The following is a 72089-nucleotide window of genomic DNA, read 5'->3' on the forward strand; positions in this document are numbered from 1 at the left end:
CTATCTTTCCAATCTGTGGGAGGTCAGGAAGACCTCACAATCAAGGGACATCAAGCAGAGAGACCTGAGCAGGCAAGGAAGGGTGGGGATAAGCCATAGGCGTAGAACAGGGGAAAGGATTCAAGTTCAAGAGTAGTCAAAGGAGTTCACATTTCCTTCTGATTTAGGTTATTTGCAATGTAACTATTAACATACTGAAATAGTTCTAAAGTGTGACTCACCTGTGTTTTTTAATGTTTTTGGAAGTGAGTGGTATGAGTGGATTGCTCTTGCCCAGACATGCTTGTGGCTGGGCAACTGGTAGGGGTTTAAGTCTGCTACTAAAACAAAGTCCCTCTGGCTTAAAGAAGCATATATCGAGTTGCTAAGAGGATGGGCTCTAGAGTCAGAAAATCCCAGCTCTATTTTGTGAACTGTTTGTATAACTTAAGACAATTTACTAGCTTATCCTAAGCCTCAGTTCCCAAATCTGTAACATGGAATGATCACAAGGTCAGTTTTCAACCACCATGTACCTATTCTTTGTTCTAATTGATTGGTCATCTCAGTTACCAATTATTTTCTATCTATCTATCTATGTATTTATTTTAGAGAGAGAGTGAGTGCAAGTGGGGATTGGGAGGCACAGAGGGAGAGAGAGAATCTCAAGCAGACTCCCCACTGAGTACGGAACCCAAGGCAGGGCTTTATCTCACGACCTCACCCACAATAGAAAGTCCAACGCTTAACCTATGGAGATACTCATGCATACCAGTTGTTAATTATTTTCAATATCATTCTTAGATAAGGGTATTATCTTATCTCATGGGAGACACTGTGATAATTGGATGAGATAAATACTCATTATTATTATATTTATCATTATTATTATAGTCTAAATCAAGGATCAAGGAACTATGGCCCATAGACCAAACCTAGGCCCCCTCTTCCATCTTTATAACATGGAGATGTCCCCAGTGAATTCTGATGTCAAATTTCCATCAGTAAAGAACTACATATGGACCCATGATATTCAGGTAGGCAAAGAGGTACATAAGTGTGTCCACTTTTCATTTTCTTCTTCCTCCCTAGCTTCATATCCCGGTGTGAGTTTTTACCTTGAAATACTAGGGGACAGAGGGATGCTTCCAGAGAAGGCAGAAGGAGAAGATGTTTTCTTTGCTAACTTGGGTTGGACTTAGGGTCAGATTTACTCTTTAGAGCACCTGGGTCCTTCAAAACATTATTGGGCTTTAGTTTTGATTTTGCTTCTTTAGAACCAGTGAGTACTCTAGGAATTTTAGCTTTTTTTTTTTTTTTTTTAGTTAATTTATTTCGGGGCACATGGGTGGCTCAGTGGGTTAAGTGTCTGCGTTCAGCTCAGGTCATGATCCCCGGATCCTGGGATCAAGCCCCGTGTGGTCCCTCTCTCTCTACCTGCCCTTTCCTCTGCTTGTGCATGCATGCCCTCTCTCTTTCTGTCAAATAAATAAATAAATAAGATCTTTAAAAAATATATGGTTAATTTATTTTGTCCATATTTCTTTAAAAAGTGAACACAGTTCTAAGCCTTCAAATAAATCAGGCTGAGCCCAAAGGAAATTAAACAGTGGTCACAGAATTATAGAGGTCAAAACTAAAAAACACTAGAGGTTCATATACTCCTCTCTATTTACTTTAGCTTGATTTGACTCTGGTGAGAATTTGTGACTCTGGGAATGCTGTGTGTAACTGAGCTCTGGTAATGGTCTCATTTTACTGCAGAAACAGACTAAGACTAAACAGACCAACATACATGGGTGATTGATTACTATTGAGTGACTACCTACTATGCACAAAGCATAGTGTTCACCTCAGTATTTTAGAGGGACTCAAAGACTTTTTGAACCCACACATCAACTTGTGTGTTACTCTGTGTCCATAATTCAGCTTTAAAAAAATCACGACTTCAGTGTTTTGAGAAAAAAAACTTGAAATGTTTCTTAGTTAATATTTATTTTGGTTCCAGAAGAATATCAAATATATTTTCCTCTTATTTAGGAAATGATTAACAAAACATCTTTATCCTAGTTTATAAACATCTTGTAACCTCTGTTTTCCAGGAAGGATCTGATTTCTAATCAATTGTTCATAGAAGATCAGTCAGAAAAGGTGAAAAACGGAGGTTTATGAAAACTCCTCTAACAGTGGGGCAAGTGTATGGGGTGTGCCTTCACCTGGATCAGAACACAGAGGTCCAAACACCAGACGGGTAGCCTGAGGCCCAGGAATTGCTAACAGCTGAGTGGCTGAGCCAGGGGGAGGCCCTGACACAGGGTCTGGGAGACTTGGGCTTTCGTTGCAGGACTTCTCAGTCTAAAGGGACCCTGAGTATGTCTCCTGCCAGGAGAGGGCTCCGTGTCTCCCACTTCCAGAGTCTTTCCCTTTCTGATACAGTGTTTTCCATCCTTACCCCAACTTTCTCCTAGTAGAAAGAAAACCACTTATCTTTTTGGAAGGAGAAGGGAGACATAAAACAATGGTGTACTTTTGAAGTACATGAGCCTGCACTGTGACTTCTTTCTGCTTGTGGCCCAAGCTCCGTGCCTTCTCTGCTCCTTCCGGCTTCCTTCTCAGCCTCCTTAGGTGAGATTTGCTCCCAGCAGAGCCTGAGCCTCTTTCCTATCAAAACCAGCCCTGGAGAGTAGGCCGGGTAAAGTCATTCGTGCTGAGGTATCAATGATTAGTATTAACTTTGAAGAGTATTTGCATTGTATCCTGGGAAAATCTCATTAAAAGGTGAAACTCCAGTATGAACTTACAGGTTTTAGACAGGAGATGGGGGATTCATCTAAGGACCATGGAGCTTCCTCTTCATCATTAAAATAACAGTCTACAAAGCTGAACCTTATTGCAGTTAATTTCAAATAGGAGAGAGTATGTAAATATATGAACATACTTTAACATAATTTGAAGGACAAAAGCTGTCACCATCTAAATGGTTTATTCTAGTTTTTCTGAAAGCTAGAGATGTAGAGTCAAACAGTAGAGCCAAAGGAGATAATCATCTTTTAGTCTTTCAGAAGATTTCAATCCCTTGTGGCTTTCTTCCAAGGATATTTGAACAGGACATTAAGTGGCTGAAAAGCCAAAGTTTTCAATGTTTTATAGCTGCAATCAGTCCTTGCATTAATTTTGGGGAAGGACTAAGTTATGAAAACTTCCATATTGAGGGGAGCAGCTCTATTAACTCTGTGGGATTTTCTTTTTCTTTTTCTTTTTCTTCTTCTTCTTCTTCTTTTTTTTTTTTTTTTTTGGTGGGAGGAAATGAAAGATTTTGTTTTAGTTAATGTTTTTGTTTTTGTTTTTAAAATGATGAAAAATAAAACACTTCACTGGCACACAGCAAACTTTCCCATAAAACTCTCTTTGTCCATGGACTAAGCATGCACACAGAGTGCTGGAGTGGGGGTAGTGGGGAGGTGGTTGGGGCTTATGGCTTCTTTTTTTTTTTGCCCCTGCAAAGAGAAAAAAATGAGCACAGAACCAAAATAAAGCCGGAATGCAAACCATATTTCAGCCTCATCATTTGGGCTTCTACTCTACCTCTTAATAATCACTACGAGGATTTTGTTTTGTTGAAAAGAAATCCAATAACCACTTTACCTTTTTTTTCCCGCTCTGCACTTCCAGAACAGACGCAAACACAGGGAATTCTGTGAGCTGAGCTGTCATTGCTATGTTCGTCAGGCGTATTTATAAACCTCTCTGATTTGGCCAATTCCTCCCAGGCAGCCTCCTATGAGCCACATGACAGTCTTGCTGAAGACAAGGACACACTCTGTCCTAGCAGGCTCTTCATTACCTGAGTGCTGATCACTCAAGGAGCAGGGGAATCCTGGCTGGGCATCAGCTTCAGCTCACGAAACCAACAGGCTCACTAACCCCTTCTAACACAACACAGCAATCCGCTCTGTTGATTGGGTCAATTGCCATCAGATGGAATCAGGGGGACATTTTTTTTTTTTTTCTATTAGGAGTAATTGACCCTTGAGACTGGAATTCAGGAAATAAAAACTCTCAGAATGCTCATTCTCCTGATTTTGAGCAGATGTGAATTTCCTAATATATGCAATTATGTTCCTAATATATGCAATTATGTTCATATATTCACACACGCTCTCTCCCTCTCACCCTCCCTGAACCTTAACTTCCTACTCTAAAAAGAAAGCAATATTATTGATTATAGAAAAGCTATTTATTTTCATGTTCTCCCCACACGCTCCATATTGTGAATATAAACATTGCATTTAAACTTCATTGGCATTGGGGACAAACTTTGTAATCATAAACATACTGGAGGGGAAAAGAATCACAAAATGTCAATAGACTTCACTTTGTAAGAATGTAATACTTCTCTATGACAAGAGAAACTATAAATAAAATCAAAAGTCAAATGACAAATGGGAAGTTATTTATAACACATTTAACAGGCAAGGATTAATGGGCTTCACCAGTAAGGGATTCTTACATAGCAATAAGAAAAAATCCCTAATACCCTGTTGCAAAAGTGGGCAAAAAGGGCAATCTTGAGAAATAAGCTGAAGGAGTTACACCATTAGATAGTAAAGTAACTAAGACATTGTGATATTGGCTCAATAATACAAAACCAGTCACCCAATGGAACAGACGGGAGAAACAGAACCACGTATATATGGTCACCCGATTTATGATAAAGGCAATAAATATTGTAGGCAGAGGGTAAAAAGTGTGCTTTCCATTAAATGATGGTGGGTGAATTGACTGTCTGTAGGGAATAAAATGTATCTGGACCCATCCCTCATACCATACACATAAAAGAACACATAGAAGGAAGAAGAACTTCCATTTCTTCAAATGGGCAAAGAGCATAGAAGCAGTCACAACAAGCATTAACCATTAAAGAAAAAAAAAGATAAACTGACCATTTTAAATAGAAAACTCCGTCCATCCAAAAATACTACTGACAGAGAAAAAAGGGAATCCACTGACTGACAAAAGATATTTAAATGAATATATCCAACTTACTGAACAGAAAAAAGAGCAAAGATTTGAAAAGATACTTTGTAAAAGAATATATCTAAATGGCCAATAAACATATGAAAAGGACCTCAATATCAGTCATCAGGAAAACTCAAATTAAAACTACAAAGAGATTCTATTCCACACCCACCAGAATAGCTAAAATTCAAAAGACTGATGATACTAAATGTTGACAAAGATATGAAGCAACTGTAACTCTTACAAATGACTGATGGGATATTAATTGGTACAACCACTTTGGAAAACTGACAATATCTACGAAAGCTAAAAAAATGAATATATAATATATCATATATATGAATGAATATATAAAATATCATATATATACATATATGTTATATATATCATATATATACATATATATTGCTAAATATATATATATATATTTAGCAATTCTAATCCTGCATAACTATCCAGCAGAAATGTGGACATATATCATTCTCCAAAAGACATGTCATCACAGCACTATTCATAGTGGTACCAAATGGGAAAATGCCCAAATGCTCACCACTGGATAAATAAATTGTCATATATTTACACAATGGAATTCCATCGGCAGTAAGAAGAAACAATCTACAATTCTCTGCAACAACAGCAATGAATCTCATAAACGGATACTGTGGGAAAGGAACCAGAAGCGAAACAGTACACACCTTGTAATTCCATTTGTATAAAGTACAAAAACAGGTAAAATAATCTTTTTGTTGTGCTAGTGAGAGTGGAAATCACCCATTCTGAAAGGTGTTTTGGCAAAATAGCAGAATGGATCAAGGATCTTAAAAAATTTCCTGCCTGTTGACTTCCTAAACTGCATCCTAAGGAATGAATTGTAGCTGCCCATGCAGACTACAAATAAATCATGACTACTGGATAATATTAAATATTCTTCTAAGACCTGGTATTTAGTAATAGCATAATACTTCATCAGTGCTGATATACCAAAGTTTATTTAATTATTTCTCCATTACATATATTTATCAGTTTCCAACTTTTTTAAAAAAAGATTTATTTATTTATTTATTTGACAGAAAGAGACACAGAGAGAGAAGGAACACAAGCAGGGAGAGTGGGAGAGGGAGAAGCAGGCCTCCCGCCGAGCAGGGAGCCCTATGTGGGCCTTGATACCAGGACCCTGGGATCATGACCTGAGCCGAAGGCAGACACTTTACATCTGAGCCACTGAGGTGCCCAGTTTTTAACTTTTTATTATTATAAGAACTCTAGCATGGATATCATTCAGTAGTCATGATTTATTTACTTAAAATTTTATTTATTTATTTGAGATAAAGGGAGAGAATGCACAGGGCCTCCCACGCACAAGCAAGGGGGAGGGGCAGAGGGAGAAGGAGAAGCAGGCTCCCCTCTGAGCCAGGATTTCCAGTGTGGGGCTTGATCCCAGGACCCTGGGATCATGACCCGAGCCGAAAGCAGATGCTTAACCGACAGAGCCAGCCACCCAGGTGCCCCTATAGTCATGATTCAATGTTCAGTAAAAAATGTAGAATAGAAACCTATTTATATAATGCAGTCCCAGCTTTATTATATATACACTCATATACATATATACATACATAAAAGGAGGAGGGAAAAACACCACCAGGTCAATAACAGTCGTTTCTGTGAAGGCTTTAACATTTTCTTCTTTAAAAATTTTTCCTTATTAAGTCCCTAGGGCTAACCCCAAGGTTCTGTCACAGCCTTGAACCTATCACTAAACATGACTCAGTACCTCTTTCATTCTCCAGGAGGAGTACAACAGGCCCAAGTGTTGATTTTTACTGAAGATTCTGTAGGAAAGACAGATGAGATGTTTTACACCGTGCAGTTCAGAGCAACTCAAACATATCCTTCAGATGTGTATTGTGATGGTTAATTTTATGTATCAGCTCGACTGGGCCACAGGATACCCACACAGCTAGTAAACATTATTTCTAGGCGTGTCTGTGAGGATGTTCCAGAAGAGATTAGCATCTGAATCTGTAGACTTGGAATAAAGCCCATGCCCCCCCCACCCCCACGCCATGTGCGTGGGCGTGATATAATCCACTGAAGGTATGAATACAGCAAAAGGTGGAGGAAGGGAGAATTTCTTTTGTCTGCCTGACTACTTGAGCTGGACATCGGTATTCTGCCCTCTGGAACACACTCCACTAGATTTCTGATTCTAGGGTCTTCGGACTTGGACTAGGACTTAGACCATTAGTTCTTCTGGTTCTCAAGCCTTTTGACTTGGACTGGAACTACATCACCAACTTTCCGGAGTCTCCAGCTTGCAGATGGCAAGTAATAGAACTTCTCAGTCTCTAGAACTATATGACTCAAATCCTTACAGTAAGTCTCTTTATAACATACCTATCACTTTATAAAAATCCTTTTGGTTATATATATATATAGAGAGAGAGATATATATATAGAGAGAGAGATATAGATATAGATATAGATATCTCCTACTGGTCCTGATTTTCTGAGTAACCCTAATACATGTCTCATCTGTCAGTTCTCTCCATCTGGAAGCCACACCAGGTTTCCTCTTTATTGTCTTTCCCTGGGTAGCACCAGACAGACTGGTTTCTGGCTTCTTCAATTCCAGAGCTTGCCCATCCCAGGCTTCCAGATAGCTCTCCCTTTCTTATGCAGAACAATTCACTTCTCCAAATATGCATACAACCATCACTTGGCAAAAACAAAAATTCTTGTCAGTTTGCAAATTTTCTACAATAAGTTCATATTACTTTCGGAATCAGAAAATTCTGAAATACTCATAGCAGCCCAGTAGGGGGAAATTTTTCTCTAGGCAGTCCCAGCATTAATGAAAACATGTAATCTGCAAGGTCAAGTCCAACTGGTTAAAATTAATCTTAGGGCCAGAAGTTCCTCAACCTAAAAAAATATGCATATCAGGTACGAATTTGTCAGATAATTTGAATTATCTGTGCAGCAGCTCCCAGTGGTGACAGCAGAGATTGAAGAACTATTTGTATTAGTATTAGCTTTATATAACATGGATCAATAACCAGATAAAACAGTTAATTCTGGACCCAGAGAAAATAGTGGCATGAGCAAACATAAGAATTAGGTGGTTCAAAGCTAATTCCTGCTTAGTTTTTTTAGTAGTAGCATAGTTCTCTTCCTGAAATCTCTAGTGTCCAAAGGAACTTAAATTATTAATCTAGACCTTTCTCCTTTTCTAATATATGAATTCAATGCTATAAATTTCCCTCTTAGCATTGCTTTCACTGCACCCCACAGATTTTGTTAAGTTGTATTTTCACTGAGTTCAAAATATTTAATACATTGTTTGAGACTTACTCTTTGACTAGTGTGTTATATAGAAGTGTGCTGTGGGGCACCTGGGTGCCTCAGTTGGTTGCTCTTGATTTCAGCTCAGGTCATGATCTCAGGGTCCTGGGATAGACTCTCCCTTCCCCCACCAGCCCAGCTCAGCAGGGAGTCTGCTTGTCTTCCTCCCTCTCTGCCCCTTCCCCTACTTGCTCTCTCTCAAATAAAGAAATAAATCCTTAAAAACAAAACAAAACAAAACAGAAGTGTGTTGTTTAATCACCAAATATTTTGGAATTTCCACCTATCTTTCTGTTACTGATTTTCTAGTTTAACTCCATTGTGATTTGAGAGCATACTTTGTATGATTTTTATTCTTCTAAATTTGCTGAGGTGTGTTTTGTGGCCCAGAATGCAGTCTATCTTGACGAATGTCCCATGTGGGCTTGAGAAGACTGTATTCTGCTGTTGTGGATAAAATACTCTATAAAGGTCAATTAGTTCCAGTTGATTGATGGCTCTGTTCAACTATATCCTTAAGGATTTTCTGCCTATTGGATATGTCAGTTACTAATGGAAGGGTGTACAAATCTCCAACTATAAGAGTGGATTCATCTATTTTTCCTTCCAGTTCTATCAGTTTTGCTTCACATATTTTGATGTTTTGTTGTTAGACACATACAGATTCAGGATTAGAATGTTTTCTTGGAGAATTGACCCCTTTATTACTAGTACTTTTCCTTGATATTACTGATATTGCCATGATAGTTTTTCATGTTCTGAGGGCAGCTTTGTCTGAAATTAATACAGCTACTCCAACTTTCTTTTGATTAGTGGTCCCATGGTATATCTTTCACCATCCCTTTACTTTTAATCTGTATATGTCTTTATACTTAAAGTGGGGTTCCAGGGGTGCCTGGGTGGCTCAGTGGGTTAAGCCTCTGCCTTCGGCTCAGGTCATGATCTCAGGGTCCTGGGATCGAGACCCGCATCGGGCTCTTTGCTCAGCGGGGAGCCTGCTTCCCCCTCTCTCTCTGCCTGTCTCTCTGCCTACTTGTGATCTCTGTCTGTCCAATAAATAGATAAAATCTTAAAAAAAAAAGTGGGCTTTATTTTTTCAGCCACCCTTTTAGTCTCTTTTAATTGTATATTTCTGTTCACATTGAAAATGATTATTGGGGGCATTTGGGTGGCTCAGTCAGTTAAGTATCTGCCTTCAGCTCAGATCATGATCCTAGGGTCCTGGGATAGAGCCTGGAGTCCGGCTCCCTGCTGAACAGGGAGTCTCCTTCTCCCTCTATCCTTCCCCCTTGCTCGTGATATTTCTTTCTCTTTTTCTCTCTCAAATAAATAAATAAAATCTTTAAAAAAAAATAAAGAAAATGATTACTGGGGCACCAGTTTGGCTCAGTCTGAAGAGCAGGTGACCTTTGATCTTGGGGTTGTGAGTTCGAGCCCCATGTTGGGTGTAGAGATTACTTAAAAATAAAACCTTAAAAAATAATAAAATAAAATCATTATTGATATAATTGGATTAGTATCTACCATAGTTGCAACTGTTTTCTACTCATTGCACTTGTTTTTTGTTTCTTGTTTTACCCTTTTCCCGCCTTCTCTGTTTTTAATTGGGTGTTTTATATTATTCCATTTTCTCTTAACACATTAATTATACCTTTTTAAAAATTAAAAAAAAATGTTTGCCCTAGGGGCACTTGGATGGCTCAGTAGGTTAAGTGACTGCCTTCAGCTCAGGTCCTGATCCCAGGGTCCTGGGATCGAGCCCCACATCGGGCTCCCTGCTCTGTGGGGAGTCTGCTTCTCCCTCTGCCTCTGCCTGGCGCTCCACCTGCTTGTGCTTCCACACGTGCTCTCTCTCTCTCTTTGCCAAATAAATAACTAAATAAAATCTTTAAAATATTTGCCCTGAAGTTTGCAATATACATTTACAACTCATCTATTTTAAAATAACACTGTATTGCTCATTGGCAGGATGGGTACCTTATAACAGAGTATTCCCAGTTCTGCCTTCTTGTCTTTTATAATTTGCTGTCATTCATTTCACTTATTCATAGCTATGGTCACCTAATACATTATTGCTAAGGTTATTCTTTTAAATAAGCAGCTAACTATTAGATTACTTAAGAATAACAAAAATACAAGATTTCATTTTATTTCCATTAGCTTCTTGCCTAACACCCTTCTCTCTCTCTTTTTTTAAATGTAGATTCAAGTTTCTGGCCTCTATAGTTTTCCTCCTCTGTGAAGAACTTCCAACACTTTTTTCAAGGGCCCATCTACTGGTGACAAATTTTCTTACTTCTTTTTGTCTGAAAAAACCTTTATTTCTCCTTCACTTTTGAAGACAATGTCACAGGATACAATTTGGTGGTTTTTAAATTTCAACACACTAATTATTTCATTCCATTCTCTTCTGTTTGTATGGTTTCTAAGGAGAAGTCCAATGTGATTCTTATCATTGGTCCTCTGTAATTAAGGTATCCCCCTGCCTTTGGCTTCCTTCAGGATTTTTCTTTTCTAAAAGCAAATATCAGAGAGATTTGTCTAAACAAATAATAAAATTTTATATGATCAGGAAGGACAAAGCAAAACGAATGGTAGGACAAACTAAAGGACGAATGAAAGGACAAACTAAAAAAATACTTGCAATGGTGGAAAAGGGTTAATAGTCTTAAGAAATAAAAAGCTTACTTATAAAGCTTAATGTTCTAAAAGAAAAATAGGCAAAGAACATGAAAAGGAAACTCACAAAAGAAGGAATTAAAATGGACAATAAATATATGTAACAAATGTAACTGCAAATGAAATTAATTTGAGAAGAAGATATATTTTTAACGTCTCAGATTGACAAAAATGTGAAAATGTTTGCTGCATCTGGGAAAGGGAACTATCCTAATACAGCTGATGGCATGTTACAATTCTGGAGGGCAATTTGGTGAATTTTATTAAATTCCTTCAACTCTCTCTGACTAATGGATAAATAAAATCTTAAAAAAAAAAAAAAAGGGACGCCTGGGTGGCTCAGTCGGTTGAGCAGCTGCCTTCGGCTCAGGTCATGATCCCAGGGTCCTGGGATCGAGTCCCACATCAGGCTCCTTGCTCGGCGGGGAGCCTGCTTCACCCTCTGCCTCTGCTTGCCACTCTGTCTGTCTGTGCGCTCGTGCTCTCTCTCTCTCTCTCTCTGACTAATGGATAAATAAAATCTTTTTAAAAAAAAATTCCTTCAAAACATCCATTTCTTCTGATTCAGCAATTGCACTTCTAGGAATTTATTCTGAGGAATTAACCTGACGAAGAGACAATGATGTATGTATAGCACTGCGTATCATGGTAATGTTTGTAACAGAGAAAAATTGGCAACATCTTGAAGGTCCAAATAATGTTTGTTTAAGTTGATTAAAAAAAAACAAAAACAAAAAGAGAGAGATGAGAGATAAGAGAGAAAAAAACAGTTTGAAATAGGCAAACATGTCCTTATATCATATAGCCTTGCCTTCCTTAGTGGCAAGCCTTCACAGATAGAGAATGGAAGGAGCAGAATGTAATAAGACATCCTGTACATGTGCTGCCCTCCTTTCTCTGAAGACCCAGAGGTTTGCACCCCCTGACAAGAGGGGGCTTACCTCTTTGGTTCCACAAACACACATCACTCTGTCCTCAGATTCTTTAAGTAGCATTCCCATCACCTCCCTTGAAAACTGGAAACGTAGCTTCTTCATTCAAAAACATCCTGTTGAGACAGGAGAAGCGTGTCTCCAGCTTTATCAGTCCGACTCTGGGAAAACTGCTAACAGCTGAATGTGACTTTTCTGGGCCAGGAAGTGAGAAGGGAGATCAGAATATAGTAGTTACTCAATAAATCCTTGGATGTAGCCAAGGCAGCCAGGATACGATGTCAGCATGCCCAGTTCCATCCTGGCCCCATTGAGTGGAATGAACCACCTACAAATGAACGCCCTGGAACTCAGAGCAAGGCCCATATACCTGGAATTTTCCCATATCGCTTCCCGTTTTGTACCAACTTATGGCTGTCATGTTCTCAAATCCTCTGACATTCCTTTGGCTCCAGACCTAGGCTCCTGGGTCTCCTATCAGGTGCCTTGGCTATGGAGACCCTTTCCAGGTGAGCTACTCCAGCCTGGCTGGACTACAAGGCCTTCTGGCATCCCATCCCCCATCAGTGACCAGGGAAACTAGGATGTGCCACTTCCATGCTTCTCCCCAATCTGAGGGGGCCTGTACACCCCACACCAATTTCTCCTCCACCCAGGAGAAGAGGTGTCAGAAGCAAAGGGATATAGTTATTAGATCAAAGAACATTAGAGTTAAAAGGAATAATATTCATCAGTTAGCTAAACTGACCTCATTTAAGGTGAAATGATTTACTCACAGCCACACAGCTAATTCCAAAGTAACATGACACCCAGCGACCAGGTTGGGCTTTTTTGCTTTATTTTATTTAAAACAAAATCTCATTTGTTTGTTTGTTTGTTTGACCAATTCCTATGAGTCTACCTACCCGTGATTTAGCCTAAGTGGAAATGAACCACAGTCTAGTCATGTCTTTGATCCTCTTGTAAGGAGGAGGGAAATATGTCATGTCTTTTTCAAAGCTCTCTGCTCCTGGTTGTTGGACCCTCCTTCTAGGAAGAATGAAGCAGGCCTGGTGGGGTCCCAGCCTGGAAGTTGATGCCCAGGGTGGTCAGGAGCAGAGAGAGGCAGAACGAAGGAACAAAAGCATACCTGAAAGAAGGCTCACAGTTCAGCCAGCAGAAGCCCCAGCTCTCTTTGAAGGGGAGGCAGGACACCAAAGTCAAAGGCCAAGTAAATACAGGAACAGTCTTTGGTTGTTCGGTCTGGAGGTTGTAGAGAGGAGGGATTAGTAAGACGTAACAGGTGAACTGAAGGGAAGTAAGTGTGGTTGGTGAATGGGTGAATGAGGCCAGAGGGCAAATCCTTCATGGATGCTGAATGAAAGTTGCGGGGGTGGGGGCAGGGTATAGCTGACTTAATTAAAAATTACAAAAGAGGGGATGTGGAAAACCACCATAACCACGGTTATGAACCTCTCACCTATAATCAGAGAACACAGCAAGTCCCGGTAACCCAACTGAGTGTCTTCCAGAGTCCAGTTTTGCAGACAGTTACTGAAAGTCTACAGTCAGTGAAAAAGTTCTCCAGACTTCTTCCCACTACTGTCCCAGTCACATTGCCTTAGAGGGGTGTCGACACCATTCTCTTATAATCGCTAAGGCATTATACATCTTACCATACTTTCTGACTCAAACATGGAAAATCTATAATTATTTTTTCTTGAAAACAGATTCCCTAAATGTCTATATCATTGGTGTGTTAAGGTTGTTCTACTCAAGCCTTTGGAGTCACCTATGACTTTCTCCCATTCATTCATTCAGCAAATATCACGGAGTGTTTACTCCATCACGTACATTGCATGATGTTCTGGGATATCCAATGGTCTATAAAACAAACTGATGTTTGCCTCATGGGACATGCACTCAAGCATTCACCAAACTGTATTGATAATGATACAATACAATCTGTCTTCATAATGATGGTCATATTAATTCTTTTCCTCTACCTCCATTCCAGTTTAGTATTCCAGCACCCTGAACTTTTCCAGTAGTCTGTGTGTCTCCCTGTTTGCATTATCTCCTGCACTCTGATCTATCATACACTCTACCCATTCCTAAGTACGATAAAGCATCTGTAACACATGACATTTACAAATATAAATTCCTGGATCCCAGCCCGACCTACTGAATAAGAAGGGTGGTAGGGTTCTAAGAATCTGTATCGTTTTTAAAGCTAACTCTAGGATTCTGATGCACATCCAGGTTTGGAAGCCATTGCCTCACATCACTATCCAAAGCAATTCTATTTGCTCAAATTCTTTGAAGGAATTTTCATTCTCTACAGAAGAAACTAACATATTAGCCGGACAATCAATATTCCAACCTGTCTATTCCAACTTGCTCTTACTAAAATTCTAGTCCACCTTTAATTACATAACCTTGAGAGAAATTATTCAAATTGGCAGGTACAAAAGCAAGGACACAGTCTTTATTATCCTGTGCTACAAAAACTCTTCTGCAACTGTCTAGGAAAAAATTTGAAGTAATAATGTATTTATGTTCTTCATCAAATACCATTGTGGCGATGAGTTTCATCCCGCATTCTCTCTTTTCCTCTCCTGTTTCTCTTCCTTTCTGCTTCATGGTTCTCTTCCTGATTTTTTTTCTCATTTAAATAGTCATACTCACACTTGCTAAAGCAAACTAGTTCGTTGTTATGTTGTTAATCACAAAGTAATACGTGTTTGTTTTTTAAAAAATTCTAATTACATGGGGGAAAAACACAATAGAAAGTAAAAGTGCCCTCTCCCTTCCACTCCAGGCCCACTCTTGGGAGGTAACCCCTATTGACAGTTTGGTGACGGAAAGCCCTTTAACTTTACTTACATTTCCACTTCCCATAGGGATTCTGCACCTGCTCTCTGAACTGCTCTTACCCTCCCAAACACCTCTGTCCCTGTATTGGCTGGGATCAGGTTTTCTCCCTAAGTTCAGCACCCATCCAAATCTTGCGTGCTCCCTGAGGACACCGAGGACCATCACTCCTTTCCCGTATGTTCTTTTTGACTACAGGAAACTAGTAATGCTAACTAGTAATGCTCTATTGTTTTCCTGACTTCCTCTCAGAAAGTTTCTTAGTTGCCATTAAAACTCTTTTTTCTACCCTCACTTATTTTGGGGGCCTTCTGTGGAGCACAGGACCATGCCTTTCCACAGCGCATTTTACCAACTGGCAGAGAAGGTGATTGACAACAGGGGATGATTTCCCGAGTTCTAGAAAGATTTCCCATCACCCTTCCTCCCAAATATTTCTTCTACTAGAAGCTGAAGTTTGGAATTCCTCCAAAAATTTTTTTTAGTAATATTAAAGGTAAAACTAGTAGTTTTACTAGTAAGTAAATATACTTACTAGTAAGTAAAAATACTTACTATTAAGTAAGTATTTTGAAAAGTAATATAATTAAAAGTATATTTACTATAAAAAAAGTAATACTAAAAGTATAGTAATATAATTCACACACTAAATGGGAGTATGCAGTATGGTGTATCTACAAACTTGTGCAACATGACTATAATAAATTTTAGGACACTTTCATTACCCCAAAAAGAAACCCATACCCATTAGTAGTCATTCCTTATTTCCCCCAACCCTCCCAGTCCTAGGTAACCATTGATAACTGTCTCTCTTCATGGATTTGCCTATTCTGGATATTTCATGTAAATGTGAAATCATACAATATAATATGTGTGGGTTTTGTTGTTGTTGTTACTGGCTTCTTTCCATTAGCATAATGTTTTCAAGTTTCAGCCACGCTGTAGCATGTACACATATTAGTACTTCATTCTCTTTTTTATGGCTGAATAATATTCCATTGTATAGCTAGATTACATTTTATTTATCCATTAATCAGTTGATGGACATCTGTGTTGTTTCCACTTCTTGCCTATGAATAGTGCTGCTGTGAATATTCATGCACAAGTTTGTATATGGACAGGCTTTTGTTTCTCTTGGGAATGTGCCAAGGAGTGGGATTGTTGGGTCATATGGTAACTCTACGTTTAACATCTTGAGGACCTGCCAGACTGTTTTCTAACATGGTTACACCATTTCAAAGTCCCACCAGTGTAAGGTGTATAAGGGTTCTAATTTCCCCACATCTTTACCAACACTTGTTATTTCCCATTTTTATACATTATATTTATTTATTTATTTGAGAGAGAGAGAATGAGAGAGAAAGCATGACAGGAGAAAGGTCAGTGGGAGAAGCAGACTCCCCGCCAAGCTGGGAGCCCAATGCAGGACTCCATCCCGGGACTCCAGGATCATGACCTGAGCTGAAGGCAGTCGCCCAAACCAACTGAGCCACCCAGGCGCTCCTATTTCCCATTTTTAAATAGCTATCCCGGTGGGTTTGAAATAGTATCTCATTGTGGTTCTGATTTGCATTTTCCTAATGACTAACGATGCTGAGCATCTCTTCATATGCTTATTGGCCATTTTAATATGTTCTTTTTTTTATTAAAGATTTTATTTATTTATTTGTCAGAGAGAGCAGAAGCACAGAGAGCTGCAGGTAGAACAGGCAGTGCAGGCAGAGAAAGCAGGCTCTCCACTGAACAAGGAGGCCTCTGTAGGACTCGATCCCAGGTCCCTGGGATCATGACCTGAGCCAAAGGCAGACACTTAACCGACTGAGCCACCCAGGCATCCCCATTTTAATATATTCTTCAGAGAAAGGTCTATTCATATCCTTTGCCCATTTTTTCTTTTAAAGATTTTATTTATTTATTTGAGAGAGAGAAAGAGAGAGAGAGCACAAGAGGAGGGGTGTGAGGAGCAGAAGGAGAGGGAGAAGCAGACTCCCCACTGAGCAGGGAGCCTGACATGGGGCTCAATCTCAGGACCCCGAGATCATGACCTGAGCCAAAGGCAGATGCTTAACAGATTGAGCCACCCATGTGCCCTCCTTTGTCCATTTTTTTAAAAAAATTTTTATTTATTTATTTGACAGACAGAGATCACAAGTAGGCAGAAAGGCGGGCAGAGAGAGATGGGGAAGCAGACTCCCCACCGAGCGCAGAGCCTGATGCGGGGCTCCATCCCAGGACCCTGGGATCATTACCTGAGCTGAAGGCAGAGGCTTAACCCACAGAACCACTCAGGTGCCCCGCCCTTTGTCCATTTTTAATTGGGTTATTTGTTTTTTATTATTGAGTTATGGTTATTCTTCATATATTCTAGATACAAGTCACTTATTAGTGTATTATTTGCAAAAATTTCTTCCATTCTGTCAGTTGTCTTTTTTACTTCCTTCAAGGGTAACCTTTGAAGCACACGATTTTTCAATTTTGATGATGCCCAATTTATCTGTTTTTTTTTTCTTTTGTTGCTTGTGCTTTGGTGTCCTATGCAAGAAACTATTGACAAATCCAAAGTCAAGAAGATTTACACCTATTTTTTCTCCTAAGAGTTTTATAATTTAGCCTTTACATTTAGGTCTTTGGTTCATTTTGGGTTAATTTTTGCATCTGGGATGAGGTAGGGGTTCCAACATCATTCTTTTGCATGTGTCTGTCCATCTGTGTCAGTACCATTTGCTGAAGAGACTTTTTTCCCCCCATTGAATCATCTTGGTAACCTTCTAATGATTAAAAGAACAGAACACCATAAAATTCTATGTTTTCAGAGATGGAAGGCACCTTATGAATCTGCACTGGTCAGGCTTTTTAGTTGCAGACGGGAGAATGCGTTTTAGCTCTTTTAATTGGGGATAAATTTATTAAATCATTGTTGGAAGGAAAAGAGGCAGAACCTCTGGATCAGAGGTTCTCAAACTTGACTGCACAGTGGGATTGTCTGGGAGTTAATGGTCATTTATACCCCATCCCATAAATCAGACTGTCTGGGGGTAGAATGCAGGCATCGCTGTTTTAAAAAAAATATCTCCTTAGGTGACTCCAATATACGGCCAAGATTGAAAATCAGCATGCTAGACTGAGCTCCTAGGAGTAACATCTAGGTCCACACTGCTGAATTTGCCTGGTGAGGGAACTGTTGCCATCACATACCTCAGAACAACACAGCCTCTACCGTACTCTGCTAGCTGCTGCACCACTGGCATTTCTCAGAAATACACAGCTTTTGTGGCCACCTATACGGAATAACCGGACCCAGTGTCTAGGCTGTTTCCTTAGATAGCTCTTTCGGAACTAAAATCTCACATAAGTGCCTCTGAATGGTAGAACCCGTCATGTACTTACATCTAGCAGCAAAGGAATCTGGGAACATAGTTTATTTAGAGCTTTTAATGCAAAGGTGGGATTCCCAATGTGGAGAATTATTAAAATGTGATGAGTGTTAAAAAAAAAAAAAACAAAACAAAACAAAACTGGAGCAGCCCAGAAGGTAAATGTCTGCTGCAGGGTCAGCTGGTTGGTTATGAATCTGGACATGCATCAGAGCCAGCTGGGGTGACTGCAATAATAAGGGTTCACAGGCCACACCACTGGAGGAAGTGATTCAGTAGGTCCATGTGGGTTCTGGATTTGGGGCTTTTGATAATACAATTGTAACTGCTTGCCCCCCAGTCAGAAGCCTTTCAACTTCCCATCAGAGATAAGGCATCATCTGCATATAACTCCGGAGAAGCAAAGGAGTGACACAGACTCATACAAAAATGTAAATGACCAGTAGAGTTTTTGGCTACAATCTTACTCACAGGATGGTGCACAGAGGAGGGCAGGAAAGGAGGCTAGACTAGTGAGTGTTAGGAATCTGGACTTTCCTGATCCTCTATGATATCCATTATTCATCCTTGGGAGAACTTTATAGTTTGAAAAGTCATTTTCAATATTGGAAGACATTTTTTTAAAAAAGATTTTATTTATTTATTTGTTAGAGAGAGAGAGTGCAAGCACAGGCAGACAGAGTGGTAGGCAGAGGCAGAGGGAGAAGCAGGCTCCCTACCGAGCAAGGAGCCCGATGTGGGACTTGATCCCAGGACGCTGGGATCCTGACCTGAGCCCAAGGCAGCCGCTTAACCAACTGAGCCACCCAGGTGTCCCTTGGAAGACATTTTTAACATTTGAAGGCAAATAAAAACAATCTCTTATTATTTGTAATGAAAACCAAAGCGAGTAAAGCTAGTAAAATTTCCCAGGCTGGTGAGGGTGTGCTGGAGGTAATGGTTTCTCAGTTAGAAATATGTAGAGGTGGTCAGAATTTCTGTGGGAGCATGTGTCTGAGATTTTTACATTTATCTAAATAAGGTATGTGTTCAAAAGGTTGGGTGATGCTGTCCTAAATCAACTTGCTTTTCCTTTTTGGGGAAGAGAGGGTGTGAATTCAAAGCAGAGCCAAGAGGGGAGCCCTTCAATGGCCCCATACTCCAACAGCTGCCCTTTGTGCCTAGCAAATGAAATTCTTCCAAAAGACTATATATACTTTTAAAGTAATCCCTGGAACCTTCAACGTACAACTTTTAAAAATTACTGGAGCCACCTTCCTGTAACCCAAGTGACCATCGTCTCTTATTTTATGTCCTCTATATTCACCATGTCCTGGGTCAAGGCTACTTCAAATCACACCTTCCCGGAAAGCACATTGCTTTTTATCAACAGCCTGATTCATGACCCGCAAAAATCCATAGCCCTGTGTGACCCTTCTAAAAAGCCTGCCTTTCACACCGTGTCCCCTTCAGAGGGAATAAAACATCCTCATTTCTTCTATCAGTGTATTGGCTGGAAACACTACCTGGACTGGTGGTTTCTATGAGAGAGACTTGTGTTCAGGGGAGAGGCCCCACAGATAGAGAGCTGATCTCACAATACAACTGACAGCAATATGTAACGGCCTGTTCTCCTGCAGAGGAAACGGGAACAGGAATTTGCACACCACCATGAAGGCAGCTTAGGCTGGCAGCTAGCATGTTCTGAGCCTTACTGGTTCTCATAACCTCTCTCCATCTGTTTTCATAACCTCATGACTGTTATGTCATGGGGGGAGGTTAGGAGAGGGAAAATTGGCCAGAAGAATAAATCAGGTATTTAATTTGCTGGGGGGGGGGAACCCCAAGCAATCTGATAGGTCTTTGCCAACACCTATTAAAACGAATGTTTTAAGAAAGAAAAACGGTTACCTATGGTGTGGTGTTTCCTCTGTGTTTGGCTAATTGTAAGTCAGGCAGCTAGCAGGAAATCATAATTGAAAGGAATCCAAATAAAACAGAATCTCCTCTATCACTCACGGCTGCTTACTTAGTAAAGTTCACTTTATACCAAAAAAATCAAGTGTTAATTGCAGAATTGGGGTGCAGGAAGGCTTCATTTTACACAGCCCAAACAGGAGCGGTGATGAATTAACTTTTAGCTGCTTGTGATTAAGAAGGTGATTTGAACGAGTACCTCCTGAAGCTGGGAGCCTGGCGTGGAGGGGGTATGCTGGTTTCCTACAGCAGCAGGACAAAGAACGGGAGAAACCGGCCCGCCTGCAGAGCCTTTACTGTTGCTCCAAGAGCTAGGAGGTTCAGGTGAATTGTGCTAGATCCTGTTCCCTCGGAAATGGAGGAAAGCTGCCGCCTCTGGATAAACTTACCACGGTGCTATAGCACCTCTCAGGTAGAGAAATGCAAACATAGCATTATAGAAGACCCTGGAAATGTCAGGAAGGATTGATCGGCAAAGACTGAAATGGATGAGAACGCTCACGTTGGGAAGGATATAGTGGCAAAGGCATTTTCATATAGCGCTGGGGGGGAGTGGGAATTGCTAGTTTTTCTGGAGGGCACTTACACAGCTTTATCAAAACTTTCAATGTACAAACTGAGGATTGCTGGAGGGGAGAGGGGTGGGAAGGATGGGGTGGCTGGGTGATGGACATTGGGGAAGGGATGTGCTATGGTGAGAGAAAAAAAAAAAACTTTCAATGTACATTCCCTTTGACCCAGTAATTCCACGTTTAGCATTCTTGGACAACTAAACAATGATGTGTGTACAACGGTGTTCCCCCCAGTATTTTCACGGTGGGGAGCTACCCAAGTACAAAATATTTAAGTAAATTATAGTGCATTCATACAAAGGCATACTATATAACCATTACAAATGATACCTGGAAAGACATACAGAAAAACGTTAAAAGAGGTTTTCTTTGGGTGGCAAAATTTGGGATTTTTTTTTTTAAGAAAAAAGAAGAAGAGAGAAGGGCAAGAAGAACTCCTTGCCCTTTGATAATTGCAAAATAAAGCTGCTTTCCTTCTTCATTATTAGGGCCCCACCTAATGAGGTACCTATGACTAGGGATAAAGAGAGATATTTGTTGCACATTTCCCATTCGGATGAGAAATGCTGAGTAACTCTCAACCCTGAAGTCAAGACGCAGATAGAGAGTTCTGCTGAGGAAAAACTTTTTAGAGATTTTGTGTTTAACAGACAGTTCTTTGCTAGCTGTAGATGTATTAAGGTTATTCATATTCATAGAATAAATTTATTCATAGAATAAATGTTCATCCAGTGAATGAATGAATGAACTGAATGCTTTGTAGAGATAGAAGGAATGAGAGAAACCATCCAAACTCTCATTCCACAAATGGGGTGCTCAGCGTCAGCAACTAGAGAGGTGCACGCAGCTAATAACTGGTCGAGCTAGGACCAGAGCCCAGGGCTCCCGACCACTGCAAAGGCCATTGCAACTTCACAAAATCAAGAGCTATCTGTGGTTCCTTGAGTTCCTTCCATACCCAGGAAGCGGTGGTTCCCAAGTTATGTAGGGGCTACTTAGATACAATCATTAACCGTTGGCAGGACAGTTTAAGGCTGTGATTTCACTTGGAGCTGCCAATAACCATAGTATTTTCTGCATGGTTGGTGCCCGGTAAATGTTTGGCCATTGGTAATGGGCATGAGGATGCTGTTTCCTTTGCCCTGGGAAGGATACACCAAGTGTCCCCTACCCCATGTTTATAGCTGAGGAAACAACAGTTTTCTCTCCCTGAGGGCCCTGCCCCTAGCAAAGTTGTGAACTATGTGGTTTTACATTCCTTTGATGTTCTCTTCTAGTATTCCTCTTCTCCACCTCTGCTCTTCCTTCTCCCTATCTCCTTCTCTTCTCACGTTTGCTAAAGCCTCCCAGATGGACCTATCCCATGTCCATCTTGAAGGATCATAAATAGCATTAAATAAGTCGTGGCTTCTAAACTAAATTAGATGTATTTCATTGCGGACAATTTCAAATATACACAAAAGTAGCAATGATGCCCATGTCCCCATTACTTAGCCTTGTCAATTGTCAAAATTTTACTGATCTTGTTTCAGCTATTTTCGCCTCTCAACTATTTTTTTTGAGTATTTTATTTTATTAAATATTTATTTATTTATTTATTTGAGAGAGAGAGAGAGAGCACACGCGTGTGCGCGCACTCCCGTGTGAGCAGGGGGAGGGGCAGAGGGAGAGAGAATCCTCAAGCAGACTCCCTGCTGAGCACAAAGCCTAACTGGGCTGCGGTGCACAGGGGTCAATCCCAGGACCCTGTTATCACCACCCAAGCCAAAATCAAGAGTCCAACTTCTAACCGACTGAGCCACCGGATGCCCCTTTTGGAATATTTTAAAGCACATCCTAGACATCATATTATTTCATTCCTAAGTACTTTAGAATGAATCTCTGAGAATGAGCTTTTAAAAATGCAGTCACTATGCAATTAGTTCCCAAAAATTTACCAATAATCCCTTAATATCACCTATCACTCAATTCCTGTTCAAGTTTCCCATTGCCTCAAAAATGTATTTTTATAACAGCTTTGATGGACTCAGAATCAAGCCAATGACGACATATTTGATTTGGCTGGTATATTTCTGGTCCTTTTTTTAAAAAAACCTATATTTCTGTATCTATTCATCTGTCTGTTTATCTATCTATCTCTCCTTGCTGAGGTAAAATTTGCATGGCACAAAATTAATTATTTTAAAGAGAACTATTCAGTGGCATTTAGTGCAGTCACAATGTTGTGCAGTCACCACCTCTCTCTGGCTCTAGAACATTTTCATCACTCCAAAAGGACACCTAGAGCCCCATTAGAGCAGTGGCTCTCTACTCCCACCTCCCACCAGCACCTGGCCACCATCAATCTATATCCTATCTCTCGAGATTTACCTGTTCTGGATATTTCATAAAATGGAATCATACAATATGTGGCCTTTTGTGTCTGGCTTTTTCACCTCACCATAATATTTTCAAGGACCATCCATATTGGAGCATGTATCAGTACTTCATTCCTTCCTATGGAATAAATAATTTCATTGAATGTATATACCACAACTTATTTACCCATTTATTTACTGGTGGACATATGGGGTGTTTTTGGCTATTATGGACACTGCTACTATATATATATACTGCTACTACTATATATACAAGCCTGTGTATATATTTGTCTGAGTGCCAATTTACAATTCTTTTGGGTTTATACCCAGAAGTGGAATTCCTGGGTCATATGATACAGTTATGCTTAACTTTTTGAGGAAACACCAAACTGGTTTCCATAGGGGCTGCCCCGTTTTACATTCCCACCAGCCATGCATGTGTGGGGGCTCCCATTTTCCCACATCTTGCCAGCACTTGTTACATTCTACATTGTTTATTACAGCCGTCTTAGTGGTTGTAAAGTGGTATCTTCTGGTGGTTTTGATTTGCATTCCCCTAATGACTGATGATATTGAACATCTTGGCCATTTCACATCTTTTTTTGGATAAAGGTCATTCGAGTCCTTTGCCCCTTTTTAAATTGGCTTGTCTTTTTGGGATTGTTGTCTTTTAAAATCTAATAGTTCTCCCCCTACGCTCTTTTAGGCTATTCATTTGCACAACAAACTGGATCATTTGTCCTGTAGAATTTCCTTCATTCTGTATTTGGCTGTTTCCCCACAGTGTAATTTAACTTGTTTCTCTATCTGCTTATTTCCTGTAAACAGATACTTTAGAACTAAAGGTCTGCTTAAATCCTTCCTTCCTTCCTTCCTTCCTTCCTTCCTTCCTTCCTTCCGGTGGGGATATTTCATAGGTGGTATATCCTTCCTATTGCATTATGTTGGGAAGCTTGTAATACCTATTTTGTCCAGTTTTAGTGACCCAAACTATATATTAAAGAACTCTAAGTTTCTTCAGGGTCATTTAAGGGGCCCTGCAAATGTCTAATTCAAATTTCCTTTAAAAATTATACAACTGACTACTGCTTTTCTGGATTTCCTCAGAATAAAAAGGAAGTCATGTAAGTGAGCCCCAGCCCTCTACCTGCTTCAGCCAGAGTTACTCTGCCTTTTATATTTTGGGATCCTAGATAAGATTTCATTAGAAAAACATTATACTAATTTAAAAACTAAAATAAAATGAACCCATTCTAAAATGTCAGGTGATTGTGTGACACTTCCCAGAGATATTTATATCATAATCGGGGACTCTGAAAGTCGGAAAGGCCATAAGACTCCATGAACAAAGTTCCACATGCATGCAGTGGGCACGGCTGGTGGAAGACAGAGTGGAGTCCTTCTGGTACTCCTTGAATCCCACAACATAGGAACTGTTATTATCCCCCCAAATCTATGGCTACCTCCCATTTATATAAGATATCCTTTCTTCATTTAAATGAAAGTGGACTTTGAATAACAGCAACTCACTCTTTAAAATAGAGTTAAAGCTTTATGAGAGGACCACTGTTCAAAATGGGAGGAGTGTGAGGTAGGAATAGCCGAGAACCTAGCAATTGCCTGTAGTGTAGTATACAGATGCCCTTCAGGTGTCTTTTGCTGGAAATATCTCTAATTCTGGTCACAAGAAAAGATCCTCCATCTTTCTGACACAGAATATACACACTCCCTGTGATACCTTAAATCAATACCTGATTGTCCACTACACACTTTTTCTCGTATTCCATTAAAATTGAGCTTCTCTCTATAACTACATGTTGAACACATCAAAATGATGGATGGTACATCAGCCTCTTATCCGCAGGATTTTGGAGGCAAAGTCTTCAGTCTTCTTGCGGCTAAAAGGAGATTTATGATACTTTGCTTCAATTCTAGTTTAATCCTCAAGTGTCTGCTTTTTAATTGTCAAAGAGTTGTAAAGTCTGCCCTTCATGGAACTAGGAACGGCACTATGGATACACAGCTGGATCCCACTGCAGGTGGATGAAGGGAGCATTGAGTCCTCCTATTTCCTCTGAGATGAGAAGACTCAAGTTCTGATCATCTTGTTCCTCTGATCTACAGGTTTGTTTCTGGAACAGGATATTTTGCCAGGAGATGAAGGCCCTAGAGTCTACTGTCTTATCATTACCATCAATATCATTCTCCTCCTCATCATCATGCCTATATTCTAATATAATGTTGGAAGAGAGGGACAACAAGGCCCAATCAGCTCTTGGCCCCATAGACTCCAAATTTACTGCAGAAACTCAATTACCGTTCAGATTGTCCAAACAGAATTCTCACGAATTTTCCATGATGATTTTGATTAAATCTTACCAGCTTTTATCCAAACTGATAAATAGAGATACATACAATAAAAGTGAGTTTTTAGGGGTGCCTGGGTGGCTCAGTGGGTTAAGCCTCTGCCTTCGGCTCAGGTCATGATCTCAGAGTCCTGGGATTGAGCCCCATGTCGGGCTCTCTGCTCGGCGGGGAGCCTGCTTCCCCTCTCTCTCTGCCTGCCTCTCTTGTCTACTTCGATCTCTCTCTCTCTGTCAAATAAATAAATAAATAAATAAATAAATAAGCCTTAAAAAAATAAATAAATAAAAGTGAATTTTTAGACACAAATATCAAGGATTATCGGTTCCCAAGTCCTTTCCCTAAGTCCGTTCCCAACTAATAGGTCTCAGAGTGATAATTACAAGTGAAGGACAGAGATACTATTGGAAGGAGGGTTGAACTCAGACACACACAGAAAATGGAACTGCGTAACAGGCTTTCCTTCCCATTCATGCATTCCTTATGATATAGAAATCATCCTTTGCATGAGTTTAGATGTAAGATGTTCATAAGATGAACAACTGGAGAGAAACTAAATGCTCATCAGTGGGAAGAGAGGGAAGTATAACTGGATTTTGAAACTTTAAAAAGGATGCTGCATAAAATTGATTGATGTGGGAAGATGTTCAGGATAAATTAGTTGAAAAATAAGGTGAGGAATATTTTACATATTTATAATTTTCTTTTTGGTTTTGGATATTTTTAGTCTTGAACAAATTATGTGAGCTTTATTTGGGAGGAGAAGGGAGGTTCTATTCTAAGCCTTTTAGTATATTTGCATGGGTTAGCTTATCAGGCTAGCTCACTGTGGAAGGCACAGACATCTTGAACCAATGGAAATGAGGCAGAGAATGAGAACTTTTCAACTTCAGAAGAAGAGAAGGACAAGCCTAGATCATGTTGGAGCAGCATTAGGACTGCCTAGGACAATGGGGGTCATGGCAGATGGGAAAATGAGAGGAGTGAATGAAGACTTGGTTTGAGGAACCAAACTCCAAGCTTTGAGTCCTTCACAGTTTGGTTTAAGTACCTCCAACATGAGGGTGAGTGGAGTAATGTCAGGGCCTGGGCCACAGCTGACACAAGGCAAGACACGAGAGATCTTGTGATGTTTCTGTCCTCTACCTTTTTTGTTTCTTTGTTTGTTTATATTTTATTTATTTGAGAGAGAGAGCGTGCACACAAGCAGGGGGAGAGGCAGAGGGAGAAGCAGGGAACCTGATGCAGGGCTCGATCCCAGGACTCTGGGATCCTGACCTGAGCCAAAGGAAGTTGCTCAACTGATTGAGCCACCCAGGCTCCTTAATCTTCTTACTTTATCTACTTGGTTCTGGGTGGAGAGACCTCATGGTTCTCTTCCACATATCTCAAAGCCCAGGAGCTAAGGAGTGACTTTCCAACATCAGCTAGGCCAAAAAAAAAAAAAAAAAAAGAAGAAGAAAGAAAAAAGTGAGTTAAATAGAAAGAAGGTGATAATGGGGAAACCATGCATGTGGATCTTCTTTTCAAGTGGCAGTTCACCACCCTGAATGCACTGCCCCAGGTAGAAATGTAGGTTAGGATTCAGAGCCCAACATCAAAGGTAGGGTGCTTTGTTTCAGCAGGTTAAAAAGCAACTCATGGTATCAAGGTGAATGTATCTGGAAGGAGCTGGCAACTTCAAAGGGATTCATTAACAGATCTCCCCATTAAAGTCCCTGGAAGTTTACTAAACTGCCCAAAGGTGTTTTTATTAAAAGCTAAAAACAGGCCTAGGAGGCATTTTAATAAAGACCTCTGGTTAGCTAACTGGACCAGGAGAGCCATGTTGAGGGCCTGGAATAGAGAGTAGTTTGTTGTGATGTATCTCTTAGGACAAAGTTCCTAACCTTTCTCACTTCAGTTTTTTTCTTTAAAACCCAGCCTTACAGGGACATTGAGAGGATTAAATAATATTGTTTGTGAACAACTCAATAAGGCTAATTCCTTTATAGGTAAAACGAAGTGCTCAACATTACCATCTGAACCAATATCTGTGATCCTTGCTTTGGAAAGATTCTAGGTTCTTCCCAAGTGTACCATGCCTAAAAGACAAGCAGCAGAAGAGGAAGGTTAAACTCAACCCACTCCTTGAGGTTCAGAAAGAACAAAATGGTGGGATGTTGAAGGAAGGAGGCTGTTGGAAGGTCAGAATTTGAATAAGAATTGAAAGAGGTATTCTCTCATCCCCCAATGTTCAAATGATCTCACTTGGTCTTAAGAAGTGAAACCTACAGGGTCTGGTAAAATTTTGAAGCCTTCTGAAAGGCTGCTCAAAAAGATAAGAAAATGGAGAAGAGCCATTGTTGGACAAAGTGACATACACGCACTGCCATATTGAATCCCGGACAAAAAGATCCGCCATGATTACAATTGAGCTTTCAGTCCAGAGGCCAGTTCAGCCAAACATTTTGTTCATGCTTTTTAAAACTCAGTGGCGAGTACATAAAAATGTCTGCAACCCAGATGAGGTTGTTAAATTCTTTCTTAAGAACAAGACAGAAAGGGGAAGTGATTTACTAGAGTATGTTGCTGGGTTTGTTTTTTATTTTTATTTTTGCTCTTCTAATCCCCAAGCCCACAGCAGCCCGTCTCGTTGAATCTTGATTTGTTTTTGTCTCATATGAATGTGAACATCCATCCTCCCAGCAGAAATGGTAAATAGCTGTACACATCTATGTCACGAAGTGGTCATAAATAACAATCATTTATGGGGCTGGTGGGAGGGCAACTTTGGGCTTTGAGAGCTGCCTGCAGCAACATTGTTCTATGAAGTTTCCTGTAACTGAAGGGGCAAAAAGCATGGATTCTTGTTGTTACTGTTTAAAATTATTATTTTAAAGTAATACATGCACATAGTAAAAAAAAAAGAAATTGTTATATCACAGAGTGGTAGTATTAAATGAAAAATCTCTATGTCTGTCACAGTGGTTACCACTTAAAAATGATCAGTTTCAGGCTACACAAATCATATATGAACACTTTCTTGCAAAAACATCAAATCATACAGGCAAAGCTAGAGTCCTTCTTGACCATCAGCCCAATTACATTTCCCTCCTTAGAGGTAACCACCATTGTTAATGGAAGGGTTTCCTTCCAAATCTTGGAAAATTTTTGTAGGGATTCTTGTTTTGGTTTTTATTTTACAGAAATGGTATACTACATTTATAATCCAGCACCTTGCTTTTTTTACTTAATAACATGTCTTGGATAGGGGCACCTGGGTGTCTCAGTTGGTTGAGCATCTGACTCTTGATTTTGGCTCAAGTCGTGATCACAGGGTTGTGATCTCAAGCCCCACGTTGGGCTCTGTGCTGGGCGTGGAGCCTGCTTAATATTCTCTCTCTCCCTCTGCCTCTCCCCAAACTCCCTCTCTAAAAATAATAATAATAAATTAAAAAACATGTCTTGGATATCTTTCCATGTCAGCGCATTTTATATGTATTTCATTCCTTGAAACTGTTGTATAGGGCACCTGCGTGGCTCAGTCAGTTAAGTGTCTGCCTTTGGCTCAGGTCATGATCTCAGGGTCCTGGGATGGAGTCCCACATGAGGCTCCTTGTTCAGTGGGGAGTCTGCTTCTCCCTCTCCCTCTGTGTGCCTGCTCTTTCTCTCTCCCAAATAAATAAATAAATAAATACTGTTGTATAATATGATGGGCCATGATTCATTTATGTGTAGTGAGCATTTAGATATTTCTAATTTTTAAATATTACAATACAGAGCTGCACCGAACACCATTGTCCCTACTTCCTATACACATGTGGAAGTAGTTCTCTAGAATAGATAGGAAATACCCATTTTTAGCCATTTCTATTTTTAGTTCTTCTGTTGTATGTCATGATCATTCAAAATAAGATGCTTATCATTTATTTCCTGATTTGCCAAATTTAAATCTTATCAATTGACTCCTTACTATAAGAGATGGGGAATTCAGCTCACTTATAAGAGCTTTTACCTCCCTTCCACTGCCAGCTTTTGTTAGTTACATTTCTATTATTGTATTTTCTGTTCATTATTTCTACACCTTTATACACTACACTTACACATCTAGTTCTTATAACATCAACTTTAGACAATATCTTTTGATTCTCTACCATGAGTGAGGGTATTAGCACTTCTGTTTCATCTTCCTCTCCTTCCCTCCTGACCTCTGTCAACTACACTATTACTCTCACCTTGTCCAGGTTCATAACCTTTACCTTCTATTCTGTAACTGTACAACCCTCCATGGTTTCTCTGTGGACTGATTCTAAAAGTTGCAAACCTTTTGACAATGTTTTAATATCATGACTCTTTAAATAAGGTTCTCCTCATACCAAGCATTGTTGTCAGACCTTTAGAGAAGGAGCACGACTGTTCAAAGAAAACTGTTCAAGCATCAAGGTCAAAGGGATTGCATTCTCTTACACTTTGTCACATGCTGGAAATAATGCTGCTGGAGCTTAACTTTCTAACAACAACCTTCCACCTCTGACATTTCTAATCTTTCTTCCTTCCCTCTTTCCTTCCTTCCCCCCTTCCCTGTCCCCCCCCCCCATTCCTTATTTCTTATCCAACTCTGCCTTTATCCTCCATGTGCGTTTGGGGTTACAGCTTCCTTTGCTCTATTCTACCTGTAAATAAGTTCTTATCCACTTTCTCTTTTCCAGAAAGTCATCAAATTCTCTGGTCTGTGAACAGATCCTCCTTCCTATTCTCTTTTGTGTGTCTTCACTCTTGTTTTAGGTGGGGTTTGGGGGAAGGGAATGTAAATACACCCGCTCCATCATCCACCCTGGACCCAACAAAGCAGGAATTTTTAAACGGTCCCATTAAACACCACTGTTTCTTTGAAGGCATTTTCAACACATGGGTGCCAATTTCAGCAAACAAAACAACTCCTAGTTTTCTAATTAGCCAGGGACAGGTGAGAGAGTCTATAACCCATACCACAAAACAAAACCCTGGAACCTGTCAGAAATGGTGCTCACCATTAATTCTGTTACAAGACACCTAGTCTAAAAATTTGATGTCTACATCCTTGTCTGTCAGTCCTGATTAAGAAGGGGAGGGACTGAAGAAAGACTCCAAGGTCTGTGGCAGAGCTGGAGGGATAGGCTGTTCAATGGCTTATTATTTTTCAGTGTTGCTTCCCCAGAGAATTGGTAGTGCCAGTAGCCCAGGGGAAGTCAGGATAACATAATGGATAAGAACTGGGGACCCAGAGCTATTCACCTCAAAGATACAAATGTAGTGATCCGAAGGGGCATGGGCACCCCAATGTTTATAGCAGCAATGTCCACAATAGCCAAACTATGGGAAGAGCCTAGATGTCCATCAACAGATGAATGGGTAAATTGTGGTGTATAAATACAATGGAATGTTATGCTGTCATCAAAAACATGAAATCTTGCTATTTGAAACAATGTGGATAAAACAAGAGGGTATTATACTAAACAAAATAAGTCAATCAGAGAAAGACAATTATCATACGATCTCAATGATATGAGGAATTTGAGAAACAAGAGGATCATAGGGGAAGAGACGGAAAAAATGAAACAAGACCAAACCAGAGAGGGAGACAAACCGTAAGAGACTCTTAATCACAGGAAACAAACTGAGGGTTACTAGAGTGGAGAGGGGGAGGGGAGGTTGGGGTAGTTGGTTGGTGGACATTGAGGAGGGTATGTTCTATGGTGAGTGCTGTGAATTATGTATGGCTGATGAATCACAGACCTGTACCCCTGAAAGAATAATACATCCATATGTTAATTAAAAAGTTTAAAGAAAAAAAAAGAATTGGGGACCCAGAGGGCGCCTGGGTGGCTCAGTCGGTTAGGCATCTGCCTTCAGCTCAGGTCATGATCCCAGGGTCCTGGAATAGAGCCCCACGCCAGGCTCCCTGCTTAGTAGGGAGTCTGCCTCTCCCTCTCCCCCATGCTTGTGTGCACTCTCTCTCTCTGTCAAATAAACAAATAAAATTAAAAAAAAAAAAAAAGGAATTGGGGACCCAGGGATTCTGACCCTTCATAGCTGTGTGATCTTTTTACTATTTCTTTTCTTAATGAAGTCCCTAGTTTATAAAGTGGAGAAATAGTTTTCACCTCGCAGGGTTGTTATGCTGATTAAGTGCAATAATACAGAGAACACAGTTGGTGCCAACACATAGCAAGCATCCAATGAATGCTAGCTATTTTTATAACAAACTTTGCATTTTGAATATACACTCCTCTATGGGACATTCCTGAGGAAGGAAGGCAAGTAGTCCACCCTCACGGAGTTCCTAGTCCAAGGAATGGATCTTCCTTGGAATGGAAAAACCATCGAGTGAACATTTTTACTTGATGATTTTTCACATATGGCAAGAGTTTAATGGGTATCTGCTGGATAAATAATTGAATAACCTTGGTCCCAAAGACAGACAAGGCTCTTTCTTTCACGGAATACTCAGCTAAAGAAAAATAAGACGCAAATTATATAAACAAATACTGAGTACATTTAATCCCACACCACTTATGTGATAATTCACTCAACCAGTATTTTTATTCATTGACTATGTGAAGAAATTACATTAGGTCATTTAACAAGATACAATCCCTGTCTTCAAGGGGTTTAAAGTCTAGTATATAAGATTTATACACAGAGCTAACTACATTCAGGTGAGGGCATTATTGCCAATTGGGGCAAGGGAATTTGCTAAGATGCATTATTCCCACCATGCAACCGCCCTCTCTCCTCTTCCTGGCCACCTTCCATGTCTCCTGATGTGTCTGTAGCAATGTTTATTTCTGAAGTATAAAAAAAAGCATGTGGACTGTGCCTGAGAAAAATGGAGAGAGTACATAGTTCCCTACCTTTCTGAATAAACCCAAGGATTTAATCTTCCCGCAGGCTAATGAAATTGCAGAGAGTACACATTTTTCCCACTGAATTCCTCACCCCAGCCACTCCGTGACTTCTTTCTCTGTGATAGAAACCCTTTCCTCCATTAGTCATCTTATTAAGTACGTACCTATGGGGAAAGATCTTTCACTTGCAAATTCCACCATTGCCTCCAACTCAGTATATTTCTGGAGGTAGAGAATGGTGTGGAGGAAAAAAAAAAGCTAAACCAACACGAGTGCAAATCTCAGCTCATCTTACTAGATGAGTGACCTCAGGCAAGTTAACTTAAGCTCTCTGAGTCTCAGTTTCCTCCCACATAAAATGAAAATGATAATGCTGTGTCAGAGACTGCTAGTTCTTTCCCTAAATCCAGCCTATCCTTTGCCATAGGAATAGAATTTTTAGCTGGTCACAAGGTTGCCTAGAATAGAACAAGCCTTCCTTGGCCATGTGAATAAATTCTGGTTAAAGGGATGTAGGTGGAAGCAACGGTGTGCTGGTAAAGGGCTTCACTGGTTCTACACGCACACACACACACACACACACACACAGTGAGTACACATTGCATGTAAGTTTATTATAAATGTTACTGATATTAAAGACATACAATTTACAAATAATGAAATACACAGTAAGCTATGACGAGTTCCGTGCACCCAACTTTGGTTAATTGTTGGGGAACGAGGAGTTCAACCACGATTTGACAAATGGAGTTCCGTTCCAGTTCTCTCTTTTCCCAATAAATGTATTGCCATTCAGTCTGAAATGTGATCTACTATTAAACTGTTTTCATGCTCTCATAAACTGAAATCTCTTTCAGCTTTAGCACACTTTGTGTCTGAAGCGCACTCATTTGTGCGTATGTGCGTAAGTGACTTCTCTGCTGAACTGGAATGGTTTTCTAATGCTAGAAGGATATTGCCTTAATGTTTTGTGAATTCATAATGTGGTGACCACAGATACACCACACTTTTAGGTTCCATCTGCAGTTTTGACATTTTTCTCCAACACTTTCCTAAGTTTAGACACATAAAATAATAAATCAAAACCTGACTTATAGCTTTTGCTGATTTCCATGGTGTAAATATTCTCATCATGGCTGAATTCAATCTACCAGCATTAGATCACTGAGCACAGAACTGTGACAAAATACACAGTGTTTCCTTATTTTGAAAGCAATAGATATAATTTCACTGTTATGGTTATTTGGAGTTCTCTGAGTTGTCTATATTTTCTTACCGTTCTTAACACTGTATTCAGTCTCATTTTCAAGAACTTTCTATATGTTATCAGTCATAGGTTATCATCTCTCGATAGAACGTTAAGTACCATGAGTATAGGTACTCAGAAAAGTGACAAAATAATAAATCAAACCCTGACTTGGAGCATTTGCTGGATGTTTTATTCAGCATTGCCTCTCGTTACACCCATCCTATAAAAAGTGTTCAAACAAATATTTGTTAAATAAATGAATTTGTTAAACAAAAGTTGCAAATATTTCCCCAGACTATAATTTGTCTTATTTTATTTATATTTACGCTTTTTGCCATACAAAAGTGTTAAATCAGATATAGTCTAATATGTCTGCCTTTTCATCTATTGTATTTGAGTTTTCTGTCCTGTTTAAGAATGCCTCTCTCAAACCAAGGTGGATTATTCTCCTAAATTTTTCTAGAAGTTTTATTTTTTTGTTGTTACATTTAAATCTGGAATCCATCTGGAATATATTTTTGTATATGACATGCATTTCTTCCAGATGGCTAGCCCATTGTGCCACTTCTGTAAATTATTTTTCTCTGCTAAGCTCAAATTCCACCTTTGTGGAACATTAAGTTCCCATGTGCGCTGGACTCTTTATTTCCGATTCTCTAATCTGTTCCAGTATCTATTTGCCTACTTCCTGGGCTTTATGATATACTCTTTTGATACACTGACTTTATCATAATGGCAATATGATAACAGAGCACAATTATAGTGTTTACTATATCCTATTCTAAGCAATTTCGATTTAATCTTCACCAAAACTCTATGAGACAGGTACTATTAATATCCTCATTTTACTGATGATGGAAATAAGTGGCATACTGCCCCACACCAGTAGTAAGTAGTGGAGCCTGGAATCAAGGCTCCGGAGCCCAGGTTCTTAACCATTAGGTCAAACCACCTTTGTGCACAGCATGTAACCTTTTACTGATCCTTTAAAAAATAATTTTCTTAGCTATTCCTGGAAGTTATTCTTCCATAGACTTCTTTACAATAATTTTATTGAGTTTCCAAACAAAAACAAACCTCTCTATTGGGATTCTAATTAGAATTGTATTAACTTTACACATTAATTCCGGGAGGCATATGGTTTTGTGAATTAAGTCTTCCCCTTTAGGAACATGATCAACTTTTCTCTATGTTCAGGTCTCATTTCATGTATTCTTTATTACAAGTTTCCCTTCTGTAGGTTTTGCACCTTGTAAAATTTTATCCCAGATATTTTGTAAGTTTTGCCATTGTTATGAATGAAAATTTCCCCCCATTGTTGAAAGTATAGAGAAAAACTTCCTTTGTTTGTGTGTGTTGTATGTATATATGTTCAGTCACCTTATCAAATTCTCTTATTAATTCTACAGTTTTTGTCACTTGAGTTTTCTAGGAACACAGTTATATCATTTGCAAACTGAGATAATATTCTCTTTCTTCTCTCCTTTCCTCCCTGCATTTATTCTGTCCTTCCTTCTTTCCTTTCCTCCCTCCCTCCCCCTCTCCTTCCTTTTCTCTAATCTAGTTTTGGGTTCTTTAGTGGCAAGATTAATATAAGAAAGGCAGGATAAAAGCTTGATTCTTTTTCTTCTATTTACTAGCTTTTAGGATAATGGATTACTTTTTTCCTATAGTTCTCTGAAGGTGATCAGTTAGGGTTTTTTCTCAGGTTTGTTTTTTTTTTTTTTTTTTTAAAGGGAGAGGGAGAGAGGACAGGAGAGGAACAGAAGGCAAGGCAGAGAGAGAAACTTAAGCAGGCTCCGTGCCTGGCACAGAGCCCGACACAGGGCTCCATCTCACGATCCTGAGATTATGTCCTGAGCTGAAATCAAGAGTTGGACCCTTAACCGACTGAGCCACCAAGGAGGCCCTCCAGTTTTTTAAAAGCTGTGGTAAGATATACATAATACAAAATTTACCATTAGTGACATTTAGTATATTTGCAATGTTGTGCAACATCACTCCATCTAGTTCCAGAATATCTTTATTACCCCAAAAAGAAACCCCCTATTCATTAAGTACTCACTCCCCTTTCCTCCCCTTTCCTAGCCCCTGGCAACTACTAATTTGCTCTCAGTCTCTACAGATTTACCTATCCTAGATATTTCTTTCTTTTCTTTTTTTTTAGGAAATCTTTTTTTTTTTTAAGATTTTATTTATTTATTTGACAGACAGAGATCACAAGTAGGCAGAGAGGCAGGCAGAGAGAGAGAGGGGGGAAGCAGGCTCCCTGCTGAGCAGAGAGCCCAATGCGGGACTTGATCCCAGGACCCCGAGATCATGACCTGAGCTGAAGGCAGAGGCTTAACCTACTGAGCCACCCAGGTGCCCCTAGATATTTCATATAAATGAATATGAGGTATTTCATATGAGATGTGGCCTTTGTGTCTGGCTTTTTAAAATATTATGAATTCATGGATTGAAACATATTTGATAGGTTTCAATAATTATAATTATTATCTTTTTGAAGCTCAAATTTTTCTATCTTTGGTCAGTATAGCCTCTTCTAGTTGGCTTCTGGGTTCTTTTGAAACATTCAGACTATTCCTTGCTTAGTATTACGGGACATTCTAGGCTTTTTTTGTACATTTCTTGTGACAGACTTGGAATTGGCCATTTCTCTCAGAAACACAGATTTCTTTCAGTGAGAAATGGTATTTTAAGACATTTTGGGTACTAGTTTAGCCCATTGTTATTGGGTTGGTTACTGTTTCTAGGCTTTTTTAGTGGACAAATCTAGGTAGTATAGGTGTCTAAATCTATATTTATATTTTCAAAGGTAAACTATCTCATGAGTTTATATGATATTTCTAATTTATTTAAATTCAGGTCTATGGGTTTTTACTTAGCTTCTTTTACGTTATAATTGCATGTCCTTTCTTCCACAATAATCTTGGTTCTCAAGGAAAAGGGGGATGAAAGACTCAGATGTCCCATGATTACTCATTTATTTAATTCTATATATCACATATACAATAGTTTCAGTAAAAAAATACTATTTACTGAGAATAATTAGAATTATTTTTTGCATTATGCTCTCCCTAACCCCCCTCATCTTTTTAGTAATTGTATTGCATCTATATTGCCTGAGCACATAAACATTACCTACTAGACAGACTCTCTTCCTTTTAACACTCATTTAGCTTTGTTTCTACAGACAATTATATATTCCATATTTAAGGTTCACCGTTAGTCCTTATGTCAATGTCTCTCTAGTCCTTTTGATTGTTTGAAATTCATTCTCTAGTAGATTCCTCAGGAAAGCCTCATGGATACAATATTCTCTGAATTACTGTATTTTGATCATCTTTGATCTGTGCCCCTTATATTTGAAAGTCAATGTTTCTGGATATAAGATCCTTGGCTCACATTTTCTTCTTTTGAGTATCTTAATTATTTTACTTCCATATCCTCTGTTATATGGTGTGGCCATTGAAAGGTTTGATGCTAATCTAGTTTTCTTAACCGTACACATCAGTTTCTGTTTTTGCTTGGATGACCAAACCCTGAGTAGTTCCAGTAATTCTTCATCAGTGTGAGGCCCTATCCTGCAGGGAAGTTGGGCTGGGCAGCGCACAGGGGCCAGAGGGCTTCAGCTTTGCTAGGGGCTCCTGGTGCTCACCTGCTATTTGGTTGGGCCAAACCCCACACTGTTTTACCTGCTCCTCCCTCATTGCCCTTCCATCTTTTGCAGTAAATACCTTTGAGCCATTTTGGGGTCTTCTGTTTGCATATCTGTCTGATGCTGTGTTGCTTCCCTCTGCTTTCTCCTATGCAAGCTCTGGGATTCCATGCGGGTCTGTGGCTCCTGACAGCCTGTCTTCAGCTGCTTGTATTTTGGGGCTTGTGTAGATATCCTGTCAATTAGTTTCAGTATAAATGTTACCCGTGCATGGGTGTTTCATTCTGCTATCTATTGCTCTGTCTGTTTTTAAAGAGGGAATAAGAGAGATTAAAGAAGGACACTACCATCACCGTCATCGCTAGGGAGAAATCTTTTCTCTCTCTTACTCACCTCCACTCAATTATTAGTTGCTATTTCCAATTCCTTTAGAGCTGGAATGTGCCCAGAGGAAGGAGAGAAAAGATGGGTAGAAAGTTCATTTTTGACAGTTACTGTTATAAGCTGGCTTCACATTTCCTAGGCCTGTTCTGTTGCTTTTTCTTTCTTTCTTTCTTTCTTTCTTTCTTTCTTTCTTTCTTTCTTTCTTTTCTTTTTCTTTTCTCTCATGGCCACTTGTATAATTTTTCAGAATTTTCCAGCTGGGTACTTCTGACAGGAAATCCAGTGATGTGGGCAATGAATTCTATGCACTCTCTCTGCCCTCAATCTCTACTTTCCCCATTATTATTATAAACTGTATAAACTCTCTCTGTTGGATTCTCGTAGCCCTCTCACACTGTGCTCTTGGCAAGAATCAAAAGAGCTGATTCTCTCTCCCTCAAGGCTTATGTCTGGTCTAAGGGAAGAAAGTTTTGTCCTCTGTCCCAACAAACACCGCAGGGCAGATCAGTCCCAATATACCTGCCTACATTCTGCCGCTGGAATGGCTATTCTCTTGCTCAGGAGATTTCTTAGATGGGACTAAGACCCCAGATAACTGTTTTCTTCTCCACCATCTCCTCTCCCTCCCAATGATACAAATCAGGCTTTCTGTGCTGTCCAATTGAAATCTCTAGGATTAGACTTGAGGTCAGCTGGTAACATGCCCCTGTCCTTGGTGGAGAAGGAGAGTAGGAACCACAGCTCAGCTATTTCCAAAGAAAGCCTTCTGACAAATTTCTCTTTAATTTCCAACTCTTGACCCTTTTGTAACTTCAAGATGGGCGTGAAATTTTTAAATTATGTAATAAATTTTTGCCTTTATAAATCCTGCATTTATAAATTGCCTTTATAAATTTGCCTTTATAAATTTTGCATGTACTTTAGTCCTTCCTTTGGAATATAGTGATGCAGAGTCTGATGCACCTTGCAACATAGGTGAAACTTCAATTTTAATGTAAAGTCATGTTTTAATAAGAATACATTTATATCCTCTATATTCTCAAATCATAGCTGTAGAGTTCAATTTAATGTTCACTCATCATATTTTCTCATAATATCTTCTTTCTTATTCCCAGTCTTGTGGTTCTCTTTTCTATATTTAGCCCTTTATTAGGTTTGAGAGAGATTTACCCCTTTTATTGGTCTTTTTCAAATATTAAACATTGAGAATTAAATAAGAGTTCCACAACATTTTATACATTTCAAAAATCCCAACCTTGTCTTTATTATCTCCTATAATACTTTCTTTTGGTTTCCTCATTCTTTTACTACCTTCTTAAAAAAAATTCATTACAAAGAAATGTATTTTTTGGGACTCAGGCTATATATTTTCCTCAGAGTACAGTTTTAGCTGTAACTTATTGGTTTTCCTCTTTTTCTTTTTTAATTTTGTTTATTTATTTGACAGACAGAAGAGAGCACAAGCAGGGGGAAGAGCAGAGGGAGAGGGAGAAGCTGCTCCCTGCTGAGCAAAGAGCCCAGACTGGAGTTTGATCCCAGGATCCCAGGATCATGACCTGAGCCAAAGGTAGATGAGTAAGTGACTGAGCCACCCAGGTGCCCTTGTTTTCCTCTTTGATCAAGAAAATTTCATATAAAAATTAATGGAATAAAAGCAATGCTGAATTAAATAAAATTGAAATGAAAGCAATGCAAACAAGTAATAAAAAGTGCATTTGATCCCCCCAAATTTGCAGTTAATTCACTAAATGGAAGAGATGCATTTTGAATAGTAGTAATGAATAAACTCCTGTATTGTTTGACAGTCCAACTAGTGAAAATGATAAAATCATATGAACATACTGGAAAAAAATTTATATTGCTTTATGATTCAGCAGAAAATACTGGATAACAAATAATTATATAAAACACATGTGAACTTTACAATGAGGGCATTGATGACAAACTGGTGAGTGGATATCATCAATTCAAAGATAATTTAAGGTTAGTCATTGAATAAGAAACTTTGAAATGGCCTGAGATCTTATAGTTTATATATGAAAGAAATTTGATAGAGATTTCCTCAAATTTGACAACAGTCCTACAAAGTTATATGATAATACCAATATCACATCTAACCTGAAGGAAAATTTCTAAACCATCATTAATAAAAAACAAATTTTGATGAACCATACTAGGGGAAAACTGAATTATCTTTCTAGTTTCTCTATGAAAAATAATATTATAATATCATTGCCATATGAAGCGGTAATCAAAGAATACGCAGCCAAAATACTATGGAGGATATCAGGAATTTAATAAAAATATTATTAGATTACTTTATTATATTATTTTTTTGTATTTTCTAATATTTTCAGAATGTATTTACTTTTCCATTTTTAAATTTGTTATGTAATTTCTCTTTACACTCTAAATAAATATTCAGGTTTATATCTAATTTTGTATTTTTAATTTTATATATTTTTTTTAAAGAACACTCCTTCTACCTCCCCCCCACCCCACAAATTTATAGGCTTTAGGGCTCCTAAAACTTGTCTGCCCAGTCACCTTCCTTCTCATTGAAACACATTCTACTTATACTAGGTTATTTCTTAAGGGGTAATGATGCTGCTTTTCATGTACTGCTTGGGACTGGTTTTACAAGGAACCCGAGGATGAAGGTGACACCAATTTGGGGGTTCTTAGTGTGCTTCTAAAGCATTATCTGAAAAATAATTCAACATGGTTTTTGAGCCACTTGATGGTCATTAGAACATTAAAAGCAATTTGGATCACTACCTTTCCTCTCCTATCTTATTATCTAACATATTCCAGATGGAGAAAAGATTTAAATATAAATAAGGAAGTCATGCAAGACTATATGCAAGAATTCCTATACAACATCAATGTGGGAAAGGGTTTTCAAGTTTTACAAGTCTCAGGGGCCCTAAGAGAAAAGATTGATAAATTTTAATGAATAAAAATAAGAAAATTCTGCTTGCCAAGAAATAATAAAGTTAAGACAAGAAAAATCGAGGAAAAAAATATTAATAACACATATTCCACAGGGTTTATTTCCTTAATATCAAAAAAGTTTTTAATAAGAAAAAACATCAACAACCTGATAGAAAAATTGGCCAAGGATATTATTAGGTGTTTTATCAAAAAAAGAAATACAGATGATTTGTGAACATATGAAAAGTTGTTCAATCACCCCTATAATAAGAGAAATGCAAGTTGAAACTGACAGATTGGCAAAGATCCAAAAGTTTGTAACACAATGTGTAGGTGAAGATACTAAGAAGCAAGCGACTATTCGAACAAGTGTAAATTGGCACAACTTCTGGAAAAGGCAGCTTAAATTTGACCAAATAGCTTCATCTCTAGAAATTAATCTTATAGCTATGTCTACATACATAAATTGTTACATGCAGAAAGGCACTGTTTCTTTTTTAAAATTATTTATTTTATTTGACAGAGAGAGAGGTAGATCGCAGGTAGGCAGTGAGGCAAGCAGAGAGAGAGGATGGGAAGCAGGCTCCCTGCTGAGCAGAGAGCCTGATGCAGTGCTCGATTCCAGGACCGGGAGATCATGACCTGAGCCAAAGGCAGAGGCTTAACCCACTGAGCCACCCAGGCGCCCCAGAAAGTCATGGTTTCTAATAGCGTAATGCTGAAAACAACCTGAATGTCTATCAAAAGGGACTGGTTAAGTACATAATGGTACATCCATCAAGAGAACACTATACAGCCACAAAGAAAAAAAAAAAAAAGAATTGAGAGCAGCCCTGTACAGATAGGAAACATTCCTAAAGACCTATCATTAGAAATGCAATGTTCAGAGTGGGACATTGACATTTCAATGGATACACTTAATACTTATGCTTTCATGGAATATATCCTAAGGATCATGGTTACTTTCAGGTAGAGAACTAGGGCAGGAGTGAGTAGGTGGGAAGACTTACTTTTCAGTACATATCCTTTTGCACTTTTCAAATGTTATTCCATGTACCTATCTTACCTATTAAAGTGCTACAATTATTTGTTAAAAATAAGACATGACCTACAACTAGGCTAGTGAAAATATTTGAGTATTGGAAGTTCCTTCCCTGAAGGCACAGTATTGGGTATATGGAGAAAAAGCAAGGTAGTCCAAGACTTAAGTATAACATTATCATCTGCAAATAAGGTTATCATTCTACTAATGATCTGTGAATGGTTGCTGAGGACTTTCTGAACTATCCAAATCTCAGTTAAGGTCTAACCTCAGGAGAACACAAAAATTTAAAGCTGAAGCCTGTTTAGCTGTATGATTATTATCTGTCCAAAGGAAGACTGAGCTGATAGACAGGAGCTGGTCAATAAGAGGTCTAGATAAAGGAGGCCAAGAGTAGAATTTGACAGTATTTGTCTAGTACTGACTCAGGGAGATGTTCTCTGGAATGTTGGGTCAGTTATGTCTTTTACTTTTCCTATAGAATTAGTAACTGTCATTTAAATGATCTTTGACTAGTGACTAAAAACAAGGCCTTTGGAGACAAACAGATGTGGGTTCAAATCCCAGTTATTCTTCCTTTTTTTTTTTTTTTTTTTAAGATTTCATTGATTTATTTGAGAGAGAGACAGAGAGAGAGAGTGTGTGAGCACGAGCAGGGGGAGGAGCAGAAGGAGGAGCAGAGGGAGTGGGAGAAGCACGGAGCCCAACATGGGGCTTTATTCTGGGACTCCGGGATCATGAACTGAACCAAAGGCAGACGCTTACCTGCCTGAGCACCCAGTTCTTTTTATCATCTGGGTGATTTTAGGCACATGTCAATTCAGTTTATATATAGGTAATATGTGGCTAGTAATCTTTACTTTAATAATCTTTATGTGAATATTGTCATGGGTTAAGGAAAGTAATAGGGAAAGTCTAGTACAGTGGCCAGCATGTAGTTAGTGCTTACTGAATAGTAACTACTATTTTTATTTATAGATTGCTTTTATTGTCTCTGCAACTTAAAATCTTAAGGACTGCTTAATAGTTGGAAACAAATTAAACTGAGTCAAATGGATAGCATTTTTTCATTAAGGTAAAACATACTAGGTGTGGTGCATAAACAATGAATTATGGACCACTGAAAAAAATTAAATTAAATTAAAAACAACAACAACAAGGTAAAACATAGCCTACCAGATGGAGTTTATTTTCGTTCTCCTTTGTTCCTCTGTTTATTTATTTTTGAGGTTCTTGGTATTATATAATATAATATATAATAATAACAATAATGGATATATATACATATATATTAAAAATTCCAAAACTGGGTTGCAAAAAAATTTGTGTTTTAAATGTCATTTACATTAAATGTAGAGAGTTGTTTTTGTATTATCTGCATAATAATAATATTTGAAATGTTAATGTATAGTGCATCACAGACTGCATGAAAGTTTTACACGAATGTCCTCTTTTAGTCACTGTGCATCTCTGGGACCGGATGGATGATCTCCTTTGATGATAACATCAAACATCTGAACTTGAAGCCCTTTGTGAGTGTGAGAACCAGCCAAATAACTGTCCTGAATCCCAGCCCCAGCGATAGGCAGGGTCTATGGAGGAAGGCAGGACAGAAAGGCAAGCTCCTCTAATGAGGCGCAAAAATCAGGCATACACGTTTCTCTCTTCCACTTGCTCAGCATTTCCAAGTTGCCAATGACAAAAGCCAACGTTAGTGTCTTGTTTCTTCCTCTCAGTTGGTGTGACATAGTCCTTAACACTAACCTGAGTGGGCTGCCACTTGGGGGCCGGGACAATGCTCTTTGTAATGCAGGGAAATCTCAAACTACTCACACTTCCCTGCATCATGGGGAGTGCTTCAGGCCAGTTAAAATCAAGAACTGATATAGTTAAAAGACTTTTCAAAAATTAGGAATTAGCTCCTAAGTGGAGTCTTCAGTTGGACACCAAAGAGAAATGGCCCATTTTCTTCCTGGTTGAGTGAGTTTTTGCTGCTGATCTGTAAATTCTACACTATTTCAAAGTTACTGGCTGGGAAATTAATGGAAACTGAGCTGGGAATTTTTTCTTTCGTACCCTTCTGTGTGATGCCTTATTTAAAATAATTCAGACTCAAAGTGAATTTCTAGCAAATGGTGCTCTGGCTGCTATTAAATTTATTGATGGCAAATCCATCATCCCTGCTTTTTATGTATGATGTCGCTGATGTGGTGATTTTTTTTTTAAAGCTCCATGGTGAGACTTCCCTAAAATTCACATCTTCCATCTGCCCCATAGTGCTACAAGCGACTTTAGGTTAAGATACTATTTAGCAAATTAATTTGCCATGTTGAGATTTTATGGCAAAGTTTTGCAAAACCATTAAGTAAACCATGCTTATTTTTTCTATATTGGGATTTTTTGATGTGCTAAGATTTTATATAAATTTGTTATTTATCTTGATGAAAGCCAGATAAATAAATGCTCCTATCGTGCGTAATAACTCAACTCTTTGCTTTCACAAGGCCAGAGCAAGGCTGAAAGGAAATTCATCTCAAAGCTATTAAGAAAAGCCAGATAGAAAGGGAGCATAAAAATGAAATGAACTATGGTGAAAGGGCCAGACCCTCTTCCAGACCGCCCTACATCATCCCAGCTACCCAGGTGGAACAAAGATTTAGAGCTCCAAATAGAACTCAAGAATGGAAAGAAATGATGTGGGATGGTCTGAGGAAGGGATCAATCTATCCCGTGTTCATAGGAGATACAGGGAGAAAAAGAAATCATTCGGCAAAGTCTCAACAGCCTAAGCTAGAAATAACATGTCCCACCCCCAAACTGCCACTGTGGCCCCCATTTGAATACACCTCAAAAGCAGCCCTTGTTTCCACTGCTTTGTTTCCTGCCCAGGCCTGCAAGGGGACAAAACAAAGGAAGTGAAGAAACCACCTGGGTGCCTCCTTCCTGATACTTGAGGGACTGGTTGTTTCTAACTTTCCAGTTGTCACTGAAGCCCCTGGTGACTACAAAGAGTACAAAGAAGTTCTGACAAGTGATTTGGACCTTGAGGGTTTCCTCTAATAACCCCCCTTTGGTGACTTTTTTCTTTTAAAGTCTCTATAACTACATAGCCCAGAGCTTGGTGTCACTCTGCCTTCTCTGTCATCCATTAAGATACTGGCATGTCTTATCTTGGAGCTTGTGAATTCCTGAAAAACCTAGGCTTTTATTCCCACTCACCCAATGGAATTTCTTCAGTTGCAATGTTTTTTCTCATTTTTCTGGGTCCAAATCTTGTCCACTCCCCCCCACCACCCCACCACCCCCGCAAAAGAGCAGTTAAAGATGGACTCCTGGATGGCTCAGTCAGTTGAATGACTGACTCTTTTTTTGTTGTTGTTAATTTTTTTATTTTTTTATTAACATATAATGTATTATTAGCCCCAGGGGTACAGGTCTGTAAGTTGCCATGTTTATACTTCACAGCACTCACCATAGCACATACCTTCCCCAATGTCCATAATGAATGATTGACTCTTGATTTCATCTCTGTTCATGATCTCAGGGTCATGAGATTGACCCCCACATGGGGCTTCTTGCTGGGCATAGAGCCTACTTGGGATTCTCTCTCTCCCTCTCCCTCTTCCTCTGCCCTGGCCCCCTCCCAAGACAAACAAACAAATCTTTAAAAATTTTTCCAAGGGTAGCTAAAGTTATTTCCAATTTGAGAAACCTTCTGTAGCGCCATTCATTAGTCATTCCTTGTGGTGGCCTCCTTTCTATGTTTGGAGAATTAATTACCCCTGTAGGGCATGGTCCATTTTCCCCTACAATCCTGATAATGCCAGATACTCCCTTTCCCAGCCTTCTTTGCAGCTAGGTAGGGTGTGGGCAGGTGACCTAGGCTCTTCCAGTGAAATGTCCCCATCTTAAACTAGCTGTGAGAGGAAGCAGGAATGGTGCAGAATCCATTCTGGTGGCCAGTGGGAGCTGCAGAGCAGCAGCAGCAGCAGCAGCAGCAGCAAGTAATCTGTCTTCCAGAGGCAGTAATGGGTGTGTTCCCTGTAGCTGAATTGTTGGTATCCTCTGGGCAAGCAACACAGTCTGTGCCCAGTAGCAACGGGTGTGATGCGTTTGCCATTCCAGTTGCCCAAATAATTTAGAGCATTGTTTCTGCCTCCACAACCTCTAAGCCCGTTCTCCAGCCTCCCTGAGATTCTGTGAGTTACCCACTAGCTTCTCAAACAGTTTTATTGAGATATAATTCACATGCCATATAATTTCACCCATTTAAAGTGTACAATTCAATGTTTTAAGGTAAATTAATGGATTTGAGCAATGATCACCACAATCTAAGTTTAGAACATTTTGTCCTTGCGGAAGAAACCCCATACCCATTAGCAATTACTTTCCATTCTTTTCCCTACTCCTGGATCTAGGCAACCATTAATCTATTTCATACCTCCATAAATTTGCCTATCCTGGCATTTCATATATATGGAATTGTACAGCATGAGTTTTTTTGTGATTGGCTTCTTTCTTGTAGGATAATGGTTTTAAATTTCATCCATGTTTAGCATGTATTAGTAATTCATTCCTTTTTATTGCTGAATAATATTCCATTGTATGGCTAGCCCACATTTTATTTATCCATTCATCTGTTGATAGAGTATTTGGGTTCTTGATAGATATTTGTATGTCTCTATGAGCATTTATGTACAAGTATAGATGTTTTTTCTTCATTTCTCTTGAGTATATACCTAGGAGTAGAATTGCTGGCATGGTAATTGTGATTAATCTTTGAGAAATTGATAAATTGTTCTCTAGAGTGGCTGCACTATTTTGTAATACATGAGGGTTCCAATTTCTCCACATCTTAGTTGCCAAATAATCTTCATTATTATCTGTCTTTTTTATTACAGCCATTCTAGTGACACCAAATTACTGTGGTATTGCCCACTAGCTGTTAAATAAAATCCTTCTGCTTAAATGTAGTTTCTTGCAACTAGCCCTGACTGATCCATTCCTGGTTCAGTGCACAATGGCCCATCCTATCTCTGGACTGTACTACACAGTTGAATATTCATCCACTGCTTGGATGCAAGATTATTTTCTCCTCTCCAAGGTCATAAGCTCCTGGAGGTCAAAGAGCCCATTACCTACTTCTCTGTCTCACCTGCAATGTCTAACCTGAAGTTCAGCACTTATGAGGTTGTTAATTGGGAAACTGTTGATTGGCCCATTAAAACAGTTTCTTGTTTACTACACAATTCTAGAAATGTGTCTTTTACTTTCATTAAGAAGACTCAATCATGGAGACATATAGCAGGTGCTGGGGACATAGATTTTGGAGATTCATCAGGTTTGGGTTCTAATTCTATCTCTACTGATTACTAGCTGTGGGACCCAAAGACCAGTTAATTAGCCTCTCTGAGCTGTGGCTTTCCTATTTACAAAAAGGAATAGTAACAGATATCTCAGATAAGTGTTATGAGGGTTAGACTCCATCCTGTACGTAAAACAATAGAACAGGGTGTGTGGAAATCTCACAATAAATATTAGTTTCCTCTGCAACCCCACACTGCACCCTGCAATTCCCACTCCCAGCAATCTGGCTTAGAGATGCATCTTAGTTATATTTACTGTTACGAGTATTATGTTGGGGGGCCAAGCAATGGAAATCAGGGGAGGAGGGAAAGAAATTGCCTAAACTCAATGGAGAGAACAGAGAGCTGTTGATTTTAGAGAGGCCAAATATGAAATTGCCATTCAGAAGGAAGGAACAGGATGCAAAGATGCCTGGGCTCTGCTGTTTACATGTCCTGTTTCCCAAAGGACTCTTTTTTTGGGTTATGACCACATAGGCATAGAATCTTTTTAGAGTGAGGTTGATGTTTATTTCAGATGACCTATTTCTAGGGGCATTCTGGGATCTGACTGGAAGAAGCCATGTGTACACCACAGGCTGAAGGATTAATCGTGGGAGAGGCTGGCATGAATGTTGGTGTGTTATGGGAAGATCGTTCTCTGTGGCAGCTGTCTTTATCCGTAGCATATTCAAAGAAAGCTTTCATCCTGGAGGGCTTAAAATAAAGCACCTCAGGGAATGAAAGTTTTTGTAACATAGTTGTGAAGGGGTTGAGCTGACATCCGTATGATAAATTAATGGGAGTTGAGTCTGGTTTTTGAATGAACCTTACCTGGAAGACAATGTAACTTGCCATTTATTTAGTGTTAAATTTTTCTTTATCTTTTACTTTTACTAGGTAATTTAAATTCTTTTAGTAGGAGTCAAAGTCCTGCTACAGATTCTTCAGTGTAAGCTCAGATGCAAAATAAATCTGTAAGGGTTAACAGACTGATATTTTTTATTAATGTGTAAATTACTGGGTGTACCACCTTTGTGAGAGTGGGTTTTAGTGGTGAACCAAGGGAAGTGATCACAAGGGAACCAGCTTCCTAAAAAAGGTACACTATAAAGGTGAAAATGGCATAGAGAATGGGGAGGCTGCAGACACAGAAATTAACTTCTTGGTTTCCCCAAAGCCAGCCCTATCTGGCTTCATTGTCATTCAGCAAACATTTAGTAATCATCTCCTATAGACTAAGTTCTGTGCTAAGAACTTGGATGACAAGGCAGGACCTTTACTGTGAAATCCTTTATGTCGTGTACAGATCTGAACCGGATCTACCTTTATAATTTGGATCCTGGAGCTCAAGAAAATGAATTCTAGCCTAGCTCAGTCTAGTTGTAGTCAACCTGTAGACTTGTGAACATGAGAATAAGGGACTATTTTTGTACCCCTCTGATTTGGGGGTTGTTTGTTACATAGTATTATTGCAATAGCTGACTAATACATCATGATAAGTTTGGATTGTCTTCTAAGAGCATCAGGGAGCCGCTGAAGAATTTTGATCAAGGGAGAGCTTGATAAACTTTGAATTTTAGAATGATCTCTCTGGCCACAATAGGCTTATGGGTGGCCATTACTCTTTTAGGCTGGGTGCCCAATGAGACACATGGAGCAGCAGTCAAACCCCAAGTAGCTGCTAGTCCAAAGATAATGAGAGGCAAGTAGTGAGTATCTGAACCAACTTGTAGCTTGAAGACTGAAGAATGGATCAAAGACAGCAAGACTGGGTTCAGGAAGACCAGAAAGGAGACTACTGCAATCATGTAGGCTTAAAGTTGGAAAGTGACTGTAAAGGAAAGGGCGTTATTTAGGTGGTAGAACTGATTGGTCTTGGTGTTTGTTTAATTGCATGTGAGAGTTGCAGGAGAGGAAGGTTAAGGGTGACTTGGCTGGTTAGCAGGATAGATGAGAGTGCTCTTCACTCAAGAAAAGACATTTTTTAAGGTGAGGTGGCAGCTGAGGCAGACAGGTAGGTTCATTTAAAACATACTGACTTTGTGTTTCCAAGTTATATTGAGAAGACATTTAGATATTCAGATCTGGAGAGCAAGAGAGTAAACTGCCTGGACACTTGCAGTTGTTTGTTGTCAACAAACAACAGTAAGAATTTTCTGGTGAATATATGAATCTTCCCAAGGAGATGATGTGGTACAAATTAAAAGAAGGCTGAGAACAGACCTCTAGAGAGTTCTGACATTTAAAGCATGGGTCAAAAAAGAAGAGCCTAGAAAAGAGACTAAGTAGCTGTAGAGTGTAGGAGACAGTGGCTTCATGGAAATCAAAACAGTAAAGAATTGCACAAAGGAGGGAGTGGTAACAGGGTTAAATTTTACAGACAGAGAACATATATGACCTAGACATCCAATCACTGGTACTAGAACCAAAAAGAATTGGGTTCAAGTCCTGGATCAGCAATTTATAGCTGTGTGACACATTACTTTACCTCTCCAAGGCTTTTTCTGACCTGTAAGATGGCAATAATTTTAGTATCTATTTTATATGACTGATGGGACAACAAATGAGTTTGTAGAGATACGAGTACTTACTTAGAGTAGCACTGATGCTTCTTCATTAAATCCTAACCATTATTATTGTTAGCCATTACTTAGCAAGAAGAAGTCATTGGTGATCAAGGGGACAGCAGTTTTAATGGTGTGGTGGGACGGAAGCCAGGTTGTAGTGGGAAGGGACTGAGCAGGGGAACTGGAGACACTAAGGTAGAAAACTCTGTTGCCTGAGCATAAGGGAGAGAAAAAAAATATAGAGTAATAACTTGAAGGGAAGTACAATAGAAGAAAATTTTAATAGTTTTGTTTCTTTTTTCCATTTATTTCTGTATTTTTAATAAAAATTGTATATATTTAAAGTGTACAACATGATGATTTGATATACATATACATAGTAAAATGATTCCTACAGTCCAGCTAATTAATATGTCATCTCATCACATAGTTACCAATTTTGGTGTGACGAATGCACCTGAAATCTACTCTTTTAGCATATTTCTAGTGTTCAGTGCAGTATTATTAAATATAGCAATCAGGCATATATGTTAGATCTCTAGACTTTTTCATTCTATGTAACTACAACTTTGTACACTTTGATTGACATTTCCCTATTGCCCAACCAAGCCCCTAGAAGCCACCATTCTTTTTACTCTCTGCTTCTATGAGTTACATGTTTTTTGTTTTCCTCCAGATTCCACATATAAGTCAGATCACACAGCATTTTTTTTTTCTGTCTGGTTTATTTCACTTAGCATAATGTCCTCCACGTTTATCCATGTTATCCCTAAAGACAAGATTTCCATCTTTCTAATGGTGAAATAGTATTCCATTGTGTATAAATATCACATCTTCTTTATCCATTCATCTGTTGATAGACACTTGGGTTGGTTTTATATCTTGACTATTGTGAATAATGTTTCAGTTAATAAGGGGATGCAGATATCATTTTCAGATCCTGATTTAATTTCATTCAGGTATATGCCCAGAAGGGGGATTGCTGTAACATATGGTAATTCTATTTTTAATTTTTTGAGGTATCTCCATACCATTTTCCATAATGAATATAGCAACTTACAACCATAGTGTACAAGGGTTTCCTTTTCTCTACATCATCACCAATGCTTGTTAGCTCTTGTCTTTTTTACTGTGGCCATCCTAACAGGAGAGAGGGATATCTTTTTGCAGTTTTGATTTACATTTCCTAGATGCTTTGTGATATTTAGCATCTTTTCATATGTCTGTTGGCAATCTTTATGTCTTCTTTTGAGAAATGTCTATTTCTATCATTAAATATCTATTTCTATCATTAATAGAAATATCTATTTCTATCTATTATTATTTCTATCCTTTGCCCATTTTAAAATTTGAGTTATTATTATTAGTAGTATTTGCTATTGTGTTGTTTGCATTTCTTATATGTTTTAGATATTAACCCCTTATCAAATGTATAGTTTGCAAATATTTTCTCCCATTCTATAGTTTGTCTCTTCATCTGTTCATTGTTATGTAGAAATTTTTAAGTTTAATACTGTCTGTCTCTTTTAAGAAGAAATTAACTTTGCATGTTTATAGGCTGTGGGGAGAGTTGCAAGAAAGAAGAGAGATAATTTGTAAAGCAAGGACTCAGAGGATGATAGAACCCCAAGAATGAGTAGTGGAATAAGGCTTCAACTGTTGAAAAAAATAAAAGATGGCCTCTCCACTGAAAATGGAAGCAAAGTTTCAAAAAAGATAAGTAAAATGAGATGTTGAAAATTTCATTTTCCAGAATCCCAAAGATCTGAAGACTGGACCTCAAAAGAGAAACATTAGGAAGTAATCCACACTTCAATGGCTCATGGTGTTGAAGGTCATGGATAAGGAGCAGAGGCTTTGGATGGCTTCTGACATAAGAGATAGGGTGTAAAGTCACTGTACTGGTGAAAGGCAATGTGTGTCCCATATGATACCTCCCCATAACTCTTCAAGCCTTAGTGAAGTTATGAAATTCACAAAACCACTATTGTAATAGGATTTCCTGTGGAAAATAGTGAAGGGGCCACAGTGAGCATCCTGGCTATGAGGGGTTCCTTAGAGACAAAACACGAGGTGCAAAACAAATAGATAAGGCAAAGGCAATTAAGTGTTGCATTTGCATAAATCTCAAGGAGGCTCTCTTGACTTACACAGGTAGAGAAATTGAGGGCTGAAGGCTTAAGTCAAATTATTTAGGTCTCTGATCATCAGAGGGACACCCAAAATCACATTTCAGTTATAAAAGTTTGTTAGGGAAGGGATGTGGGCGGGGTTGAACAAAGCAGCAATTTTGTTAAGGTTGTTCCCATTTTATCACACACACACACACACACACACATATATGCATATTTTTCCCAGCTAAGTGGGAGGTAAAGTAGTTACTATGAGTTCTGGTGGTGGTGATACCACTGGGGATGTGGTTGAGGAGATTGAGTTCAATATTTAAGGCTCAAGAGCCCTGAAAGCAGAAAGTTGGCTTACTCCATTTGGAGTTTCACCAGGTAGGCTCCAAAGAGAATAAGCAAGAGTAGGGAGGGTACAAATCAGACAAAGAGGGACTTGGATGATGGATCACTGATGGATGTTCTCTGTGTTGTTGGAGGATGGTGCAGGAGAAAAGTCTGTATTTATACAATTTACTTTGTAATTTAAATTGTATTTATACAATATATTATACAATATACAATTAGGGCAGAGTCCTTATTTCAAGTCAATTTAATCTGACTTAAGTTTTTTTCTTTTTTTCTAGTTCCTACTGCATATTTAATTTTGCAACTGACAGACCCATATCAAACTTAAATGATAAAGTCAAACAATAAATCAGTGGAAGCATTTTTCATCCAATTTTTCAGAGCTACGTCACTTGTACAAAGTGAGGCATAATTGTGCCAAGGCTTTACAGAAAGCTTATATTTAAAAATATTTATGTTGTACAATTAAAACACTAATAACCACAACAAGCAGCTTCTCATCTACCAGTGTAGCAGAGACTAGAAAGTTTTGCCATCTCAATGCTGCAGTGGGAAATGGAGGCATGCTGAAACAGACTCATTTCTTCAAGGGTTCTTTGTATTCTGCAGCATCCCAGTTTCTGAATATATGGTATATCATGTAAACTTCCAAACAAGAACAGTGAACAAATAAGCTATCATTTATGAATATTTATGGAGCCCTTGTGTCATGCTTAGCCTATAGTGAGTGCTATAAATTATTAAGATGAAGATGTGCAATGTATATTCCTGGACTTAAAAATTCTATAATCTGGTTAGAGAGTCTAAACCTCAATATACTAGAAGTTTACAAAAATTTTAGAGATAAATAACTTGAGACAATGACAGGAAAAATCCTGAGGCATGTGTGAGGTGACCAGTGAGTGGAATAGACAATAAGTTGGAGGTCAGAGGAAAGAAGAGGTCAGAATGGGCTCGTGTTGACAGAGAAGACTTCACACAGGGGGTGATAATTTGACTGGACCTTGGGGAATGGGTAGTGTTTGGTGAGTTATCTTTATCATTATCATCTTGCTTATACAAGAGCAGTTGCATAAATATGAACCCTCACAAGTCTCCATTTTAAAGGAGTTTCAGACAGAAGTCTGAAAATAATTCCCTTTGAACAAATATCAAGAAGAGGGGGAGATGGGAAAAATACACTGAAGACTAATTTTAATAAAATCACATTTTCCTCCCAAGAACTGGCTCTGCTGGATTAGATTCAGTTTCCTTAGGATTCTTACCACCTCTTATCTCACCTGTGCCTAAAATCTGCACTTGTGACATGGATGAATCCTCCAGCTGTCCTGATTCTTAATGCTCTATTATGCCTTATTTCTCCCTGAAGGAAAAGTAAGCCAAACCTCGCTGGCTTTCCAGAATGTTCATTTCAGTTTTCTGAGGAATTCTCCTAAAGTTGGCAAATATTGTGGCCTGGATAGAATCACGGCTGGGTAGGGTGTTGCTACTCTTCACCTCTCAAGTGGAAAGCTTATGGTCAAGGGTTCTGAGAAAACGTGCAGTTTAGAGTTCTACTCAGTTGATGACTGGATAGTGAACTGATAGGGACAAAAAGATCATTGGATAGTGACTGTCGCTACAGTCCTCGGCAGACTCTGGGGGGAGCAGACTCACACTGGAACAACTCTTCAAGAATGGGTCCTTGACCTCTGTGACCTGAATCCAGCAGGTGCTGAACTTGCCTATTCTTCAAATACACACCCCTGCCTTCTTTGTCCCTCCACACAAAAAGTCTTATTTTCTCTCTCCTAAAATGAGGCTAGGTGATCCATAAAAAAGAGCTTATCTGTTCATTAAATTCAAGCATTCAGCAATCCAAAGTTCTACATTTAGAAACACAGTTGACTTTGGTCAAGATGAGGACCAAGAAAACATGGAAAATCCTCTTTCCCCTCCTACACATCAAGTTACTAGACACTAAAAAATGTTTTTTAAAAAGTATATAGCTAAACTCGTAAATAAGAAATAGAAATGTCCATGTGTCAGAAATTGAGAATCTATAGAGGTGAGTGCTACTTATGTCTGATGATTAATCCTAGCATCTTTGGGTATGGATTTTTTTTTTTTTTTTAGATTTTATTTATTTATTTGACAGAGAGAGATCACAAGTAGACAGAGAGGCAGGCAGAGAGAGAGAGAGGGAAGCAGGCTCCCTGCCGAGCAGAGAGCCCGATGCGGGACTCGATCCCAGGACCCTGAGATCATGACCTGAGCCGAAGGCAGTGGCTTAACCCACTGAGCCACCCAGGCGCCCCATGGGTATGGATTTTAACAACCGGAAAAAAAGGTCAGTCAAGTCTTTAGTTCTGTACATGGGGGAAGGCTATAGTTAGGCTCTCTACAGATCATGGGCCAGGCTCCCATCCTTAGGCCATGGATATCAAAAGAATCAGCTAAGAAATATAGATCCTTATTCTGTGTTGCTTATTCAGGCTCAAATTCTCACAATAATCCCAACATATAGAAGCCCTGTACCAAAATATAAACTAAATATTTGTGTGTAATCTGTGAATCCCATTGAACCCCCACCAAAGAGAACCTTGGAAAAGCTTGATAGGTTCTTATCCACAAACCAGGACACCATGCAAAATGGATTTTAAATGTGCTTAAAAGTATTCAAAAGTTGGGCGGGGGGGAGGAGAGGAATAGAACCTATAAGAATAGGACATCCTTTTTTTAAAAGGAGGCGTTTGAAAGAGAATCACGTAGCATGGCAGATTGTATCTTCCAAAACTGTTACTCATGGATGGCCACAGCAATGCTTCCCATCCTACATGCTCTTCTCTTACAATGTGTCCTTTACACTCCTTCCATCAAGATGGGAAGTCTATGTCACCTCCCTTGAGGAACATGATTGTGACTCATTTGTAATTAATAGAATGAGGAAAATTTGTAATTATAGAATAGACTTCTGAGGTTACATCAGAAATGTAGGGTAGTTTTTGCCTTGCTAATTGGATCATTTGTGTTAGAGTCCTGAGCTGCCATGCAAGCTGCCTAGGAGTGGTCAGGGGTGAGGAAGCCCAAGTGACCCCACGTAGAGGTCCTATGACTAAAGAAAGAGAGATCTCTGGCCATCTACAACTTCTCCAGCACCTGCTGTTCTAGCTCTAAACACTGTCTGCCTGCAACTGTGTAAGAGACCCTAAGCTAGAACCTCAGATGGAAACTCTTCTGAATTCCTCATCCACAAAATCACAAGCAAAATAAAAAGGTTCTTTTAAGCTGCTAAGTTTTGAGATAGTTTGCTATCTAGCAATCAGTAACTGGAATATACAGAAACCCCAGAAGTTAAAATATTGAGAAAACTTATTAAGATAATTGGATTAAATAGTAGTTTAGATTAGCTGAAGAGAAAATTACAGAATTAGAATTACAGAATAAATATATATATGTATTTATATGTATATATATACACATATGTATATGTACATGTACATATTATATATATACATATAAATACATATATATAATTTATATGTATAATATATATTATATATATAATTATATATATATAAATTATACAGAATGCAGAGCACAGAGAAAAATAAGAAAAATCAAAAGGGAAATTAGGAGACGTGGAAGTTAAAATATAAAATAAGAGGTTACACCAGATGTCTGGGAGAGATTGCAGAGAAAGAAAAAAGAGACAAGAGAAGAGCAAATATTTAAAGATGTAATGGCTGAACATTTCCCAGAATCAAGGAAAGATATGAGTCTTCAGGTAAAAATTGTACAAATGAATTAAGTAGAATAAATACAAACAAATCCGAATATACATAGTAGAGTGGAAACATAGAAAGTCAAGGTACAAGAGAAAACCCTAAAATTTCAAGATGGAAAGAAAAGATTAGCTATTGGATTAAGCCATGTGAAATAGAGATCAGCTGTAGATCAAAAATGACTGAGCAAGGATTCTGCTTCTGCCTCTGAAAGAGTAACTGCTATGGGATTTCCCCTCCCTCTGTAAATAGCTAGAAAGCAAGACAACTATATTGACCCAAATGTCCACTACTTGGATTGCAGTTTATCCATATAGTGGAATTTTAGTCAGCAATAAAAAGGAGCAAACTCCCAACAAATACAATAATAAGAATAATCTCAAAAGCATTATGCTAAATGACAGGAGCAAGATACAAAAGAGTATATGCTGTATGATTCCATGTATGCAAAATTCTAGAAAATTCCATCTGATCTATAGTGACAAAGAGATTAGTGCTTGTCAGGGATGGGAAGAGGGATAGATTATAATGGGTAATGAGGGAATATTTTTGAGTGTTGTAAATGTGTTTTTTATTTTAAGATTTATTTTTTTATTTTGGGGGGGAGGGGCAGAGGGAGATGGAGAGAGAGAATCTCAAGCAGACTTCCCACTGAGCACAGAGACTTATGCTGGTTTTGGTCCCATGACCCTGAGATCATGACCTGAGCCGAAATCAAGAGTTGGACGCTTAATTGACTAAGCCACCCAGGTGCCCTAGGTGCTGGAAATGTTTTATATCTTGATTGTGATGGTGGTTACATTGCTGTACACTTGCCAAAACTCATTTAATTATGTACTTTAAGTTGGTGAGTTTTATTATTTGTAAGTTTACCTCAACAAAATATGGTTGGATACTGGGAATTTCATACAGTTCAATAAAACATAAAGACAGAATGGCCGCAGTCTTTTCATCAGTAACAGTAGATGGTATAAGTCATAACATAATATTTTTAAAACTATGAGGAAAAAACTCAGTATCAACCTAGGAAGTCGTTCATTAGTTAAATCAGTGGTTTTCCAACATTAGTGTATATCAGAATCACCTGGCGGATTTAGGCAAACACATAACCCCCAGAGTTTCTGATTCAGGAGGTCTTATGTGGGCTGAGAATATACTTTCTAACAAGTTCCTACATATTTCAGATTCTACTATTGTAGGGACTTACTGAAGAACCACGACCTGAACCGCCACATGAGACACGGTGAAAAAAGAAAATTTTGTTCTTCAACAACCTCACTAAGAGAGCTTAATATCTATAAACCTTCTCTGAAAGAGCTAGTAAGCTATTCTTCAATACCGAGGAGAACAAATCCAAAAGGGGTGAACGGGAAGCAAGAAGCATTTCCTTAATGATTACCAACCCATCTCCCCAACCAAACTGCCCAAACACTGCTCTTTTCAACCTTGTGGAAGGTTTCCTCCCACTTTCGAAGAATATATCAGATGACTTCTCACAGCAGTAAAAAAGCAGAAGGGAAAGGAAGTTCTGTTCTCCTACCCTTAATAGATTTAATTATTTTCCTGCTACAAATGTTAAGAAGCCCTTAATTGTTAGTAGGAGAGATCAATCAGGGTACACACTACGGGCCAGATTTTTCATGTAGTAGCAAAGTAAGTGAGATGAGGTGGAAGTGATCCACCCTGCGTGCAGGCGATAGGGGCTGCATTTCTCTAGAGGTGCTGAAAACAATTGTAAAGCCGAGTTAAAGTCGATAAGCTTTTGCTTATCATCATGCGCCAGCAATTCTAAATGATGTCAGTGATAAAATACACATCCCCTCAAAATCTTTTGTTGGTCTAATAGTTGTTGACAGGCTGTCACATTTTAATAGTATATGTAAGCTTCAAATGAGCACATTTGTATTACTTATCTTTTAATAAATACTGCATTCTACATGAAAGTTAATATGGAAAAGTCCCTGTTACACGGTCAGCTTCCAATATATTGAGACTTACCCACATGCTTTTGTTTCTTGAGTAAGTTAGTAATGGGACAGAATTATTTGAGTTTACTGTCTCTGACCCCAGAGGTATTATGTATTTCCAAATTTAAATGGTAGATCAGAAAAAACCCTCATATCATAGTACTTATAAAAACAAAGAAATGGACCTGAGTTACCAAAAGTCCGTCTTTCTATGCGACCACTTAGACGTTTTCATTACATTTGAAATTTAAAATAGTAAGACAGAATGTAAAATTTGAGGTGTAATATTTTTGTTTAGTGAGTACAAATTTTAGTTCATTCAAAATGGTTTTTACTGAATGTCTTTCAAATTCAAATTTCTTTTTAGTTCTTTTTCTTCTTGTTTTTAAACCCTGCTATTCGTTACCATAACATACTATATGTAAATAAAAGGGGTTTTCATCTTTTGTTTTAAGATTTATTTGTTTATTTTAGGGAGACAGGGAGGGAGAGAGAGAGAGAGAACACTCATGTGTGTGAGTGGTGGGGGGCAGAGGGTCAGGACTCAAGCAGATTCCTAGCTGAGGGCAGAGCTGGATGAGATCATAAAGATGAGATCCTCATGACCTGAGCCGAAATCAAGAGTTGAACGCTTAATCGATTAAGCCACCCGGGTAACCCAGGGTTTTTAATCTTTGACTCCAAAATGCATGATCAAAAATGCATTATCATTAAAAATTATTAATCTATTACTGATTTCCTTTTATGCATTGTAATATTTATAGCTATATACTTTTTATACTCTGTGTGTGTGCCAGTAAACACACATACCATTAAATAAAATACAGGTTTTATTGTCTGTTTTCTTTTCTGGCCATCATGATTATTTGTTTAATTTTGTGATTATTACTGAAATAGTTTTGTCATCCAGAGGAGGGAATGTTAAGAATGATATACTCTGTTGCTAGCTGGTAGTGGGTGTTTGTGAATTCTGAAATGATTCTGTGGAGTGAAAAATATATATACATATAAATATTATGATGCATAAAAGGAAACTGGTAATAGATTAACACTTTTAAATGACAATGCATTTTTGGAGTCAAAGATTAAAAACTCTTATTTTTACATATTATTATGTTATGAATAATAACAGTTTAAAAACAAATCAGAAAAAATAACAACTAAAAAGAAATTCCAGTTTTAAAGATATTAATATTCAGTAAGAATCATTTTGAATGAACTAAAATTTGTACTCACTAAACAAAAATAATACACATCAAAGTTTACATTCATTCTGTCTTACCATTTTCGATTTCAAACACAATGAAAATGTCTAAGTGGTCACATAGAAAGATGGAATTTTGGCAACTCAAGTTCTATTTCTTTGTTTTTACAAGCACTATGGTATGAGGGTTTATTTCAAATCTACCATTTAAATTTGGAAATACATAATACCTCTGGGGTTAGAGACAGAAAGCAAACTCAAATAATTCTGTCCCATTACCAACTTACTCTTAAAACAAAGAAAATAGAAAAGTGGAAAGAAGCTTAACATTTTGGTTAACAAATTACCGTAGTTGAGAAAACACTCCCTTAACTCCAGGGAACACAGGGGTGGTAGTTGGAATGTAGTGAGAGACTGAGAGCTGATGTTGGAGCAATAATGATGGCCTGGTGGCACTGGCCACAGAACAGGGAGGCCACTGCACAGAGAATAGCAACAAGAAATCCATGAACACTGAACAAACCTTTTTGTAAGGGAGAATGGATCGGATAAGAGCATAAGCCACCTGTGATCTCTAGAAGAGAGGACACATGGAGGTTTGGAGAGGAATCAAAGAGAACTATTTCACTTGCCATTTAAGGCTATAATTGCCACTAAACAGATGTGGCTTCAGTAAACAAAGCTTGCCTTGGCTTGAAAGTAGTCCTCCTTGACTGTAGTCCCATGGCATAAATCAATAATATTTTGAGTAACAGTAGCATGAAGGATATATTGTATTTAGCAGTGTGTATGTGAGAGAGAGAGAGAAACAGAGAGACAGAGAGAGCTTTATAAAAAAATTTTGCAAGGCACCTACCAGAGCCAGCCCTGGACTTAATTAAGAAGCTGATGAAGTTCAACTTCTGCATCTGGCTTCATCAGGTCCTTTATAGATTTATTTATTTATTTATTTATTTTAAAGATTTTATTTATTTATTTGACAGAGAGAGAGAGAGATCACAAGTAGGCAGAGAGGCAGCAGAGAGGCAGGCAGGAGCAGGGGGGGAAAGCAGGCTCCCCACCAAGCAGAGAGCCTGACGCAGGGCCCGATCCCAGGATCCTGAGATCATGACCTGGGCCGCAGGCAGAGCCTTAACTCACTGAGCCACCCAGGCGCCCCTCATCAGGTCCTTTAAACTTCTGGTGTGTGCCCATCTTCTTTTCACAAGGCACCTGGGGTCATCCTGTTCTCCCTGAAGTTTCCTCTAATAAAAATATTTTTTACACTAAGGTCTAAAGGGCTAGAAACTGCCAAGTGTCATCTCATCCAGTGTATTTACTTTTTTTAAACATAAGCTTTTTTTTTTTTTTTAAAGGTTTTATTTATTTATTTGACAGAGAGAGATCACAAGTAGGCAGAGAGGCAGGCAGAGAGAGAGGGGGAAGCAGGCTTCCCGCTGAGCAGAGAGCCCGATGCGGGGCTCGATCCCAGGACCCTGAGACCATGACCTGAACTGAAGGCAGAGGCTTAACCCACTGAGCCACCCAGGCGCCCTAAACATAAGCTTTTTATTTTGAGATGATTGTAGATTCACATGTAGTTGTAAGAAGTAAAACAGAAATCCCATGCACCCTCTTGCCATTTTCCTCCAAAAATAACATCTCGAAAAACTGGACCATGATACCCTAACGAGGTCTTGAAATTGATACTCAAGATTTAGAACATTTCCATCCCCATAAGTATCCCTTATGTTGCCCTTTCATGGCCCTGCCCCATCCACTTCCCTCCCACCTCCTGCTACTTCCTTAACTCTGGGCAACCACAAATATGCTTGCCCTTTCTATAATTTTGTCATTTCAGGAACATTATATAAATGACATCATACAATATGTAAACTTTAGGAACTGGCTTTTCTTACTCAACCTACTTCTCTGGAGATTCACTGAAGTTGCTGTTTATATTATAGTTCATTCCTTTTTATTGCTCAGTAGTATTCCATGGCATGAATATACCACAGGTTTTTTTTTTTAAACCATTTACACACTGAAGGACACCTGTGTCCCAGTTTTTGATTATCATGAATAAAGATGCTATAAATATTTATGTGCAGGTTTTGTGTGAATGTAAATTTTCGTTTCTCTGGGATAAATACCCAAGAGTTTAATTGTGTGGTTATGTGGTAGTTATGTGCCATTGTTGTTGTCTAGAAGAAACTGCCAAATTATTTTCCTGAGCAGCTTTCTTATTGTGCATTTTTACCAGAAATGTGTGAGGGACCTAGTTTCTCTAGATCCTTATCAGTATATGGTGGTGTCGCTATTTTTTGTTTTAACCATTCCAGTAGGTATATAATGATATCTCCTTGTGGTTTTGATTGAAACTTCCCTAATGACTAACAAAGTAGAACATCTTTTCATGTATTCTGTGCTATCTGTATATCTTTTTTAGTAAAATGTCTGTTGATGTCTTTTCCCCTTTTTCTCATTGGATTGTTTTTTACTATTGCATTTTGAGAGCTCGTTATATTTTCTAGATACTACTCCTTTGTCAGATATGCATTTTGCAAATAATTTCTCCCAGACCATAGATTGCTTATTGTTTTATCCACTTAGTAGGGTCTTTCACAGAGTCTTAACTTCTACTAAGTCTCACTTATCAATTTTTCCTTCCATGGATTGTGCTTTGGAGGGCCCTAGGCCTGGGGCTATGGTATCTTCTCCTTTTGTATTTGGCTACAGTAAAGCAGTTATTGTTTAAAAGCTTTTCATCTTTCAGATTCTTGGCTAGAGAAAGCAAGCTTTTATTGGGACTTTTATGTCTGTGCTTGTTGGCATTTCCATGTTGCCATCTTCTTCAATACCCAGTCTGGGTATATGAAGCAAAAAAAAAAAAAAAAAAAAATTTCAGGTAACTCATCACCATGTCATTCCTTGGGCCCTGAGGTCTCTGGCCAGGCTAATGTCTTCTCTTTACCATTTAGAGTACCTATGTTTTCAGATACAATGTCCAGAGTTTTTCGTTGTACTTAGTAGGAAGAATAGGGAAAGGTACAGATCCTCTATCTTCCTCAAAGCGGAAGTCCTGTATGACTTTCTATTAGAGAGTTAGGGACATGATGAAAGAAAGTGGGGCATCAGATTTTTATTTTGATTAATTTTTTAATAGTAAGGCCAGTCCTACTACTCTATGAGAACACAGTCCCTTTAAAATCAAAGACAGATACACATACATGAATATACATATAGAGGAATCACAGTCAGATTTAGCACATTAAGTCAAGCCCCAAATAAATGGGCAAATGCATATGTTAATACAGGTCAAAAAATGATTACCTTAGAACAGGTTGAACCAAGTTAAATATACACTAAAGGAAGTAGCTATAGGAGGGTCACAAGGGTCTTTGAATCAATCTGGGAAGAATACCTAAAGGAAATGATGTTTGAAGAGTTGCTGTATAATATGGGAAACGGGTTTGTCAATTAGATGGTGAATAAACTGTAACGTGTAGTATTTTCCAGTGCATTTTTTTCACCTCCAGAAGTTTAATTAGTGTGTTTTTGTATTTTTCTACAACTCTCTCCATTTTATTCATGTTTTTCCCCTACCTCCTTAAATGAACAGAACTTATTCATAATAGCTGTCCTCTGTGGGAAATGGATTGTGGAGCAGCTTTGAGGCGAATTGAGGGAAGTGATTGAGATGCAAAAGATGAGAGAAATTGGGTAAAATCAGTGTCCTATAATTTTTGAGATAGAAGGAACTAAGAGAGGGGCACCTGGGTGGCTCAGTCAGTCAAGTATCTACATTTGGCTCAGGTCATGATCCCAGGGTCCTTGGATTGAGCCCTGAGTCAGGCTCCCTGTTCAGTGGGAAACCTGCTTCTTCCTCTCGCTCTCCCTCTGCCCCTTCCTCCCGCTCGTGCACTCCCTCTCTCTCAAATAAATAAAATCTTTTTTTTTGGAAGAAGAAGAAGAAACTAAGAGATTATCTAGTCCCATCTCCTCACTGCAAATGGTAAATGTCAGGGTGGTGAGACATGTACATACAGAGGGTCACTTACAGCATTCATGTGTACAGACATATATCTTTTGTAGAATCATTTAAGAATATCTCATAGACATAATACCCCTTACTCTAAATATTTAGTTTATATTTTCTAAGAAAAATGACATTTATATTCTCTTGCATAATTACCACACAGTCATCAGATTCAGGAATTTAATATTGATGCAATGTTATTATCTAATATTCAGTACATATTTAAATTTTAGCAGTTTCCCCAATAATGTCCTTTATAGTCATTTTCCTTTCCTGCCCAGGATCAGGTGTTGCATTTAGTTCTCGAATCTTCCTAGTCTTTAAAATAGAGCACAGAATGTCCTACCATTGGATTTGTTTATTTTATCATAATTACATTCGAGTTATATATTTTTGGTATTTTTGGTATGAGTACTATATATGATATTGTGACCTGTTTAGTATACCACATCAAGAAGTGCACAGTGTCAAGTTGCCTTCTTGGTGTTGATAATTTTGATCACTTGGTCATGGTGATGTCCAACAGGTTTTTCATCTGAAAAGTTACCATTTCTAACTTTGTAATTAATGTGTAATCATTTCTGGCATTCTTCATTTTGTTGAGTAGGTCCAAATTTCCATCTGTTATCATTTTTTTTATCTCCTTATATAACTTCCTTTATCATCTTTTTGTAGGAAAGATCTGCTGTAAATAAATTGTCTCAGCTTTGTCTGAAAATGTCTTTATTTCACTTTCATTTTTGAAATGTATTTTTACTGGCAAAAGAATTCTAGATTTCCAGCTTCTTTCCATAAAGAAGTAAAGAGGTAAAGAAGACCCATTGTCTTCTGGTTGCATAATTTTTTTTTCAAAAGATTTAATTTATTTATTTGACAGAGAGAGAGATCACAAGTAGGGAGAGAGGCAGGCAGAGAGAGAGAGGGGGAAGCAGGCTCCCAGCTGAGCAGAGATGCGGGAGTCGATCCCAGGTCCCTGAGATCATGACCTGAGCCAAAGACACAGGCTTAACCCACTGAGCCGCCCAGGCACTCCTGGTTGCATAATTTTTGACCAGAAGTATGTCATCATTCTTATCTTGTATCTTATCTTCTACCCTTTGTTTTCCTCTGAATTTGTTTACAATTTTTTAGGCTAGTTTTTAGTAATTTGATCAAATTGCCATGATTTTCTGTAGACTTACTCTGTTTTTTGAAGTGGTAGCTTAGATTACTGGTTTAGATCTTTCTGTCTTCTAATACAAGTAATTAAAGACATAAATTTTCCTCTAAGTACTGCCTTATCTGTATTCCATAAATGTTGATATGTCACGTTTTATTTTCATTTAGTCCAGGATATTTTCCAAGTTTCCTTGTGATTTCTTCTTTGATCCATGGGTTATTTAGAAATGTGTTGTTTATTTTCTATTTCTGATTTCCTCAAATTTCTTTTTGTTGTTGACTGCTAGCTAATTTGGTGTGATCAGAAAATGTACTTTATATACTCTCAATCCTTTTAAGTTTATTGAAAATAGTTTTATGGTTTAGCATGGCATATTCTCTATCCCAGAGAATGTTCTATGGGTACTTGAAAAGAATGTATATTTTGTTGTTTGGAGGTATGGTGTTCTGTAAATGTCAGTTATGTCAAATTGGTTGAGTTGTTCAAGTCCTCTATAATCTTGTTTACTATCTAGTTTTATCAATTACTGAGAAAGGAAAGCTGAAGTTTCTAACTATAATTGTTGAATTGTGTATTTCTCCTTTTATTCTGTCAGTTTCTGCTTTATGTGTTTTAAGGCTCTGCTGTTACTTTCATAATTTTTATTTTTCTTCACTGAAGGAAATTATCCTCTTGAAATTTAACTCTTTTTATCCTCATGAAATTTCCCCCTTGTCTTTTGGTAAAATTTTTTTTTGTTTGAATGTTTATTGGTCTGATATTAATATGGCCACCCCAGCTTTCTTACGGTTACTGTATGCATGATACACTTTTTGTCATCGGCATTAGTCAGGGTTCTCTGCAGAAACAGAACGAACAGCATACACACACACACACACACACGTGCATGCATGCACACACACATAGTGACAGAGACAGAGACAGAGAGACATTTATTTTTAAGGAATTGGCTCACATAGTAAGTCTACAATCTGCAGAATAGGCTGGCAGGATGAGGACCCAGGGGAGTTGCAGTTTGATCCAAAGGCCATCTACTGGGGCACATGGGTGGCTCATTGATTAAGCACCTGCCTTCAGCTCAGGTCGTGCTCTTGGGGTCCTGGGATCTAATTCCGTGTTGGATTCTATGTTCAATGAAGAGTCTGCTTCTCCTTCTTCCACTGCCCCTCCTCCCCCATCCTGTGCTCGCTCGCTTGCTCTCTCTCTCTCTCTTTCTCTCAGACAACAACAAAAACAACAACAACCCACAAAAAAAAACAAACAAAAACAAAAATAAAGGCCACCTACTGGCAGAATTCCCTGTTGCTCAGGGGAGGTCAGCTTTTGTTCTGTGAAGACCTTCAACTAATTTGGATAAGGACCACGCATATTATGAAGGGTAGTCTCCTTCACTCAGAGTCCACCCATTTAAATGTTAATTCCATCCAAAAAACATTTTCACAGAAACGTCCATAATAATGTTTGACTAAATATCTGGGTACTATGGCCCAGTTAGTTTGACATATGACACAATCGTACCATCCTTTTACTTTCAATCCATTTGTGTCTTTAAATGTGAACTTTTTCTCTTATAGACAGCACATCATTGGATCTTGTTTTTTCATCCAGTCTGACACTCTCTGCTGCTTGATTTAGTCTATTCACATCTCACATAATATTTAACATGGTTGGATTTACATATGCCACGTTCCTGTCTGTCTTCAGTACGTCTCGTGGCTTTTTGCTTTTGTGTTCGTCCTTTGTTGTATTTTTTTTGTGTCAAACAAACATTTTGGTATGCAATTGTTATTCCTATTTTGATTTTTTTAATCACTATTTTTAAAGCTTTGTTGTTGTTCTGGGGAGTATAATGTACATCTTAATTACCACAAGCTACTGCAGGTTGATACCAACTTAATTCCAGGAAAATGTGGCAACTTTACTCCAATATAACTCTATTTCCACCTCCTTCTTTTGTGATATTATTGCCATATATATGCATATATATATATGTATATATTTTAGGATTTATTTATTTACTTTAGAGAAAGAAACAGAGAGAGACAGAGTACAAGTGGGAGGAGGGTCAGAGAGGAAATAAAGAATCTCAAGTAGAATCCTGGCTGAGCATGGAGTCCATCATGGGGCTTGATCTCATGACTCTGAGATCATGACCTGAGGTGAAATCAAGAGTCAGATGCTTAACTGACTGAACCACCCAGGCACCCTCTCATATAATTTTATATATGTGTTATAAACCCAATAATATAGTGTTATAATTATTATTTTATACAATCTCATATTTTTAAAGAAAGTTAAGAGAAAATATATTTACTTATAAACTATATTATATATTTATAAATACATGTTTCTTATATATATTTGTTTATCTGTTCTATTTACCTACATATTTTTTATTTCTGTGCTCTTCATTTCTCTCTGTGGTTTATATTTACCATCTGGTATTACTTTCTTTAAGCCCAAAGGACTAGGACTTCCTTTAGTATTTCCTGTATGACAGGTTGACTAGTAACACATTCTCTGAATTTTTGATCTTCAGAAATGTCTTTATTTTTAGTTTTGATGGTTATGGAATTCTTCATTAAAAGCGTTTTTGTTTTTTGGTGTTTTTGCAGCAATTTGAATATGTCATTCTTCTGCCTTTTGGACTGCATTATTTCTGATGAGAAATTAGCTGTTAATCACATTTTTGTTCCCTTGTACATGATGAGTCATTTTTTCTTACTGATTTTGAGATGTTCTTCTTTTCTTTGGTTTTCAACTTTTTGACTATGATGTGTTTGGGGGTGGAGCTTGAAAGTTCATCATTCTTGGAGTTTGTTGAACTTCTTGGATTTAAAGATTAATGTTAGCCATGGAACTTGGAGAATTTTTTGGTTTTGTTTTTTCCAATTTTTTTTCTAACTTAATCTCTCTTCACTTTCTGGTGCTCCAAGTACATGGATATGTCTTTGTTTTTGTTTTTTAAGATTTTATTTATTTATTTGACAGACAGAGATCACAAGCAGGCAGAGAGGCAGGCAGAGAGGGGGAGGGGAAGCAGGCTTCCCGCTGAGCAGAGAGCCCGATGGGGGGCTGGATCCCAGGACCCTGGGATCATGACCTGAGCTGAAGGCACCCACTGAGCCACCCAGGCGCCCCTACATGGATATGTTTGATGCTGTCTCACAATTCTTTGAGGTTCTGTTCAATTTTTCTTCATTCTTTTTTCCATTTTTCAGATTGGAAAATTTCTACTAATATATGTTCAAATTCACTGATTTGCTCTTCTGCCAATCTGCTTTTGAGCCCATTTAGGGAATTTTTCATTTTATTTATTGTACTTTTCAACTCTAAAATTTCCATTTGGTTCTTTTTTATGGTTTCTATTTCTGTATTAACATTCCTTACTTATTAGACACTTTCATATTTTATTTTAATTCTTCGAACAGTTTTCTTTAATTTTTTAAATATATGAATAATAGCTGCTTTTAAGTTGTTTGTTTGCTCAGTCTGATATCTGGACTCACAGAGTTGGCTTCTACTGACTGATTTTTTTCCTGAATGTGAATCACACATCACTGTTTCTCTGCATTTCTTACATTTTTGGTTGATACCAGGCATTTTCAATAATACATTGTAGCAAGTCTGTATTTGGATTTTCCACCCCTGATTTAAAAAAAAAAAAAAATTGGGCTTCGGTGGTGGAATCTTTCTCCCCCATGAGTTACAGACCATGGCTGATGTCTCTGTCCAGACTTTAAATTTTTTAAAAATTATTTTTAATATTATTATTTGGCCTGGCTTATTAGAAGTCATCTTTGTGTCAGATAGTCTAGTGGTCAGCCACTGATTTCAGCAGAGATTTTGCTCAAATACCTTGAGTCCATAAGGCTTTAATTCAATCCTCTGCTAACTTACCTATATGTAGACCAAATAATCAGTGCATTCAAAATTAGCTAGTTCTCAAGTATGCCTAGGATTTTGTTTTCCACTGGGCTCCCTTTGGTACACCCTGTGCATGTGTGTAGTTTCTCAGTCAGCCAGGAATAAGTGGAGAGCTAATCTAGCCTTCCATGGCTCTGTCATTTTCAGGATCTCTTTGTTAAATTTTTGTCTAGTCAGGCTGCTTTCCCTAGCTGTGATCATAAACTCAGGCTAGCAGGGTTGTGAGTTTTAATGGTTTATTTCCTACAAAAAACCTTTTTTTTTTTTTACTTATAACGCTGCCATGGCTATTTGCTTCCTGCCCGTTGTCTAGTTTGCCTCTTCTTGCAGCAAAGCTGCTGGTTTTCACAAACAGCCTCACTTTTTACAACTATCATTTTCAGCAACTAACATGGGGATGGGAGGGTGAGTGTGAACCCAGACAAGAAGGCCATAGACTCCTGCTGTTCTTATCTGAGGTCTCAATTTCTAAAAAATTAATAATTATTTCTCAATTTGGTGTTTGCCTTTGGTCATTTTTCCAGGGTTCTGAAATGCTTTTTTTTTTAATTTTTAATTTTTTAATTAACATATAATATATTATTAGCCCCAGGGGTACAGGTCTGTGAATCACCAGGTTTATACACTTCACAGCACTCACCATAGCACATACCTCCCCCAATGTCCATAACCCAGCCACCCTCTCAATATCCCCCTCCCCCTGGCAACCCTCAGTTTGTTTTGTGAGATTAAGAGTCTCTTATGGTTTGTCTCCCTCCAGATCCCATCTTGTTTAATTTATTCTTTTCCTACCCCCAAACTCCCCACTTTGCCTCTCAACTTCCTCAAATCAGGGAGATCATATGATAGTTGTCTTTCTCTTATTGACTTATTTCGCTCAGCATAATACCCTCTAGTTCCATCCACATCGTCACAAATGGCAAGATTTCATTTCTTTTGATGGCTGCATAGTATTCCATTGCGTATGTATGTATGTGTATATATATATATATATATATATATATATATACCACATCTTCTTTATCCATTCATCTGTTGATGGACATCTAGGCTCTTTCCATAGTTTGGCTATTGTGGACATTGCTGCTATAAACATTCAGGTGCACGTGCCCCTTCAGATCACTACATTAGTATCTTAAGGGTAAATAACCAATAGTGCAATTGCTGGGTCATAGGGTAGCTCTATTTTCAACTTTTTGAGGAACCTCCATGCTGTTTTCCAGAGTGGTTGCACCAGCTTGCATTCCCACCAACAGTGTAGGAGGGTTCCCCTTTCTCCACATCTTCGCCAGCATCTATCATGAAATGGTTATTTTTGACAATTTTTTCCAGTTTATACTTATTTGTTGAAGAGAGGAGTCACATACTTCTTCATTCTGTCATAGCCAAAATAGTCCTGTCTGCATGCTTGGTAATTTTGAATGCACGATGTTGTTTTGCTGGATTTTGTTTTATATCTTTAACTACAGTTGGACTTTATTCTGGTGCAGTTAAATTACTTGGGAGCATTTGGTTGATTTCAAGGCTTGCTTTTAAGCTTTGTTAGAAGAGGTCTGTACCTTTAATCTAGGGCTAATTTAGGGCTACTATGAAGGACTTTTTTTTTTTTTTTTTTTTGAGGACTCTACCCAATGCCCCATGTATTATGAGGTCTTTCTACTCTGGCTAGTAGGAACATGAACTATTCCCGGTCTGTGAATTGTTCTGCCTTTCAGGTGGTTCTTTGTCTGACCTAGAGTAGATTCCTCTAACATATGCACACTAGACTAGCAAGCCTAGTCAGAGACTTGATAGGATTGCTCTGCAGACCCCTGGAGCACTGTCTCTCATTCCCTCTCACTCTCTGCTGCTGCTCACTCTTATCCAGTACCCTGCTCCACAAATTCTAGCTACCTTAGCCACCCCTAGCTAGGTCCTTATATCTGATTAGGGATCTGTTTAATTTCCCCCTCTCAGTAATGTGTACTGAAAGTTGCTTCCAAGAAGTAAGTTCATGAAATTGTAGGGCTCACCTTATTTTTTTTTCTCTCAAGGATCATAGTCCTGTACTACCTTTCTGAAAAATAGTTATATCTATCTATCTATCTATCTATCTATCTATCTATCTATCATCTATCTATCTATCTAGTCCATTTTTCTAATTACTTAGAAAAGGAAGATAGATGTCTGTTAGTCCATCCTGGCTGAAACTGAAAGTTGAAGAATTTTAATCAGGGGACAGAGGTTATTTTATTCATCATTTAAGATTACTGTGGTTGCTTTGCAGAGAATGAATTATATGGGATAAGATTGGAAAAAGAGAGATCAGTTAGAAGGTTTAGTGGTCATCTAGGGCAGAGATGATGGTTGCCTGGATATTGAAATTACCACAATAAGTTCAATAAATTTCAATAAGTTGTGGTTATTGCAATTTAAAAGAATAGACTTGAGACATATTTCGAACATAAAACAGATAAGATCTGCTAATTATTTAGAGGTGATAGATAAGTAAAATGAGGATACAAGGACGATTCCTGACTAGCACACCCAGCCAACTTTCATTTCCTTTATCCTTTTTAAACCCATAATCTGACTTTTGATCCTGCCCTTGCCATTCTGCCCTTTGAGTCCAATCCCCTTTCCTGTTTTTTGTTTCCTCCCTGAAAACATAAAATGTATAATAGTTAATCCAGCAACAGTGGAAAGGATAATTTACTGGTCATGTACCTGGTGGGTGTTAAGCCCCAGTAGAGTCAACTTATTTAGTGGCCTACAGCAAAGAGTTCCCAAGAAAAGAGGAGGACCTGACAAAACCAAGTCAGGCAGGCTGTGTAGGATCCACTGTTATAATCCAATTAGCAAGATTTCAGGCAAACAAAGAGATTCAAAAGAGGTCTCATAAGACAGAGTTCTCCTGTTGGTTGAGGCTCTGGTTGGGTGAAGCTTGGAGCTACACGGTTGGCCCCATCTCAGGGCTGACAGTCACAGCAAGTATAACTTTCCTAGATGCGAAGCGTTGTCCTGTTTAATCTCCAGGAGCGCATGGCATCTGTGCAAAAGAAGAGTCACTTCCTTTGGGACAACTGACCTTAGCTGGAGGCTTTGTAGTGTGAGATCCTAAAGCATAGGGCCCAAAAGGTCAAGGAGGTATAAACCTCTTAGGGTCAATGCTATGAATAAAGTAATCCAGTCATCCCTCAGAGTGGGCAAGAGGCTGGGGGTGGGAATCAAATAGGCTGGATCTGAGAGTCTCTTGGATCTTTCACAGTTCTCTTTAGTGCCACACAGTTTAACAGTGCATTATTCTGTAACTGCTTTGTGATGTCTGAGTTTTTACATCCTTAACTAGACTACTATATTTGTTTCCCAGGGCTGTCATTACAAAGTACCACAAACTGGTTGGCTTAAAATAATAAATTTGTTGTCTTGGAGTTCTGGGGGCTAGAAGTACAAAATCAAGGTGTTGACAGGGCCATGCTCCAAGACTATTCAGAGACTGCCATAATTACTTTATTGGACCAATTATGAGCCACTCTCAAACGTAAGGCCACATTTTCTTATGAAATATGTAAGGAGAATCTTTCTTTGCCTCATCTAGCTTCTGGTGTTGGCTGGAAATCCTTGGAGTTCCTTGGCTCATAGATATATCACTCCAAACTCTGCCTCTGTCACCACATGGCCATGTTTTCCTCGTGTCTCTGTCTCTTCTCTACTTATCAGGACACAGTATGACCTCATCTTAAATTTGCAACTACCCTATTTCCAAATAAAGTCATATTCTGAAGTATGGGGAATTAGGACTTCAACATATTTCTCTGAGGGACACAATTCAATCCATAACAATCTCCCTTAAGGAAAAGAACAGTATCTCATCCTTTTTTTTTTTTCATTCCAGGGACACTTAACTCAGGAAATTCAGCAAGTTTCCTGCTTTGGGCAGATGTGAAATAAATGGAAGGACTAGGATTTTAAAAAATGACACAAATTTTATGTAAGGCAGGAAAATGTATTTAATTGTAGTGAAATAACATTTTGATATTAACTGATATGCATATTCCTATAATTGTTTTTACTTATCCTATGGCTTTCCCCCCATTCTTGAGATTTGGATTGTCT

The sequence above is a fragment of the Martes martes genome (assembly GCF_963455335.1).
Source record: "Martes martes genome assembly, chromosome: 9".
In the NCBI taxonomy this organism is placed as follows: domain Eukaryota; kingdom Metazoa; phylum Chordata; class Mammalia; order Carnivora; family Mustelidae; genus Martes; species Martes martes.